Here is a 72,089-nt window from a genome sequence, read left to right as displayed (position 1 = left end):
GCTCCCGTTAGGGGTCGCCACAGCAGATCAACTGTTTCCATTTCCTCCTGTCCTCTGCATCTTGCTCATTCACACCAACCACCTGCATATCCTCTTTCTCCACATCCATAAAACTTATCTTAGGCCTTCCTCTTTTCCTGTTACCTGGCAGCTTCTTCCTTAGCATCTTTTTCCCAATATACTCTGCATCCCTCCTCAGCACATGTCCAAACCAACGTAATCTTGCCTCTCTGGCTTTGTCTCCAAACCTTCCAACCTGGGCTGACCCTCTAATATACTTATTCCTAATCCTGTCCAACCTCGTCACACCCAGTGCAAATCTTAACATCTTCAACTCTGCCACGTCAAGCTCTGACTCCTGCCTTTTTGTCAATGCCACTGTCTCCAACCCGTATAACATAGCTGGTCTCACTACCCTCTTGTAGACCTTCCCTTTCACTCTTACTGGTACTCATCTGTCACAAATTACTCCTGACACTCTTCTCCACCCACTCCATCCTGCCTGTACTCTCTTCTTCACCTCTCTTCCACACTCACCATTACTCTGAACTGTTGATCCCAAGTACTAAAACTCATTCACCTCCGTCACCTCTACTCCCTGCATCCTCACCATTCCTTTATCCTTCCTCTCATTCACACACATGTATTCTGTCTTAGTCCTGCTGACCTTCATTCCTCTTCTCTCTAGAGCATATCTCCACCTCTCCAGGGTCTACTCCACCTGTTCCCTACTCTAACTACAGATCACAATGTCATCTGGAAACATCATAGTCCACGGGGACTCCTGTCTGATCTCGTCTGTCAACCTGTCCATCACCATTGCAAATAAGAAAGGGCTCAGAGCTGATCCTTGATGTAATCCCACCTCCACCTTAAACGCATCCGTCACTCCCAGCGCAGACCTCACCGCTGTCACATTACCCTCGTACATATCTTGTACCACTCTTGCATACTTCTCTGACACTCCTGAATTCCTCATACAATACGACAACTCCTCTCTAGGCACCCTGTCATATGCTTTCTCTAAATCCACAAAGACACAATGCAACTCCTTCTAACCTTCTCTGTACTTCTCCATCAACATTCTCAAAGCAAACATCGCATCTGTAGTGCTCTTTCCTGGCATGAAACCATACTGCTAATCACTAATCATCACCTCCCTTCTTAACCTAGCTTCCACTACTCTTTCCCATAACTTCATGCTGTGACTGATCAGTTTAATCCATCTGTAGTTACTACAGCTCTCCACATCACCCTTATTCTTAAAAATTGGTACCAAAACACTTTTTCTCCATTCCTCAGGCATCCTCTCACTTTCCAAGATTTCATTAAACAATCTAGTTAAAAACTCCACTGCCATTTCACCTAACCACCTCCATGCTTCCACAGGTCTGTCATCTGGACAAACAGCCTTTCTGTTCTTCATCCTCTTCATAGCTATCCTTACTTCCTCCCTGCTAATCCACTGCACTTCATGATTCACTATCCGCACATCATCCAACCTTCTCTTCCTCTCATTCTCTTCATTCATCAACCCCTCAAAGTACTCTTTCCATCTGCTCAACACACTCTCCTTGCTTGTGAGTACGTTTCTCTCATTATCGTTTATCACCCTTACCTGCTGCACATCTTTACTAGCTCAGTCCCTCTGTCTAGCCAATCGGTACAGGTCCTTTTCTCCCTCCTTAGTGTCCAACCTTTTATACAACTCTTCATATGCCTTATCCTTAGCCTTTGCCACCTCTCTCTTTGCCATGCACCTCATCTCCTTATACTCTTGTCTACTTTCTTCATCTCTTTGACAATCCTACTTCTTCTTCGCCAACCTCTTTCTCTATATACTCTCCTGTACTTCTTCATTCCACCACCAGGTCTCCTTGCCCTCCTTCCTCTTTCCAGATGTCACACCAAGCACCCTTCTAGTCATCTCTCTTACTAGCTCTGTTGTAGTTACCCAGCTATTTGGTAACTCTTCAGTACCACCCAGAGCCTGTTTTAACTCTTTCCTGAACATCACCTCACAATTACCATTTTTCAGTTTCCACTATTTGATCCTTGGTGCTACCCTCACACTCATGCTCCTCTTCTTGATCACCAATGTCATCCTACAAACCACCATCCTATGCTGCCTAACTACACTTTCCCCTGCCACCACTTTACAGTCTCCAGTCTCCTTCAGATTGGCCCTTCTACATAAGATATAATCCACCTGTGTGCATCTTCCTCCACTCTTGTATGTCACTCTTGTTAAAATACGTATTCATCACAGCCATGTCCATCCTTTTCGCAAAATCCACTACCATCTGACCTTCTGCATTCCTTTGCTTAACACCATACCTACCCATTACTTCCTCGTCCCCTCTGTTCTCTTCACCAACATGCCCATTGAAATCTGCTCCAATCACCAGTTCCTCACCCTTGGGTACAGTCATCACCACTTCATCCAACTCACTCCAAAATGTTCTTTCTCATCCATCGCACACCCAACTTGTGGAGCATATGCACTAACAACATTCATCATTACACCATCAATTTCCAGCTTCATAAGCATCACTCTATCTGACACTCTTTTCACCTCCAAAACACTCTTAGCATACTCTTCCTTCAGGATAATGCCTACGCCATTTCTCCTCCCATCCACACCATGATAAAACAATTTGAAACCACCTCCAATACACCTAGCCTTGCTCCCCTTACATCTGGTCTCTTGCACACACAATATACCAACCGTCCTTCAGTTCATCATATCAGCTAGCTCCCTCCCTATACCAGTCATACTGCCAACATTCAAAGTTCCGACCCTCACTATCACAGTCCTTGCCCTTACCTGCCTTCGGGCATGCCTTCCACCTCTTCTCCTCCTTCAGCCAACAGTAGTCCAATTTCCACCAGCACCCTGTTGGCCAACAGTACTGGTGGTGGTCGTTGTTAACCCGGGCCTCGACCGATCCGGTATGAGTTTCTTTACAGTTTTCTGCATGTGTGATATGGCACAATTTTATGCCGGATGCCCTTCCTGATGCAACCCTCCCCATTTATCCGGGCTTGGGACCGGCACAAAGAAATGCACTGGCTTGTGCATCGCCACTGGCTGGGTTCCAGAATTATATAACAGTGTAAGGACAAAAGTATAAGGACAAAATGATTGACTTCAACAATTGGCTAAGCTTCTGGTGTCATTCAAAGGGGATCCAGTATCTGTCTGCCGTGGAAGATATGATCGACAAACCACAATGCTTTGCCAGAGATGGTATGCACCTGTCACCTCTGGGATTCAGGTTACTGGCTAAAGCTCTTGCCACCCCTATAGTGCCTTTTTTAGGCAAGGTTCAAAGGACAAAACCTTCACCGTAACAGATACAAGTATGCAAAATCTGAAGGTAATGCTACTCTATGCTCGATGTCTAAACCTCAAAATGCACTCTCTCGAGGCACTCCTAAAAAGAGAGAAGAGGGAGAACATTGATATCTGTGCAGTAACTGAGACCTGGTTCAAGGCTCCTGAGAACACCCCTGCAATACCAGGCTACAACTCTTACCACATATTTCGGCCATCAAACCAAGACTGAAACACCAAAGGTGGAGGAGTGTCCATATTCACCAAGGATATTCACACCTCCAGGCTAGTTGCCCAACACAATGCATCTGAAATTCTCCAGGTGCAACTAACACTAGGTAAGATTGCAATCCAAATTCTAGCTTGCTACAGATCCCCCACGATGCCCCAGTATTCTCACTACACCTTTCTAAACATACTGGAAAATATTAAGATACAACCAAACACCATAATACTGGGAGATTTCAACTACCCTGCCATTAACAGGGAATACTACTCGGGTACCAAAACCTTTTCCCAACAGTTCTTGGAATTCATAAATTCCAACGCCCTGGATCAACTAATCCATTGTCCTACCCAGGGGTCCAATATCCTAGACCTGGTCATTACCAATGTGCGAGATACATACTCCACACCAGTGGTCACCCCCTCATTGGTCAGGTCTGACCATAAGCAAATTGCCCTTGACATCCACATCCCACCCACACACCCCAAGTAAGGAAACCTCTGTAAAGAACTTCTCCAAGGCCAGCTTCTTGCTACTCAAGTCAGAAGTGACAAACTTCACGACACCCACGTAGACGGGATCTGAACGTTCGACTGCTGAATCCTACACTAAGGCACTGTATGAGCATATCCACTCGTGCATGAATCGTGCCATCTCAAATAGAACCAAGATGCTCTCCTCCAAAAAAAGGAAGCCAGTCTGGTGGTCCCTGCCATAAACAAACTATACAACAGAAGGAAGAAACTGTTGCAGAAAAGAGAAAAATCCCAGGATGAAAAAACTCCCTTACCAGCCTCAGTAAGAAGCTGAGATCCCCCATAAAATCCTCAAAAGCTAGTTACGAAAATAAAATTGCCAAAGATTCCAAAGAAAACCAAAAGGCATTCTATAGTTATATCAAAAATCTAAATGGCAATGCTCAGATCTGCTCTGAGCTACAGCAAAATGGCATTAAATATACTGATCCCAAGGATATTGCCAATATCCTGGCAGATCGATTTAGTGCCAACTTCACCCCCCTCTCACCCTCTAAAGGGTCCATCTCAATACCAAATTCTGGTAATCACAGCCACACAGGTAGAAACCTCTCTCTCCAAAGCTAAGAATACAGCATCCATGGGAACAGATGACATCCTGGGCTGTGTACTACATGAACTACAAAATGAACTGGCACCTCACCTAAGTGTCATGTTTAGTCATAGCCTCACTTCAGGCTTCATGCCCACTGAGTGGTGCACAGCTACAGTTATCTCACTCCACAAGGGAGGATCCACATTGGATCCCGGGAACTACCGTCCCATCAGTCTGACGAGCCTGATCTGCAAGGGTATGGAATGCATTATTATGGAACTTATAAACAAAGACATTGGCAACCTTCAAACACTGGACCCCACCCAGTTTGGGTTCGTGAAGAGCCAATCTTGTCTCCTGAACCATGATTGACATCTTTGAATCAGTATCCAGAGCTGTGGACGAGGGTAAGGTGGTCCACACAGCCTATCTGGACCTTATCAAGGCCATTGACACCATCTCCAACTCTTAAATCATAGATAAACTTACTAAGTTGGGCATAAATCCCTATGTCACTCGATGGGTTGCCAACTGGCTTACTGACAGAAACCAGACTGTAAAAGTAGCTGACTCCAAATCCAGCTCCAGACAAGTGACAAGTGGAGTACCTCAGGGTTCAGTCCTGGGACTGCTCTTGTTTGGCATCTACTTCTCTGAAGTACAGCCCAACACTAAGGGACTTTGGCTAACAAAGTTTGCAGATGACTGCAAACTGGGAGCTGTTCTTGAATCCCAGTGATGTGGAGATTCTACAAAATGGCCTTACAGAAACAGATGCTTGGTGCCAGAGCCATGGGCTCAAGCTTAATGCCAAGAAATGTATAGTTATCCCCTTTGGGAAAAAGCATGTACTCATGAATTACCACATAGGTGGCAGCACACTAAACACCGAAAGTGTGGTGAGAGACTTAGAGACACAGGTGGACAGTGGTCTCACCTTCGATAACCACATCGCCACAACAGTCAGTAAACCCTTCACTAAGGGCTTTTCATCCAGGAACAAGGAGGTCATTGTCCCACTGTACTCATCTCTCATTAGACCCATTAAAGAGTATAACGCCACATTTTGTATGTACCTCACAAGACATCTGCAACAGCTGGAAAGACCACAGAAATACCTCACTAAAAGAATCACAGGCCTAAAGCAGATGACATATGCTGACCATCTAAAAAACTCCAGCTATACTTTGTGGCATATCGTCTACTCACAGGTGATCTCTGCTTAACATACAAGGCCATGTCAAACCCTGAGCTGTTGGACATGCTCCACTTAAAGAAATCCGAATCCCTCCAAGGATCTAAATCTTGTCATCACAATGAACAAAACATGCAGGAGGGATAAATTCCTGACCCAGAGACTCCCCAGACTCTGGAATAGACTGCCCATACATGTCAAGCAGAGCGCCTCTTTGGCCCTCTTCAAGGGGAACCTTGATGATTGGATGGGAGATAGGAAATTCACCCCGGGGATCATGTCAGTCATCCTGCTAGACAGGGGTCCAGGGAAGAAAATACTGTGGGAAGAAATAGCCAGGGAACTGTTATGGCTAGGCTTGTATAGGACCTAGGGCCAATAGCGTAGTACTATCCTATGAACCTGTGAACCTATGATGCCACAATATAAACAAAAAATGATTGACTTCAACAATTGGCTTAGCTTCTGGTGTCATTCCAGGGGTATCCACTAGTTGCCAGCCTGGGAAGACATGGTCAACAGGCTACCCTGCTTTGTCAGAGATGGTCTGCACCTTTCTCCCCCTAGGCTTTCTGATACCGTCTACGGTGTTTACCTCCCCATAGTACCTTTTTTAGGCAATGTCAAAACGGGTCTATATTGGATGCTCGAACTTTCAAAAGTTTGAGTGTCATATGGTCGATACCATATGATCGAACTTTTGAAACTTTGAACTTTTTAAAGGAGATCTCTGTACAGCACAGAATGGAAAGATTTCCCTTTTCTGCACTGTAGTGCGATCTCGGAGTTGGTATATTTAAAAAGCTGGGGGTGTGAGGGGTGCAGGGGGCTTGCCCCCCTTCTTAAAATGCTCAGGTAGGTTATTTGTGTAAATTTTTTTTTGGATGTTTGAACTTTTAAAAGTTTGATCATATGGTGTCGACCATATGACGCTCAAACTTTTAAATATTCGATCAACCGGTATAGACCCTGTCAAAACAACAAAATTTCCGACATAGCAAAATCCACTTGAGACATACTCAAGGTTTTGCTGCTTAATGCTAGGACCCTAAACATGAAACTGTACTCCCTTGAAGCATTCCTCACCTTGGCAAATGGTGAATCATGGTTCAAGGCTGCAGAGAGCACTCCAGCTGTGCAAGGCTACAAAGCCTTCCACACATTCAGACCTCAGAATGAGCATGAAAGAACCAAAGGTGGAGGTATATCCATCTTCATTAAAAGCCAAGTACACCTCCAGATTAGTTAAACATTACGACTCTCTCAAGCTACTCCATGCTGAATTAACTATAGGCAAAACACCCTACCACATCATTGCTAGCTAGAGCCCCCCCTCCATGACCCCAAAAAAGCACAATGCCCACCCTGACTTGCCATGCAGCCCAACACCTAAGTCAAGGGAGATTTCAATTATCCCTCCATCGGCTGTATAACATACATGACCTCAGACATGCTCACCATAGGTTCCTGGACTTTGTCAATGCAAATGCTCTGGAACAGATAATCTGTACACCCCACAAAGGGCTCTAATGTCCTTGACATAGTACTCACCAACAAGGGTGGTCACTGCACTGCCCCTGTGTGATGTCCACCCTGGTAAGGTCAGACCATAAATCAGTCTCATTCAAAGTAACTGTTGGACCCTACACCCCCAAAGGAGCAAAAAAACTAAGAAACTTCTCCAAAGCAAACTACAGCCTACTAAGTGATGTTATAAAAAGTTTTATACCCCTGCAATCACAGGGAATAATGACTCCTACACAGAGATATGCACACATGCACTGTACAGTGTTGGCCAAATTGATAGAAATCTTGACAAATAATGGAAATGTCTTAGTTTTTTTACTGATTTTTCAGTTTGGCTTTTTCAGAAATTAATCCAAAAAAGAGCACAATGGGCTAATGGAGTGAAGCAAACAGATGTTCTTTAAAAAACTCAGCTTTATTACGCAACACAATAACACTAAAACCTCATAAACACCTTAATCACACAGCTCGCGTTTTCGTCCACATCACTTGGACTTCATTAGATAATCAATAAATTACTACAAATACTTCTTAAATACATCACTTAAAACACACAAACCAATAGGATTCCTAAATACAATTTAAAATGAACTAATCAGGTTTTCTTATAGGGCTCATAAATATTAATCAGTTAGTTTTTCATGTATAATTATACATTAAAACTAAATAGAAAAATATATTTTATAAGACCATTAAAACTTATGATCTTTAATAACAATAAAATTATTGAAAGGAATAATTTAATACAAAATCAAGACATTTATATGAGTAATGCTTATAAATACAAATACATACTTATTATATAGGACTAGCACCATCTACTGCCATACGTGGATATTGCAACCTTTACATTTTGGCAGCCCTTAGTTTTAATAATGGCAATAAGGAAATATAGTCATTTAACCCTGGTATTTTAGCTGCTTCCATATTATAACCTGATTAGTTAATTTTAAATTGTATTTAGGAATCCTATTGGTTTGTGTGTTTTAAGTGATGTATTTAAGAAGTATTTGTAGTAATTTATTGATTATCTGATGAAGTCCAAGTGATGTGGACGAAAACGCGAACTGTGTGATTAAGGTGTTTATGAGGTTTTAGTGTTATTGTGTTGCGTAATAAAGCTGAGATTTTTAAAGAACAGCGGTTTGCTTCACTCCATTAGCCCATTGCGCTCTTTTTGGATTTATTAGTGACTTTGGAGTGCTTTTCACCTTTTTCAGAAATTCACAAACTCATTTCAGTTTGCTAATTCATTAAGAAAAAGCTGTTTAGCACAGAATTACTACATTACTTTCTTGTTTAAAGAGAAATAAGGTCATAATGATGCAGCTCCACGGTCTTAAAAATGGTTACATTGGCTGACTTAACACCATGAAAGCATGCAAAAGTTGAGATTCTGCTTAAAAGAAGATGTTCCTGTATCAGAAATCACCAAGAAAGTCGGGGTTAGTCAGCTATCTGTCAGCTGAATTTGGATGAAACTGAATACCGTTGAAGGGTTGTCGCTGAGCCTTTCTGGCAAATGTGGTCACAGAAAGTCCCCAACTCCTCTGGCTGATTTGTATCTGGTCAGAGAATACCTTAAGAATCACATGGCATCCAGTAGACAGCTGCAGGAGATGCTGGAACAACAGGTTGTTACAATGAGTTCCAGAAGAGATCGATGGAGCTTGGAGCTTGGAGACCTCTGAAGAAACAGACAATGTCTGACCAAATTAAGACAGAAAGACTGCTCTGGGTGAAAGAGTTTCAAATCAGAAGAAGATTGGGAAGTGGTTGTTTTCAGTAATGAGAGACAAATACAGTGTTCAGATCAGCAAGTGCAATATGTCAGATGACGATCTGAACAGCAGATGAGGGACGATTGTATTGTTCAGTGCATCAAGCACCCCACTCAAGTGATAGTGTGGAGCATTATTAATGTCTTCAGAACAGGTCAGCTCTGCATTGTCCAGGGAAGCATAAAGCAGGAACATTACAGAACTGTACTACAGCAACGTCTGCTTCCTCAGATGTGTGACTGGGCAAGGAAGGGATTTACTGGGAGAGGAGACTTTATCTTCATGCACAATGGCGTCCCATGTCACAAAGGGTGACAAGTGACAAGCTTCCTTGAGGTCCATGGTATTGAAGTGTTACCATGGCTAGGTAACAGCCCAGATATGAATCCAATAGAGAACTTATGGGCTATTCTGAAGTCAGAGATGGAGAAAAAGACCATAACAAACAATTAGCAACTGACTGAAGAACTCATTTCAGCTTAGGTCCTCAATACTTCTATGACTGAACATTGCCGTGACCTTCTTCATTCTATGTCTCAGTGAGTTAAATCCTTGATAATGGCCAAAGGGTCATTCTCAAAATATTAGAAGATTGTATTTGAACATTTTCTCATATAACATGAATTGCATTGTTTATCATTTCATATACTCCTATTGAGTTATATGGTGAAACAACAACAAAAATACTGATTTATATTAATTTAGCCAGCACTGTATAATCATCTTAGCAATTGTGTAGACTTGGCTGTACCTACTCAAATTAAAACAAGGATCTCCTGAAAAAACAATGCTCCTTGGTGGACATCTAGTATAGATAGATTGCATGACAAAAGGAAGAAGCTGATGTCCAAGAACAAGAGGCAACTGCCTCTGCAGAGGAAGACTTCCCTGCACAGACTGAACAAGCAAATCAGAAGTCTTATAAAGTCATTTAAAGCTAATTTTGAAGCTAAAATAGCATCCCTATCCAAGGACAATCATAAGGCATTCTTTAACTATGTCCAAAAATCTAAAAGGGAGTGCCCAGTTATATGCCAAATTGGTAGTAGATGGTGCCACTCACACTATACCAGAGGAAACTGCCAACTAGCTAGCTAACAGATCTGGTGCAAACTTCACCCCCCCGCCCCCGCCAGGCATATCCCAAAGCATACTTGACACCAGTTCTCTACCTAGTATCTCTACAGATCAAGTCACATCTGTGCTCTTCAAGGCCAAAAGCACAACCTCAATGGGATCAAATAACACCTCAGGTTGCTTATTAAGCAATCTAAAACAGGACTTGGCTGAACCACTTGTCATTCTCTTTAACTATAGCCTGAAAACTGGCTTTGTACCAGCAGAATGGAGAACAGCAACAGTAATCCTCTTGCAAAAAGGGGGTGGGTAAGCATCAACTGTCCATAGGAACTTTAGACCCATAAGTCTAACCAACCTCATCTGCAAGGCCATGAAAAGGATCGTCATGGACCTTATCAACAGGGACATCGGTGACCTACAGACTCTAGACCCAACTCAGTTTGTCTTTTTCAAGGGTAGATTATGCTTATCGAATCTGGTAGATATCTTAAATAAAGTCACCAAAGTCCTGGATGAAGTTAAGACAGTGCATACCACCAATCTGGACCTAGCCAAAGCCTTTTACACAACCTCCCTCTCGGGTACCATTGAAAAACTCTCCCAGCTAGGTGTTAACCCTTACATCACTAGATGGGTAGCTAGGTGGCTCATGAACAGAACACATACTGTCAAAGCTGGTGACTACACCTATGCAAATAGACCCGTCACCAGCAGTGTACTACAAGGATCTGTACTGAGTCCTTTACTATTTGGAATCTATTTCTCAGAAATCCAAGGTAAAGTAGATGGCCTTTGGCTCACTAAGTTTTCTGATAATTGTAAACTAGGCCCAATCATTGAGTCCCCCAATGATATTAACATATTACAGGAGGGGCTAACACAAATAAATAGTTGATGTCAAAGTCATGGTCTAAAACTAAACACAAAAAAAGTGCTCTAGTCTCACATTTGGCAAAGCAGAATTCCCTACTAATTACAATATTGACAGCACCCCTCTAAGTTCAAACCCAGTGGTGTGAGATCTGGGAACATAGATCAACAGCAATCTGAACATTGACCACCAGGTTTCCATGGTGGTAAGGAAGGCCTTCTACATTTCACATCTCATAAGTAAAGGCATTGCATACAGGTCTAAGGATTTCTAACCCCACTTTACATAACTCTAATCAGACCATTAATGAAGTACAATGCTCCCTTCTGCATGTATATAACCAGACACCTGCAGCAACAGGAGAGACCATATGGTTTTCTCACTAAGAAGATACACAGCCTCCAAACCAGTAACTACATGGATAAACTGACAGCCCTGTCACTGTACTCTGTATCATATAGGCTACTGAGGGGAAACTTGTGCCTGACCTACAGGGCAGTCTCTGATGCTGACCTGATGGAAATTATGCACATCTGCATATCAAATGGCACTAGAACCACTCATTCAAGGCATCTCAACCTTGCCAGTGACATTAACAGAACATGCTGGAGAGACAAGTATGTCTCCCAGAGATTGGTGCTGGAATAAACTTCCAATTCATGTGAAGCAAAGCTCCTCGATGACCCTATTCAAGTGCAACATGGACAAAAAGATGGGTTACCTCAAATTCACCTCCAGGGGTGGCACCCATGTCCATCATAGACAGGGCTAGTCGGTGCTGACATGTAAAGTACATCCATCTAACCAAGGACAATTAGGATAACACAGGATTAACATGGCTAGTCTCATAAAGGCTCTAGGGCTGATAGGCTAGTAAACTCCTGTGAACCACCTCCTATGAACAGTGGTAACACCTGAAAATAAGGTGACCCTTTCTGAAGTGCACAGGGCAGCATTTTGAGAGCATTTCTTAAATGATAATACCATGGGGGGCAACAGCATAAGACTTCAGTACAAAATATAAGTTCCTGGCTAATCCCCTGCTTCTCAGCAAATTTTAAGATATGCATTGTTGATTTCGACATTAAAAGAGTCTTTCAACAACCATACTAGTGCATTAAAGAAAGTATGCTTTAATCATGGAGATGTTTGCATGCAGCAGATCATGTTGCTAAATATGAAGAATACACTTAGATGCAGAACAAAGTCATGAAAATGTAAAAATGTGGAGCTTTAATGAATTATAATTAATTTCACATTTTTTTCATCTTTTAATAACTGAGCACCTTGTTTACAACCAGCATTCACAAAAGCGGCCCATTTGTAAATGAGCATCTTGGAACAATTACTTGGTAGTGATCAAAAGTGTGATTTCACAAATGATGTTGTTTAAGAATAGTAGCCTTTAGAAAACTTTGAGGTTTGGCATTATCATTTAATTAATGAACTGTTTCCTGACATTGTAATAATAACAGTGGTTTCCTTTGAGAAATAATATATTGGCATTTTTGTCAGCAGGAAACTTCTCCTCATGTCTATATGAGGCAAAAAATCAGCTTATACTAAAACACAAGAAAAGGCTATGTCAGATAATAAAACAACTTGTGTAGGTACAAGGTAATAAATCCACAGGAGTGCATGGGATTCAAAATAACACCAAGATAAGATTAGATCTGTATTGTAAAAAGATTATCAAAACTGTTTAACACCTTCTATAATTTAATGCCATTAAAGATGCAAACTACATTGGTCATAAACAGTACAGGAAATGGAAAATATGTCAGCAAGGATGATTGGACAGAATCATGCAAACACATAGTTAAAATGTGCATTATTATTTACTGATTATTTGCAGGGTAAGGTACTAATTCACAAAAGGCTTATTTTAGACACAGCATCATCCAAGTTATGTAAAACAAGATTACAAATAAGATGGTTCAATACAATAAATAAAGTTCAGGTTCAGAGCATAATAGTAGTAGAATATAAATAATTAAGGGACAGCATCATTACAAAAGTATTCAAAGCACTCAATGAAAAGAAGGGGTAGAAATGCATGTTAATTTGGAAATAGACTGTCATTCTGAGCTTAAACTATCATTTACAAAAGTAAGAGCTATATGCAGCCATTTAAAAATATACATAGGGCATTTAAATTATGTTAGCTCATCTATAAAATTAATACTATATATATATATATATATATATATATATATATATATATATATATATATATATATATATTATGTATGTGTGTGTGTGTGTGTACACACACACACACACACACACACACATTTATATGTGTGTGTGTGTGTGTGTGTGTGTGTGTGTGTGTGTGTGTGTGTGTGTGTGTGTGTATGTGTGTATATACACAAGGCTATGATTCAATGTTGTGGATGGCAGAACAATGGATATGATGATGGTATGGAATGTCGATACAGATAATTGTAGTTCGGGGGGGTAAGAGTACATGTGTATGTGAGTTAGTGTTAAGGTCAGGGATAGTGAAGGCCAGGTGTTGTTTGTGTACAAGTTTGTGTATTTTAAGGTAAGGATAAGAGTTAGGTTAAGGGATAGATGTAGTGTTGTCTGTGCATGTTTGTGAATGTTTATGTATCTGAGTATGTCTTATGTAGCGGCAATGTAATGGGAATGTTTTAATGGTTTTAATGATGTTAAGGTGTAAGGTTAGTTTAGGGGGAAGAGGCAAAATTAGGATTATAGTTAGAACCCATTACTAAGGTAGTGTGGGGGATGTGGAGCTCCTGATACCAAAATGTTCTTCTGACACAATACCTTTTATAAAGATAAGAAGTATTAATGCAAACCAATAGTTTTATTCAAAACAATTCAACCTTGAATGATTTGTTCTTACAAGGGTCCATTAACAGAACTACCCTAGATTAATTCTCTTTTATACCCATTGAGCAGCCATTGGTTCAAAAACAGAACCAGTTGCTAACTTCATCGACACTAAGTGCAAACACCAATTAATGAGTTCACCGCATATTCTGTATGACTCGTGGCATCTGTTATACAGTCTTAAAAGCACTCCTTTTGATAATGCTCTATTATTTGTGACAATAGATGTGATTAATTTATTTACTGTTATTCCACATTTAGAAGGCCGTTATTGGTTAAATTATTTTTTGTCAATCAGGATGCTGTCTCTACCAGTGATATTTTAGTGATTGACGCATTACTCAATATTGTTCTCACTAGTAGTTTTTGTTTTTTTGGAGAGGAATATTATCATCAAGTGTCTGGAGTGGTGATGGGAGCATTTGCACTCCCATTTATGTCAAAGGAGTATTAGCAGAATAGGAATGGTGTTTTATTTTCCATTCAGTGTTCCCACCCTTGATTCATGCCTATTACCTAATTTTGCATCATATTCTGGTATTGTGGAGGGGTATGGAAAATCGACTTTTAGAATTTACATCATACTTTGAAACCACAACTAATTTTTTGAAGTTTACTTATCAGTTTAACACTATGTTTATTAATTATCCTATGTAAGTTTATGAAAATGTAGAATTTCAAAGACTTTTACCACTACTATTTATCAAAAAAGTAAATTTTTGAATTATTACCTGCATTTTGAAAGTTGTCATTTCTTTCATCAGAAAAGGGGTATTGTTAAGGGCCAAATGGTCTGGTTGTTAAGGCTTATTATGGGGATGACCTTTTTGAGCAAAAAATGCATAATTTATGGTGTATGCTTAGAGACAGGGATCACCCGTTACCTTCTTAATTCCATTAAAGAGGAGATTTTTAGGAATAGAAACACAAGATTTGTACCCTCTATTAAGGGCTAGCAATGAAGTAAATAGTATTTTGGAAAGTACTAGTAATAATTCCCATTTCATAGTTGAAAAAAAAATATCTTTAAGTTTGCCTTATAATAATTACATTTAGAAATAAGTTCATGTTTTTAAGGAATTATAAAATATAGTATTCCCTACGGACATGAAATTAAAAACTGGTGGTCAACCTTTGGTAGTTTTTTGTAAGGGTAAATCTAAAAAAAAGTCTTTTTGAAGGGCACACAGGACTATTGTTTTCCATAGCTTGGTCCCATCAGATGAACAGATGTGGCAGATGTACATATACTAGATATAATCATGAGGGTCCTTTTTTTAATGGTGGAAGGTTAAGACCAAAGTTTGGCATGTCCCGATCAATGGAGTTGTGACACCACTTATATAGTGTATATTGCTATCTGTTCAGCTTGTTCTGTTTTTTCTGTTGGTAAAACTAACCATAGGCTATGGAACCATATAAGGGAACATTTATATAATAACAAGAAGAAACACCCCACTAATCCTCTGTTTTGCCATTCCGTTTGTCAAAACTTTAAAAAGTTTTTATTTTTTGTGATTGATAGAGTGGTGACCATCTCATGAGGAGGTTTTTCAAATTTTTTTTTTTTGAATTCAAGTAACTGCAATGGCAATTAAGATGGGAGGCCTGCTCTCCTCCAGGTCTCAGTAATTCCTTGTCTGTTAGCAGTTTTTTTAAAGATTAAAGCTAAAATATTACGAATTAGGTGGCACATCACAACTCATTTTTAACTTTCATCATATATTTGATTCATCTATTTATTATTACTAAAGCATTTTAATATAACTTTCATGGTTTTATCTTTCAATCAAATGTTGTGTTTTTGAATGCAATTTAAGTGTACTTTGTTACATGGACATCAGTGGATTTGTTAAACATTCACGTTTATTCAGGCTATCACTTTTGTTTTTAATTATTATTATTATTATTTTTGTTTTTATGGATGTTCTAATGAACTTGCTAATCTAGTTGTTAGTTATATTCATTACTCATATTTTTGCACTATCACCAACATTGATGTTTTCATGTGGTCTAGTGTCTTTTAGGTGCCCAATGATTGGTTGAGGACCCTTTAAATAGTGTCCAATGCATGACTGGTTTACTCCGAAGAAGTCCCATATTTCCTTTGGGATAAAAGTGCTCAGTTGTGTTTTTAATATTAAAGTCGATTTCTTATCCTGGACCACACTTTGGGCTAATTTTTATTTAGAGACAAATTAAGAGGAACATAAAGAGGAATATTCTGACAAGATGTTTTGGGTTGTGGTTACACCTAGTTTTGTGTTGTGTGCATGAGTTGGCAGCTGCATTTGGAGCTGTGTTTCGAGTCATTTTGCCAGGCCTTCTTCCTGTATAACTGTTCTTCAGTTATGTCAGTGGTGCAATTCCAGTACACTGCACCAGAAGTCATGAGTCTGTATTTTATTCATTTTTATTTTATTTTGGTTTTGTAAAATGAGATTGTCTAATTGGATTACAAGAACCCCTTTTCAGTGGAGGCCTGGAGAGAAAAACTCCAGACATTTTACAGACTTGATTTAAAACAGACAAATTATAATAGTTTTTTTTTTCAAGTAAAGAACAATTGTACAATAAGACAATAACTGTTTTATAAAAGGTTTACAATATGCACCATGAATCTAAGTTTTATCATAACAAATCTATACTGCAACAAAAAATACATTTATGAAGTGGTGAATATATAGATGGAAGACAGGGAACTAAAGGGAGAGCTATATACTAGAAACAGGTTTCTAAAAGAAAGCATAGTAGAAGAGTAAGATGGAAAGCAGTATTGGGAGCTGATAACAGAATAAGCTAAGTGAAAAAGGAGTTGAAGAGGATGCAGATTGAATGGCCTAGCTTTGGTTGAGATGAAGAGTGAGTAAGATGGTTAGTTGTATGATATTAATAGGATTGCATAAAGATACAGATATGGGATAGTAAAACGTACAGTCAGTTGAATTAATTATTATATTGGTGTAGGCTGTTAACTGAAGTTAAATAAGTTAAATAATTTAAACCCGTTTGGTGGACATTAGCCTGGGGATGTGCAGGAGCAGAGACAACTGTCTGCTAGGTATATCTATAACTTGGTTTTGAAAGTAATTTTAAATTGTATTGTCTTCAGCAAACAGTAGGAAAGGTTCCATATTTTGGGAATTTTGTTAAAATATGGAGAGTCAGCAGCATTACTATAAGACATTGTTATTATAAGACTTTGTTATTATGATGAGAGATATGACTTTAGATCATACAGCTCTATAATAAGGAAAACAGGGTTCAAAAAAGTTTTTTAGAGTGGGGCAGTTTTGTGGCTTGTAGATGACTTTATGAATAGTAGTGAGATGAAATACAGATAAGTAGTGAGGAGGTTCTATCCAATTTAGATCCTTAAGATGCAAACCAAACAAATAAACATAAAAAAACACAAAGCCAGAATGGGATGTCCACACAAGTGTAATTTAATAAACAAATAAGCACTTTCATTCTGTATTGTCACCAGGACTTCTTTCTGTTTCTATTGCTATTATTAATTTAGACTCAACCTCCCCTTCTGGATCTGTTTTTGTTACTAGTAATGATGCTATTACTATAGGTGGAGTTGATACTGAAGTGACAGGCAATGTTGTTTCTAATTTACATTTTTCTAATGTGGCATTTCATTATAATGGATTTAGGATTTTTAAGAATATTTTTAACAAAGGGTTCACTTTTGTGCCTGTGAAGGTTTTTGATGTGGTTGATAGACTTGTAAAACTTAAGCTATTTTTGAGGAAGGTTAATCCTGACTTTGTTTTTTTGCTTTTTTTTTTTGTTTGTTTGTTTGGTGTATGTCTTTGGCCAGATTCTTGGTTTCTTTTTTCCTTGTTTTGTTTGGTGATGTCTTTACAGGAGTTTTTTGAAATAAGAATGCAGAATTCTTCTGAGTGTGATAATGGTTATTCTCAGCAACCATGTGTTACTCAAGATGAAGGTGATCTTACAATTTTGGTTGGCCTACTATCCTAGTTGACAGAGAATTTGCAGCAGTCATTGCCTGTCGGACAGATTTCCCGTGAGCGTTGTAAAGATTTTCCATTAACTTCTGGAGTGAACAGAGGTTTAATAAAACAGATTTGTTCTGAATGTTGTTCTGGCCCAGTGCCTGTATTGGAAACTGGTCTAGTATCATTCACCTCAAGCAAAAGTTATGTACATAATGGTTTTGATGTTAATACTTTTCCACTTACGCATTTATCACCTAACAGGAATTGTAAATGTGGTGGTACAGGAGGCTCTTCAGGTCTGCGATCTTTTGTGGTGGTGGCACTGAACACTGTATCAACTTCTGCATTTAATAGTGCCCAGAATTCTATTGTGTAATCAGATACTAGTTCTGCTTGTTCACTTTATCCCAGGACTGTGACTCCTGGGATATGGTATGCTCATTATTCAGCTGAAAGGACATGTTCATCCCATACAAATGGGACTATGGAACATGATCTACTTACAGGAAATCTTGGTTCTGGATTTTGTAAAGATTACTGCTTAAATCTGTTTGTATAAATGTAGGGTTGGAGACACAGACTGTTAATGATAAATCATTTAGTTCCCCTCAGGACAAAATTAAGCACTTTGAAAAGTTACTGGGACAATGTTGTGGTCTACAATTAGATAATGTTTTATTTTTTTAATGATTCTATACACAATTGAAGGGTACCCAAAGGTGTTAGACTATAGAAGTACACTGATGATGTATAACCAGAATCATTTTACATCATGAATTGTTAGAAAAGTTTGAACCTACTGGTTAGAATTTATGGGTCTGATTGTGAAATATAATGTTCAATTATTATCTAAGTCAAAAGCTTATATTAATCAGTTTGATGATGAAATTTGTGCAATTCTATAATTCGATCAATTTTCTACATTTGTTATGAAACTTTTGATAAAGTAGATAAGAGAAGTGACATTATATGTATTAGAAAGAGTAAGAAATGTATCAAAGATAAGATTACTTATGAGAAAAAAAAGTATATTCTTATCCTAAAGCCTCCAATGATTCTAAATATGATGTTTGTATACTGATAATTTGGATTTTTCAGGAACACATCCAAATTCAGATTTTACAGTCCCAGATCATCAGTACACTTTACCAATGGGTCCCAGAAGGTCTTTCCAGGCTAATGGAATAGAGAAAAAAATGGAGAAATATAGCAAAATCTTCCCATTTGTCAGATCAACATCAGAGTTGGCAAAAGAAATGGAACAAAGGAAATAAAAAGGATGGGGGTGACATCACATTGTGCAACTGATTCTATTATTTCAGTTAATTCAATTTTTTAATCCACTTTGACTTTTTTGGACAAGATTTAGTGTCTAATATGGATGGTACTACACTTTGTGGAGAAGAACTTGAAGTGTTTAGTGATGATGTTTTTGTTTTCTGCCTGTTTCTAGTTCTATTGGTATTATTAATTTATTTACAACATCTGCTGATAGATCTAATTTAGTTCCTAGTAATGATGTTATTACTCTAGGTGAAATTGATTTTGATGTGATGGATGGTGTTGCTTCTAATTACCTTTTCCTAATATGGTATTTGAAATAACAGATTTAAGATTATCTATTACAAAGAACATGGTGAATATTTTAACAATGGTTTCACTTTTGTGCCAGTGAAGGTCTTTCATGTGGTTGATATACTTGTAGAACTTAAGTTATTTTTGAGGAATGTTAATTTACCATTTATTATAGAAGAGAAATTTAAGAATAACGCTCCAATATACAGGAAAATAACTTATAATCACCCTCTATAACCTGCCCTATTATTAATTGAAAAACTTTGTGAATCTGATTTTAGATCAGCAAAAAAAGTACATTTTTCAATGTAAGTAGAAAGGGACATATTTTAGTATATCAACTATCTAGTGATCCCAATATTTGTATTATGAAATCTGATATAAGTGGAGGGGTAGTTATTATGGATGCAACTTTATATATGGCTAGAATACATCAATAGTTATATGATCAAGTATTTTTTGACTCAACATCTAACAATCAGATTACTATAACATACCATAAAATTGATTTTTATTTAGAAGAGGTATCCTTGGATTATGGGTTTAATACTGATGTTTTAAAATATTTAAAAGTTGAACATCCTGTAGTACTGTTTATTTTAAATCCACCCCTCTGGCCTATAGTTGCAACTGTTCGATCTAAGATGGAACCCATAGCTAAGTGGGTCAACCGCAGGTTAAAGAAATTGCTTGTGGATAGAAATCATGTATTAAGGGATTCTTGGAATTGCTTGATAAAAAATTGCAAGTGCAGGTTATACTGATAAATTGCTGTTTGTTACAACTGATATTAAGGATTTATTTTGAGTGATACCACATAACGTTGGTCTTGAATGGTTTAATAAATCTTTGACCATAGGATCAGACTTTAACAATCAAGAAAAAAATATTTTAGTGGAATTTATGGAAATGGTGCTTCTCAATAATTTTCCATTGTTTGACTATGAGAATTTTAAACAGATTAGAGGTGTGGCCATGGAACTGCATCTGCCCTGTCTTTGCTAATGTGGGATTATGTTTCTGGGAAAAGCAATATATTATACCACCAAAATATTGGAACCATATGTGATTATATCTAAGATTTTTGGATGCCATTCTTATGTTATGGGCAGCTGGTATTGATATATTTAGTGAATTTATTAGTTACATTAATAGTGCTACCTTTTTTGAAATGTACACATCTGTGGATGTTACTGAGATCATTTATTTAGATATTACTATTTATAAGAATTTTGAAATAATACTTATAAGTCTACTATCTTTCCTAAATCTACCTTTTCTAACTCTTTATTTATACTTCACTAGTCATTACCTTTTTTGGCAAAAAAAGAATGTGGTGAAAGGCCAATTTGTCAGGCTATCCAGGTTAATATCTGAGGAGCCTATGTTTATAGAAGAGTGTGAAAAACATTGCAGTATGTTTACTGAAAGAGGATATCCTGTAAAATAGGTTAATGATAGTAAGGCTACTGTTATCGGTAAAAGGAGGAATAGATACCAACAGATTTTGAAGGAAACAAGTATTCAAGTGATTCAAAACTATGACAACAGTTTTGGGAAATCAATGGTTCTTTCTTATACTAGTTAAGTGTGAGCAAGTTAAAAAACTCATTATTAAGAATTGGAATTTATTTAAGGAATTTGGTAGGGAGCTATGACTGGTTTTGGTCCTCCTAAGTTTATTTTTAAAAGAGGTAGGAATATACAGGATATTGTTGAGAGACCATATAAGCAGAATCAGCAATGTAGTATGGTTAAATGTGGTTCTTGTTCTCAGTGTAGATATATTTACAACAGCATGCATATTACAATTAATACCTACCACAGGAGTGTTAAAAATAATTTTAAATGTAATTATAATACTGTTGGGGTAGTTTACATTGCCTTATGTATCTTCTATGACAGTTTTTTACGTAGGTAAAATGAAGAGGCAGCTAAGGACTAGGATATACAAACATTATTGTGCCATTAATACTAAGGATTCTAGTAATATTTATTTATACATTCTATTTCTTGTAAAGATTAAAAAAAAACTTTTCATTTCATGTTTTGGAAAGAGTTCTTACCTCTGTGAGGTGGGGTTATTGGGGTGGCATTATTGAAACAAAATGCAACATCCCCACTGGGCTTAATGATAAAGCATCCTTAAATGGGGTGCTGCAGTTGAAATCAATGTATATTTATTTAATATTTATATATACATTATCAATGTATTGTAAAAATGTTATATGATTATGGATTTTTGGTATATATATATATATATATATATATATATATATATATATATATACACATATATATCAATTTTATTATACATTTTTTGTTAATGTTCTTGTCTTTTTAAAAGTAGTATATTTTATGTAATTAGTTTAATTTAATTGATTGAGGTTATCAATTGGGTATGGTGTAATATGTGATCAGTGTAAAGGATTTATTAGACTGCTTTCTTTTGTGTATACTTTATTTGAATAAGTCCTTGGTACAATACAGGATAAAAGCACTTATCTGTTTATTAAGTTTGTCTTGTATGGACATTCTGTTTTTGCTTGTTTTTTTTTTTTTTTTGCTTGGTATACATCTTTGGCCAGACTCTTACTTTCCTAGATCCTTAATGCTTATATGCAGCTTTGGTACTTTTATTACAACATTGCTCTAGTTTGCATAACAGAGTGGCTTGAAGAATATCTCCCAACATCTTATTGCATGGACAAAGTCCTAAATAAAAGTGGGACAAAGGCACAAAAATATGAACAATTTTTAAATATTGCTCTTACAAACTTAGAAAGTTGATAGAATAACAATTTTTGCATTAGCATACATTTTCTGAAAGTTATGAAGTTTGAAACTCAAATACCTGTAATTATTTTCTGACTTCTGTCTTAATTATTTGCCACTAATTTGCTAGAAAACTCAATTTTTTTTAAAAAACAAACTAGAAATATGAGGCAAAAATCTGGACATTCGGTGAAAATTTGTACAGTTGAGAGGCATGCTTCAAAACTAATGAATATGGGGCAGCATACACAAGAGGGGACAGTAAGAATATTAAGGTTATGCATTTTTGGGTTCCTATTAGAACTCTGAATGCTTAAAAAGGTTAAAAATAATGGTGCTGTTCGGTGCAGAATGGGAGAATTTGCCTTTTTTGCACTGAAGTGCGATCTCAGAGTTGATATATTTAAGTAGGGGGGGTGTGGAGGTGCAGGGGTGCTTGCCCCCCTGCCTGCACCTTTAAGGTAAGTTTTTTTTGTTTTATTATATATTCAAACTTTTAAACTTCGATCATATGTTGTCAAACATATGGGATTCGAAGTTTAGAAAGTTTGAATATATAATATAGACCCGCATTTTCTTGCTGATTTAGTAAGAAAGTCTTTGGATCTATATAAGGATCCTAGTGGTTGGTAAGTCTTTTTTTTCTACATGATATACCTTTTTTAAAACATCCTTACTGAATCATCACTTATGACATAGGATGTCATACATTTATGTAAATGAAACTAAACCATACTGACATATCATCAGTTACAAGTATTATACATCACATATAATCTTCTGTACATTCATTGTCCATTGTCTGCCTTCCCTCAAATCTTATCATTCCTCCAAAACATTATTCTGCACATATTGTTCCCAAAATTCACATATTTGTCTATGTAATTAGCTCCTACCCTGTTTTAAAGATTCCACTTCCAGTGCTTTCATCTCTGTTACTATACTTACTACTTCTAGTACAGTTGGTTTAGACTTTGATTTCCATTTTCTGGTAATTGTTTATTTGTCTACCACCAGAATTAAACTCAGAAAGGTTGTACAATGCCTTGGCAATTCTTATATGTATCCCCAGTCAGAACAATCATTTCCTAAGTTATACCAGTTTGGTCACCCAGTATTTCTGACACAGTAGTCTGTAGGAAAATTTTAAAGTCTGCAAACTCATTGCACTTCCAAAAACTATGTTCCCAATTATCTCTTTCTTCCTAATCACAACTACAACATTTGCAAATTTGGAGTCTGCCTGGGGTATAAAAATAACTATGCAAACACTTGCATATTTGGGAGCCATACATACATCCTCCCAGTGTTTTTTTGTGAACTGCTTACATAGTCTCTATTCCCAATCCTTAACTTCCTATGATCAAATCCTACCTATAGCTATCATGCAGTAGTTTCTATGCCTTACAAAGTATCCCTTTTTTAACACCAGCTTCTGTTCTAGAATCAACTTAAAAACTCTGCCAGTGCTGGTCTTTCACTTAGGATTCCCATATTATTTTCTCTTTGCCTATACACTTGATATCAATCCTTGATAGGGAAGACAGATTCAAGCCTGCAATCCACATGTATTTTTGGCCTTTTTCTATCATATTACCTTTCTCTCTCTAAGTATTTGTTCCCAGTATCTTGGTTCATATATGGTTACTAGGCTAATGGCCCTAGGGCCTTTACAGGCCTAGCCATGTAATACCCATGTTCCCTAACTGACCATTGTTAGATGGTTCCCTAATAGACCATTGTTAGATGGTTTGATTGTTTGCAAAGTGAATTTATGATCAGCACCAGCTGTTCCTGCTCATGAAGGACATATGTGCCACCCCAGTGGTGAATTTACCATCTCCCATCCAGTTGTCCACGATGCGTTTAAATAGGGACATTGAGGAGCTCTGCTTAATGTGAATGTGAAGTTTATTCTAGAATTGTGACAATCTCTGGGAGACACATCTGTCTCTCCTGCATGTTTTGTTTAATTCACAGGCTAGGTTGAGATCTCTGAAGTGAGTGACTCTTATCCCATATGATTTGTGGATGTGCAGCATTTCTATTAGGGCAGGGTAAGCTACTACTCTGTTGGCCAGGCACAGGTCACCTCTGAGCAGCCTGTAGGTCACAGTGTACAGCAACAGGGCTTTTCCATGTAGGTCATGTCCTGGAGTCCCGGGATTCTCTTCATCAGGAAGTTCTGTTTTATCCAGTAAATTCTAGCTCTATCTTGACTATTCTCTATACCCCTAATTGCATTTATCTCTATTGGCAAAGTCTCCTTTCTCCATTACCATGTTGGCTTAGTTTTTAGAATACTTCCTGATACTTTATGAATATAATATTCTGTATGCCTCTTGTTATTGTCTGTAAGGATCTTCACCCAAAATTCCAGTCTCTCCTTATTTCATGAGCTTCTCCCAATCTCAATATCATCCCTTTCCACTTGGAGTAATATCTTTCTGCTTGTGTTCTGCATAGAAGTTTAACTTTGTAGCTCTGAAATATCCATTTGAATCAGGTAATCCCAGACCACCTTGTTCTACTGGAAGGATAAAGTTATTTCCACTTGACACTTGCCCTCTTTCCCTTACAGATAAAATACTTATACCACTTAATTGTTATCCACAACTTCTCTTCTGGTTGATAAAAATCTGCCTGATCTATGTGTAAGACTAAACAGACTTAAAACATTATCACTGCTTGTATCTTGCTATCCATATCCATAAAAAAGAGCTTTTATTTTCTCAGTTTTTATTATCTTTTGTTTAGTCTCTACTCATATATCCTTAGAAACATAACTCCTAAGTACTTAATTGTATCATGTCCTATAAATATAGGTATTGCCAAAATTATTTATATGTGGGTACATAGTTTACAGCTATAGCCTGTGATTTATCCTCATTATTTTTTTTATCCCAAAACAACTTGAACTATCTCAATGTTCTACAACACCAAGATGTATTTTTCTTGTTCTGTCAGGTACAAAGCAATATCATATGCTAATAAAGCCAAATTTTCTTGATTACATACCAGTTCTATTCTTGAATTTCTTATTTCCTTATTTTCTTTGCCAATGGTTCTAAATATAATTCAAATAACAAAGGGAAAATAGGACACCCCTGCCTGGTTCCTCTGTTCAGACAGAATTTTTCAGAAAGGAACTCCCCCACTTAATTTTCACCTCAGATCCCTCATATATCCTCTTAATTAGCCTTATTATTGTGTCAGGGAATCCAAATGTTTCTACTGCCATTCTCATAAAATCCCAACTTACTCTGTTTAATGCTTTCTCTGCATCAAGACCCAACAACAACAGTGGTATGTTCTTATATTTTGCTTCCCTCTGAATCATCACTGCTCTATTAATATTGCTAAATGTTTGCCTCCACTCAAGACCACATAGATCCACATCTATTGATTATGGCAACAGCTTTATTATTCTTTTGTCCATTATAAACATAAACACTTTATAATCATGGTTCAAAATCCAAATGAACCTGTATGAAGCTGTAGCTGTTGAGTAGTTACCATCTTTACATATTATAGCCATCACAGCTTTTTCAGGATGTTGGTGCTTCCTCTCCTTTTAGAATACTGTTAAACAAAATGTATCTGCATCACTTTCTTCCCTCCAGCTTGCAAACTTCCATAGGAATACCATGTATTTTGGGAGACTTTCCTGTAGATCGGTTATACATCTCCCCCTGTCCTAACTGCTAATAATTGATCCTCGACTACCTAAATACTTGGCATATTTAATTTTCCATAAATATTTCTATTGGTACATTTTCTTGATTTCTACTCTCCCTGCTTTATAAGGATTTTAATAAACTTTCATCAATATTTATAATACCTCTACAGGATCTCTGGTTATTTTTCTTGTTATAAGCTTGGAAAGAACCATTCTACATTCTGGTGTCTGAGTCATTGTGCTAAAAGGATTTGTGCTCAAGAGTTATAAAAAAAGCAGTTAACAACAGTCTTTCTAAACTCATTAATGTTATCCTTATTTTCTCTTTAGCACTCTGCACCTGTTATTGTTCTCTGAGATTCCCCTTATTCTGCAATACTTATTATTCATATCATTTTTGTTTTATTTCTACCTTGTTTTTAAACTCCGCTTTCATTGTATACCTCTCCCTATCTATATATTCTAAAGAAATTTCTGTCTTCCCTAATAACTCCCTTTCCATTGCCCATTGCTTAAATTTCTCTATGTTTAACAGACAGGTGAGGAAGTGACAGTGTCTCATATTTATTTAATTACCCTGCATTTTTATTTTAGTTATTATTTCTGCATGATCTGAAATAGTGAATGGATTTGTATCAAAACCTTCAATTAAATGCACAAGTTCCTGTGAAATATAATTTCTGTCTAGTCATCCCTCTAGGTTCAACTTGAGTCTTTCGCCCTCGCTATGCTCAGGCTCACTCTGCATCTCTACCCTATCCCCATTCCCAACCACCCCTACTTTACTGAAATTAATTTTAAACTAACCACTCCCTCAAGTCAGGCAGTCCAAATAGATATTTCAATCTCACACCCTATCCCTACAAATCACACTACTTCAATCCACCTCTCTACAAATACCTAATCAAAATCAAAGGTGCATTAACCCAACTCAACTAAAATGTCCAATAACAAAACTCCAATCATACCAAAAAAACCTCTCTTGCAACCCCCTTTACAATACAGAGACCTACTACACTTACAATCAATCATTCTAATACTTCTAACACTAGTAACACATAATACAACCTATCACACCAACCTTGAAATACCCACCATTCCCAGTCTACTTCTTACATCTACCCACAGAAAACAAAACCTATTAGCATTTCTATATCTTGCTCTATACTTAATACCATAGACTTTCATTATCCAAACTACTTCCTACTCCCTCACCCAAGTATTCTTGGAATTTCTTATAAATACCTTAGGTTCATAGTCAAAACCCTTAAAAAAAACTAGTTGATATTGCAGCCAAGCTAATTTGTAGTGGGGACATACACCCAAACCCTGGCCCAAACACTAATAACAGTAGCTCAACTTAAAAAAAATAACTACCTCATTCAGTCAATATCCAGTCCCCCTAAAATCAAAACAGATATCCTACTTTTAAATATTAATAGAAGCAACAACAAAATTCATGAGCTGCATGCCAACCTTTCTCTATACTCTGCTGACAATATACTCCTCACTGAAACGTGGCTAAAACCTATTACTTCCAATAATGAAATCCTCCCCCTGGGTTACAATATCATATATCAAGATAGGTAAGGTAAAAGAGGGGGAGGCATGGAACTACTCTTTAAAAGCCACCTTTCCTTAGAATCCATGTATAACAAAATGCCAAACTTCAACAGTGCTGAAGTGCTACTTACTAAACTAAAGTTTAATCTCAAAAAACATATAAACATTATAAGTAGCTATATTCTACCAGGTACCCTGCCTCTGGAAACAATTTTCATGAGTGACTTTAATGTACATTGGTTAGACTGCAAATGCAGAAACCCCAAAAATTCTATCAATCTACATGGGTTCACCCAACTTATACAGAAACCCACTAGAATTAATAAACTAACCAATAAGCATTCCACTCTTGACTGGATCTTAACAAATAGACCAGCCCTCTCTTCTTACTCTGGTTGCCTCCCAGACAGCCCCAGTGACCATTTCCCAACCTACCTACTTTGACAATGAACTAACTCAACAAAACAAATTATATACCAATAAATAAGAAACAAAAAACACCTTAACTTGAACAACCTCATAAATGTCCTTAAACATTGTAACTGGACACCACTTAAATTACTTACCCTGGAAGAAGCGGTACATTTTTTTAATACTACCTTCCTGGAGATACTAAACACGCAAGCCCCATCTAGGACTGTATGTGTTAAATCTAATTATGCCCCATAGCTAAGCAAAGAAACAAGGTCACTATTAAAATCAAGGGACAAGGCATGGGAAAACTGGTACGAAACTAAAACCCAATCTGTATTTCAAACTTACCAGGAATTTAGAAATAAAGCAAAGCAACAAATTAAGCAAGACAAAATAAGCTGTTTCTCAGAAATTCAAAATAAGCACTGCAGTAACCCAAAAAATTCTGATCAGCAATTAACACTATACTCCTACCTTTCAAAGGCTCTACTCCCCCCCCCCCCAAAATCACTAATAACAATATAGACAACACCACTACCCAATTCAGTAAATACTTTACAGAAACTATCTCAGCCCTGGCCAACAATCAAACTCCCTCACCTATCAAAATGACATCCATACCAACCTATAACAAGACCACCTTCTCCATGCAACCTGTATCAACAGATACAATAAAAAATGTATTAAAAAAAATAAAACCCACCAAACAAGCAGCAGAAAACTTACCTGTACCTGCTGAATTTTTAAAACTAACTGCTGAGGGTAATGCCTACCCAGTGTCCATTCTTATCAATAGATCCATAGCAGAACACCATGCCTCTACGATCTGGAAAACCTGTCATATTATACCATTTCATAAAGTAGGCACATCAACAGACTTGTCTAACTATCACCCAATCACAATTCTATCAACACTATCTGAAATATTATAAAGAATAGTTCACAAACAAATCACAGATTACCTGCAAACTAATAAACTATTAACCAATACTCACCATGTCTTCCGACCGTATCACAGTTCTACCACTGCACTACTGTCATTTACTAATACTGTCAGTCTTCCCAATAACAACAACAACAGATTTGTATCCTTTATATTCCTTGACCTACCCAAAGCCTTTGATATTGTCTCACACAATAAACTTCCAAATGTCCTCTCAGAGTTAAACCTATGCCAAAGTACCCCTGCCGGGTTCCAGGACTACCTAACAGGGCACCAGCAAGCAGTACATTGGCAACAAAGACTATCACCCTTTCTCCCAGTGATACTAGGAGTCCCACAAAGCTTAATATTAGGCCCACTACTCTTTGAATATTTACAAATAACCTCAATATCACTACCCCACAAGCCTCACCCAATATGTAAAAGATTTAACAGTGATATGTACTGCTACTACAATACAGGAACTTCAAACACTAACACAACAATCCTTTCTAGCAGTAGAGAACTGGCTAACAAACTACCAACTAATCCTGAACAGCAAAAAAACAAACTCATGATCTTCTAACCCAATAAAACAATTGCACCCACTTCCACTTTAAAATAATTTCATTAAATAACACCATAATCTCCCCCTCACCTCACACCAAACTTCTAGAAGTCAAAATTGGCTGCAACATGAGATTTGCCATCTGCATATCCCAAACAGTAAAAAAAAAGTACATAAAAATAGGAACACTGTATAGAAACAAGCACTACTTCACAACAAACACTAAAGCTACCATTGCCCCAAACTACCTGATCTCAACATTGCTTTATGCATCCCATACTTACAAACCTAAGAAAATCAGAACTACCAAAACTGAAATCCTGTTACAACAAAATTGCCAGATATGCTACAAGCTCACCATCACACCACTGTTTAGCACTTAAAAAACTCAACTGGCTAGATTTCTCCAACTCCTTCTCTTTAACCAGTTAAATATGGCACATAAAATCTTCTATCAACCTGATAAAACACCAGCTCTTCAAATATTACTTCAACCATACTGTACCACCAGAACCCTATGGCCCACCAACAAACACCTTATTAAGATCAATAAAACCAATAACCTAGCTGGAGAATCCCTCCTCTCAAGTTACATAAGCAAAATCTGGAATGCTTCACCACGTGACATTACAACTGCTTCAACCCTGTCTTGATTTAAAAAAAGATGCTAAAAATCACTTTTACAACAAATGGCTGTGGCCTTGCTCTGCCCCTGACTAAACCGTGTCTCTCAGCCAATACTAATACCTCTTCTTTATGGTTACTAACACTACACTTACTATAGGACAATTGGCTCCCACAACAAAAACAAATACTCTACCTAATAATAATCATTAAGTCTTACCCCAAAAATACCATCTGGCTGTATATGTCTCTCTTTTTCTATTCTTTCTTACCTGCACTTTATTTCAATATTCTGACTCACTGTAATATCTGTTTATAGACTCCATTCTGTATTAGCCAGGCTTTAATGCCTCTTGGACTTGTAATTGATTACTTAGTTAACATACAGGACCAGATTGTTTTAAATTCTATTACATGCATTTCACTGTGTGATCAATTTTGTTAAACTATACATATTATGTTCTACACAGTGTTTTTCTCCCCAGTCTTCCACTGAAAAAGGATAGGCATCCAGTTGGACTTTCCCAGTAAACATATATAAAATAAATAAAATAAAATAAAAAATAGTCTAGCCCAGTTTTTGTACCTTTGGGAATAATATGTAAATTCCCTCTGAGTTTCTACTACTACTAAATTCAAATATTCTATACAAAATATTTCCATAAATTTCTTAAAGAATCTAGCCCTACTTTTATTATATTTCCCTTATATCCCCTCCAGGTACATATTCACTGTTGCAAATCAAATTTCTCTCCCCACCTATAAGTAATATTCCCTGCTGAAAGATGATTATTTCTTCCAGAATTTTCTTAAGCTCATCTGTAGCAGTTTTATGTGGAATACATGCCAGAAAAATTCTCCTCCCTTGCCAGTAGCCCCTTATTACCACAGATGTACCATTATCTCTTTTCTCCTCTTCTATGACTATTGGAGCTCCTCTAGTAATTAATATAAGACTCGCATTTTCTTTGTCCCAGATATTCCACAGAATAATTATCCTGAAATCTTCTATCAAATTCATATGATCAGTGCTTTCCAAATGCTTTTCCTGTAGCATAGCTATTTGCATCCTGCATTTCTATATAGTTTGCTACTCTATTTTTGTATATACCTGTGAGACTATTCACATACCTAGATAATATAGAAAGTGTTGTCATTATGATAAGACGTTATTATTCCCACCTGTTATGTATAACAACTTTTTTAACATTTAGTCTTGACTTTGTTGTTTGGCAGGTTGATCTTTTATTGTTTATTGTTTCTTGTCATGTCCATTTGAACTTATGTCACTTTTTACAACACTCTGTTTTAATAAAAACCTTAAAAAACACATTCAGAACACCTATTAGCTTAATACAAACACACAAAACTATTTACATCTTCAAATAATGAAATGTAACCCTCCTAGTGTGAACAATTGTCCCAGATTGACAGCTATACTCACAGGCTTTAATTGACCTGTGGTTAGAGTTATCCATGCTGACATGCATGGTACAGTCTGTGCCTCTACAAACACTAAATGCTGTCTGTTTTTTATGTTTATTTATCTTCCAGATGAATAAAACTTGAATGCTTTCAGAAAACATTATCTTTTCATCTTGAAAGAAAAAGTATTCTCTTTTTATTGACCTCATCAGCTTGTTTACATAGAGACATAAGAGCCAGATACAAAATTGCTTTCAACTATAGGCTTCTTCTTTTACATTATGAACATTTATTTCCTAAAGGAAATAAATGTCTTTACATTCAAGGTTGTCTTATTTACTTGGTTCTACTTAAAATTTGATGCTAAATCAAGCCAATGACCTTACCCAGTAATTTCCCTATGCACAGTTAAGAAAATGCATATCCATTATACATATATCATGGTCTGCATACTTTAACAACCCATCATGTACCTTATCGAACCAAGATTACAGCCTATTATTTCATCATACTTTTGTCCAGGCTTTCTTTTCTTTTTTATTATAATGCCTACATCTCTTACAACTAAAGAAGAAGAAAGAAAGACAGAAAGAAAGAAAGAAATGAAGAAGAAGAAAAGGGGCACATACTTACTTTGGTATCCTTCTAACAAACAAAAATAAGTGAAACTGATTTGCTATATAGCATGTAGCTTATATGATAAAATGTTTTATAAACATACTACTAGGAGGTCAGTGTTTTATTTTGTTACTATTTTAAAATGTTTTGTTTTATTTCTAAAACCAATGTTCTAGTAATTGAGTAGTATAGTTTTTTTTACAGGATTGGTTTAAGTGGGCAATATTTTGTGGGGTAGTTTGCATGGATTTTATGTATGAAGTAGGATAGATTGCTTGTTTTCATTTTAAAGAATAAAAATTGCAGTCTGTGTTGTAGTTTTTTTTTCGCAATTTTATGTTACTGTAATTGCAGATTTGTGTTTGCAAGTTATATTAGTTGTCATGCATTTTTTGGGGAGGTGTCATTGTCTTGGTTTTGTATATGCATTAGGTAAATATTTGCTCGAGTCTTTTAGAAAGTATTTAAATATAGTGAACTTATGATGTCTTCAAACAACTGCTAATGAACTATAGATCTGTTTTTTTTGGGTCTATATTATATATTTGAACTTTCAAAACTTCGAATCCCATATGTTCGACAACATATGGTCGATGTTTGAAAGCTCAAATATATAATTAAAAAAAGAAAGCATTACCTTAACAGTGCGAGCAGGGGGATGCATCTCCCACACTGCCCCACACTTAAATATACCAACTCCGAGACCGCACTTCAGTGCAGAAAAGGGAAATTCTCCCATTCTGCACCGTACGGCACCATTATGTTTAACCTTCGAACTCTTGAAATGTCGATCATATGGTGTCGACCATATGACATTCAACATTTCAAGCATTCGTTGTTCTAATAGGTACCCGTTTTTTTTCTATTCACTGTACCATATATGTTTTTATTACCAGCCTGTATCATGATTCCAGGTTGATATCAGATATGCATGACTATAGCTATCTATGCGCATATCTATATATATATATATATATATATATATATATATATATATATATATATATATATATATATATATATGTGTGCATATGTGTGTGTGTGTGTGTGTGTGTGTGTGTGTGTGTGTGTGTGTGTGTGTGTGTGTGTGTGTGTGTGTGTGTGTGTGTGTATGTGTGTGGATTCCCTTTATTTCATTGAACAACAGTCCATTTGGGTGATAGGTGCTTGAGGTGGTGTTTTATATTGACCTTTCAGAGAGATCGATGGTCAAAATGTCGAGAGAATGATTCATTGAGAAAGGTGAGAGCATCTGAACATGTGTGTGTGAGAGTCAGAGTTAGGGATGGGGTCAGGTTCTGTATTTTAGTAGATGAGTGGGTGAGTTTGTGAGTATATTAGGGTTAGGGTCAGAGTTAGGTAAGGGGATAAATGTAGCGTTGTTGTCACATTTGTATGTTTGTGTGTGTATTGCGTAATAGCAGTATTACAGGAAGGTATTTATTAAGGTAAGCAGAAGGGTTATGGTCAGGTGTAGGGGCAGCATTAAGGTTAGTGTTAGCACCCATTACAAAAGTGGAACAGGATGTGGACCAATACTCAGATATTTGAGGTGCTGACAGGGAAAATATCTGTGCCTATTCCATGGAATGGAGAATTTTATCTTAGTTTTCTCTTGGAGGGGTTCCAGGATGAACCTAGGGGATAAGAGTAACATCAGGATACGTCATAATGTAGAAATGCCTGTCCATCACTGAAGCAATTCCCTGCGAGACCCCTCTCATGCCAGGACACTGGTAACAGTGTAAGCATTGGTGTTATTCCAGGGTATGAAAGGAAGAGCTGGTAGACCCAGTAATGGAGGGGTGCAATGGGATAAAAGACTGAAAGGTATAACGTGGGAAGGGGACAAAAATATATTACTGAAGTTCACAATTTCAGCAGGTAAAACACTACTACTTTGATGGGTTTTACCCCATAAGTACCCATAAATACCATCTTTGTTGTGTTAAACTAACCGTGACAGAGAAAGCAAAGTCCAATTTATATTACTTATGAACATTTTAAATCCTGGTTCTGAAAGCATTAACTTTAAGGTGATTCTTAATAACACATTCATGACTGATATAAGAAGCCTACTTTACTATATCTCCTAAAGCTCACTTTACAAGTAAAGTATTTATGGCTAACCTTTTATAAAGACAATAAAGAAAAAAAAAAAGATGCCGTAACAGTTTAATACTCAGGCCACTCCTTGTGTGTCCAAAGAAGACACACTTTCTTTCTTTAGATATAATTTGCAGTGTGGAAAAAACAGCAAATGTCCAGATAAAATTCCAAAGATTTATTACAGACAGTTAAGTGCTTTCGTCCCCAAGTGAGACTTCTTCAGTTCTGAAGAAGTCCCACTAGGGGATATAAGAAGAGTTTTGAAGAGTTCCACCTGGGGATGAAAGTGCTTATCTGTCTAATAAATCCATGGACCTTTGCTGTTTTTTTGCACATTTCTTGTGGGGTCATTAGTTGGATTCTTGTTCATTTGATTATTAACAGTGTCACCTTTTCAGATGCTGTGTGTCATACTTTTTCCTTAAACATGAGGTTTTGCAGGGCATGTCATACTCTAGGAGAATAATGTAGTGGGTTTCAATTTATTATTCAAATGTAGTGTTACTATTTTAGAATTTTACTTATTCCTTTACTGTTTTGCATCAACATAAATCAGTTCAGTTATAGAATCATAGAATTTTACAAAGATTAATGGAAAGTTAGAAACATTTCTTAAATGCAAATAGCAAACCATTTTCCATTTAGCATTTTGTTTGCAGAACACAGCAGAAAACATGGACTTCCCTATTAAAAGAGAGACAAACACAATTGTACATGCGTAAGTCATGCAGTGGAACCCATGCTGCAGAATACAACAGAAAACATGGACTTTCCTATTAAAAAAGAGACAAACACAATTACACCTGTGTACATCATACAGTGGAAGCCATGCTGCAGAACACAGCAGAAAACATGGACTTCCCTATTAAAAGAGAGACAAACATGATTACACCTGCGTACGTCATACAGTGGAACCCATGCTGCAGAACACAACAGAAAACATGGACTTCCCTATTAAAAGAGAGACAAACATGATTACACCTGTGTACGTCATACAGTGGAACCCATGCTGCAGAACACAAGAGAAAACATGGACTTCCCTATTAAAAGAGAGACAAACACAATTACACCTGCGTACGTCATACAGTGGAACCCATGCTGCAGAACACAGCAGAAAACATGGACCTCCCTATTAAAAGAGACAAACATGATTACACCTGCGTACGTCATACAGTGGAACCCATGCTGCAGAACACAGCAGAAAACATGGACGTCCCTATTAAAAGAGAGACAAACACGATTACACCTGCGTACGTCATACAGTGGAACCCATGCTGCAGAACACAGCAGAAAACATGGACTTCCCTATTAAAAGAGAGACAAACACGGTTACACCTGCGTACGTCATACAGTGGAACCCATGCTGCAGAACACAGCAGAAAACATGGACCTCCTTATTAAAAGAGAGACAAACACGATTACACCTGCGTACATCATACAGTGGAACCCATGCTGCAGAACACAGCAGAAAACATGGACCTCCCTATTAAAAGAGGGACAAACACGATTACACCTGCGTACGTCATACAGTGGAACCCATGTGCTAGTTTGCTGCCACTGGTTATTTTTTCAGCCTATTCACATTTCCCCTTGCTTTGGCTATGTTTGTCTTTGTACCTAGTCTCTACTGAGTCGATGCCTGATGATGGCTGCTCCTTTATATCTGGCATTCTTGAGTGGAACAGAACTCTGCCTCAGTTATGAGCCATATTTCTATATGCTTTTGTCACACACTTATAGCAAATGTTTGTACACATAACTATGTTACTCTGAGAAACTCATCTGTATGAAAACATGAGGTAATTTAGATATGCAGATGTGGTCATGCATTTAACTGAAAGATCATGGCCACTCACGTATCAGTCTCTATTGTATGTAAGCACAGTTATTTCACATAACTGTACCACTAGAAAACTATAGGAAATGTATAACAACGATGGAAATATTTCCAGCTTTACTATAGTACCTTATTGTCTCACAGCAGTATTTTCTAATATATGCTTTAGCCTGTATTAATTGCAATGATTACTCTTGACAGATGTTTTTTTTTTTTTTAGTACAGCATGGAATGTGTGAATGATGCATCTCCAAGGGCTTTTAAACAGAACGGTCAAGCAGTTTAACACATGCATATTAGACATTCATTCACATGGACAATCTTAACCAATTGAAGCCTATTAACTACCTTTACTTGTCATGCAAACAATTAATTTAATCACATAGTAATCAGTTGCCCTCTGACAATACATTATAAACAACATTTAGCTTCAAACATTTTAATGAAAAGAACATAGTGTGCAACCTGAATCATAATGACTGGACATATTAGCACCTCTCATATCTATTGTTGCAGTCTCCTTTTCCTCTGAAAATTTAATTGAATATTAAACAAACAATGTTTCAAGAGTGAAACTGTAGAAACTGAGGAAACGTTATATGTAAAATTTTGCAGTGGCCTAAACATAGCCTAAACATAAGCCGTATAGTGTGCTGCATCTACTCTCTTGTTTGTTTTTCCATATCCTGTCTTCATATCCCTCTCCAGTCTTTGCTTGTACATTTACCTTTCTTTTTATTGCATTCCACTTGTAGTAGGCCAACCACTGCTCATATTGTTTATTGCATCTGTTTCATTCATGTTAGCTTCCTAACCGATGTTTAGCACTGCACAGTGTACATTATTTTTTTAACACTATCCTTTTCTTCTTATAAAAAGCAGAGCTTCTGTCTACAGAAGACATCAATTACATCTCTGTGCTGAAAGCTTCCTCTCGGACAGTCATACACCAAATTTCTACTACATATTTCTCAATTTGAACCTGTGCCAAATTTTCCATTCCTTAACCACCATGTGCATTATACTTTCTTATTTTCCCTAAACATCTTTTTTTTCCCTTTACTACAATACCAACTGCAGAGTGTTGCTCAGCTGAATTGCTTATGTGTGGGTATGCTGTATACTCATATATTCCTGTGCTACACTTCCACCGATGAGGATAATTTGCTGTGAAAAGCTGACAGAATGACACTCTTGCAAAAATTTATTTTTGAAATAACTACTGCTCTGTTTAGGTATTACAAGTTTTTGAAATCTGACTTGAGTTTTTATTTATTTTTGCATTGGAAGCTCTGCAGTACTTTGATGCTTTGATGACCTTTTCAGAAATAGCTCTAATTTGCTAATCACTGTATGTCACTATAGCCTTAAAACATTCAGTCATAATTTCACTGTTGGTTAACATGCTGAAATCCTTTAAGTCAGCCTTTGCTATATTACTAGTCAAAACATTATTAAAGTTAGGCTGGTATTCATAGTCATTACACTGTCATGTTAAGGATATCTGTGCTGTTCGAGAATGAGTGTAGCTAAGCCACAATTGATAGAAGCCACTAAGGCTAATGCACCATGGCACCAAATGCTTATAAGCAAATGAAATCATAACGAGATGAAAATTAGGGATGATGTAACCTAGCCTATGGCAATGAAGCATTCTCTGTCTTTTTTTGTTTGCAATTCATATTGGGATTTTCCCACTTTTTCTAACAGTCAGCAGATATGGTATGTCACGAAGAGTCTCGCCAACCCTATCCTATTTATAGTCCATAAAAATGCTGTCACCCCTGTTGCTAGTCATATTATTTCTAGTGTGAGTTGCTTCTGTTGACTGAGCCAAAACTGTTTGCACCCAACAGCCCTCAGTGGCAAAGGAGGCACAGATATAGGTAGAGGATATCTCACTATAACTTTGATAATCTGTAGACACTTACATGTTTCAGAGTGGACAGTAACATTACAAAGGTCTTAAGTGAGTATATATGACCCCCTATAGGGGAACTGGAGGATCGTTTGGATTTCCTTTCCCTGTTGACTCTAAGGTATGTATAGCCCTCACTATACAAGCCACAGGGACTTTCCAGAGAGAGACTGATGACACACTGGGGATCTCAAGAGCTTCTGTCTCAAAGATACTACATGGTTCCTTAATGTAGTCTTAGCATAAGTGGATAAGTACATTTATTTCCCAGTGTAACCTCAGGACTGCGCCTGGACTATTAGTGCCTTTATAGGGGGGCACATTTTAGTGAAGTAATCAGTGGAAGAGATTGCACCCATGTTGCAATTAGGGCTTCATCTGGCCAACGGGGTATCGGTACAAAAAATGGGAAGGGCTACGATTCCATCAATTACCAGTGAGTGTGTGATGCATGGTGGGGTATCATCAGTGTTCTAGCCAGCATCCTTGCAGGTGCACATGATTCCCACATCAGGCACACTAGCATACTCTACTGCCTCTTCCTGCATGGCATGATGCCCAGTGGTTGTCTTGTTGATAAGTGGAAAAATATGTTTTCTCTTTTTTTCTTATGTAGTTAAAAAGTTATTCATGTTAAAATGTAGTATTGGACAGTAAACCACTTCTTGTTTTTTTTTTTTTTTGGCCCCCTCCTCTCTCTTTCTCTTCATCTCTCTCTCTCTCTCTCTCTTTTTTTTTTTTTTTTTTTTTATTAATGGTTTTTTAGGTTATGTTGACTATCCACTGGAGCCATGTCTCATGATACAAGTGAGAAATCCAAGTGGAGCTGCAAGAGAGACCTATTATACATCCTGTCACAGACCCATATTGTCATTGAGAGGATCTTTAGCTACTGAGAAGCCAATTCAGGTGCCTTGATGAATCTGGGGTGTCCTTCAGTATGACCCAGCTACTGTGCACAAGATGTTTACTGCATACTGAATTCTGCACAGCATCATCATGTACCAGTCTGGTGGTGAAGTGACACATGTGTCACTGTAACTCCCAGTTCTTTTCCTACTACAGCTAATGATGGCCAGCTGGCAACAGCAAGAAGGACCCCATAAAGCAGGCTCATGCACGGCATATAACTGCTCAGGTAGTGGCAGCATCGAGTCCAGAACAATTGACCATGACATTCAGGTTAGTGGTTCATTTCTTGCAAAATTTACAGAGTATAATTTGTGCATGCAGTGATATGTGTGGGCCATGCTGTGTAGTGTAATGTCTGCTGTCACTGTTAATCTAACATGCTTTTTCTGTCATTTTAAAATTATTGTTTTAGAATAATTTCTCATATTATTCTTTGAAGAAATCATGCCTGAGTGCTCACTGACTCATGTTTTACCTAATTATGCATGTACTCTGGTAAATAATTTGTAGAAATTGTTAATGCAGTATTTAACATAACTTGATATGAATGAATATGTATTATAATTTTATATTATGCATTATTTTCTACATTGTTGTAGTAATTTGGTATATTGCACATCAAATTATTTTATTTTATCATACACAATAATTTGTGGCTTTGGTGAGAATATAAAATACTCCTCATTTGTACAGTGCTGTAATGGCAAATGTGTCGGCTTACTTGGGTACTGACTTTGAAAAAAATGTGGTTACTGCCCCCAATGTTCATACACTAATGGTAACAGTTCCATATTGAACAAGATAACTGCTTGGGACAACAGCATTATTTTAATTGTAGCTCCCAGAGGATAGTATATTTGTCATCCTGCTTCTCCTGTCCAGTATTTTATGTGGGGAAGACTAAAACTGGTTTTAACAAATGAATTTACCAGCACCTTTATAGCATCCATCAAAAGGATAACCCTCTGGGGGTTAACAAAATAATTTCCATTGCCAGTGAGTTGAAGAAACAAGCCCTTGAAGTTCATTAGATCTGTTCATTGTTACCAGCACAATGTGTATAAATTTATTAATGATTTTGTTCATTTTTAATAATTTTACTATCTTGTTTTTAATACATTCATTTTTGTTTCATTGATTGATTTATAATAGCAGGTTTTGTTTTAAGTTAGCAACTGATGATGTGACTAGTATGCTTTTGGATTGATTATACTTGTGGGTGTGTTTTTTCTGATTGCATGTACTTGTGGGGGGGGGTTTCTTCATCCACAAGTTTTAAATGTTACTTTATGGGGTTTATTCATGGTTCTGAAGATGTCCAAATTACTGGACAAAAGCTCTTAATCTGAAATACCCTTTCATGGTTTTATTTGTATATTTTGGACACATTAAATGAACTCTTGTGTAATGATCCAGCTGTTTGTATTGGTTGTTTTTTACTACATTGACTGTTTTTTTCCAATACCGGGTAACTACAAGGTTGTTATTTTCTTTTTGTTGTGTTGTTGGCTTTCTTCTGTTACCTGGACAATTTGGCTGGTAGTTCAGAAGAATTATTTTCTGAAGCATCCAACAATTTTTGTGGTACAGAGCCAGGGAATTTAACCTTATTGATTCAGCAACTTTCTCAAATTGTTTGTCAGCTAAACCAGGGTCTGTGAGAGTTGAGTGGCTATCGTATCCTTGCAGTATGGGAATCTGCACAAAGTAATCAGGCTCAAGAGGTTACAAACCATTTAAGGAGAGGATCTGATTTTGGGACTGTGTGATTTTTCTTCTGTTTCTAAAGTTCATTCTTGGCTGGATAATTTTGAATTTCTGCAACCCAGAGAATATGTACAATCAAATAGCAGACACTATTTAAATTTGAGTAAACAATTACTGTAGTTGGAAAAGTCCCTGTTCAAGTTTAAAACACTACTACTGGACAATTATTTTTTGGGGGAGAATATCTGGAGACAGCATGTTCTCAGGGATTTGCAGTTATGGAAATATCCACGAGGTGTGGAAATGAGTTCAGTTTTCCACAATGAGCTTTTGGATTTTTTTGACCAAGCAGGTTTGGAGTTAACTAATTTGTTATTAAAAAAAATAAGAGCTTAAGTTCAAGCAATAGATTGCTAAATTGGTTGTGTCCATAACATTGGACTTGAATTTCAATAAGTACAAGGTTAAATTCAACAATATTTTTGAGTCTATTAAGATCAAACCAGTCCATATAAAGGATATAAAAGACAAGAATCTGAAATGTGATGATACTGAGTATAGCATGATCAAAATAAACTATATTATTGTGATGTACTCCACCCCTCCAGGAAGTGAAGTTTGGAACAGACGATTTGTCACGGGGTGACCTTGGATGGGTAAAGTGTGGGGGGGGGTCTGTAAGTAGGGTGTTAAGTAGGTTGTGTCTGTATGGGTAGGGAGCAGGTAGGAAAGAGTTAATTAAGATGGGAGCTGAGGGAGGAAGAGAGGTAAGGCTTAGGGATGTATCTTAAGGGGTTCTGTAAGGGAAATTGGTATGAGTAAGCACATTTTGGTGTGGTCTTGTTACTGCAAGTATATGCCCTGACAACCTGTAGGTACTGCTTCATGCAGGTATGATAGTCATTGTTGGGTGCAGGGGTGCTAGTACATTAGGACATCATTTTTTTTTTGGACTGGTGGTTTCTGGATTTGGTGGTTGCCAGTGATCTTTGGAGTTTGGGGTCAGGGTTTGTTTTGGGATGTAAGTTGGCTTGAGGGTGATGGCGTAGAGTTAGATTTCCCATGCTTAAGATAATGCACAGTGGCAAAATCTGCTGATGCTGCAACTGCACCTTTAGTTTCTTTTAGATAAAAGTATAGAGGCATTGTTGTGTCTTAAAATACTGACCCATACCAACAACATACTGTTACACAATATTAACATGTCCTGGCTGCATTTATTGAGCAAATTTACTGAATAGAAGAGCTGTTAGACATTCTGAACAGTAATCACCTTGAAATGCGCATGAAATTGAGAAGTTTGCCACAACATGCCTGGCAAAATCTGTAATGGAGTCTTCAAAGGTCACTGAAGCACAACATAACATCAGCATCATTCCCAGGCTCAGTACAGTCTTGTCTGCCAGTACTGGCTTTCTTTTAACTGATTTCCCCAGCTCTTCCCTGAACCTGAACCAGTTGTGCAAAGGTATAATAGACATGCTCCCACCCAGCAGCTGTATCTCTGTGTTCCTTATCAGTTTAACACAGCTAATATTTTCATAAAGGCCTTATTTCTCTTTCTAAACTTATCCTGCGTACTGTTAACATAGTGCCCCACAAACGCAACATTCCTTTTACTTGCATTTGAAATTAATTTCCTTTACTGGAAATATGAAATGGAAAATGAATATGCTGAATGTTACCTCAAAATTGTGAACTTTGAAAAAGTGTGTAATTACTGTAATTTCAGTATCATAATGTTGACATTCTAGTAGATTTTATGCCTTCATCCTCTTTCATGAGTTAGCAGTTTGGTGATTTACATGCCAATTAAATTCATTTGTCAGTCTTAACTGAAACTTTTTTCCCTAAAGGATGTTGACCTCTATCATAGTGTAAAGGAGTGCTATCTACTTCATCATGGACTACAAGTTCAAACTGCTTGTACAGCAAGAATTCACAAGAAGGTCTTTCTTCGCAAGCAGGTTTGAGTGAATCCGCCCTTGATGTGATCTTTCTGTTTGTATCTCATGGTTTATTAAGGAGGTGTATTTAGTATTCTGTCTAATCTTGTTGTTTTGCAGTTACGTGTGTCTGAGTGTTGTAAATTAGGCCCTAATGTGAGGTTTTGATGCCCTCACCCCTTATTTTGGGATGCAACTGAGGAGGTATTTTAAAGTCAGCGTGTTAGGCTTGGTGGGTGAATTCTGCTGTTCATTACAGTGGTGGTTACAGTTCCCATGATAAGCGACTACAGTTGAGGGCCATTTCAGCCTTTTCAAGGTTTGGATGGTTTTGCGGGCTTTGTGGTGCATAGGAGTGATGGCTAGTTTTTGGGCTTGGTTGTTAGCAGTGACGTCATCCTTGGAGCTGTGGTGTGATGACTGCTAATGTACAGGTGTTTGTTTGCAACAGATTTGTTTTGGTTTTCAGACTGGAGTTTTGGCTGCTTCTTTGGTCTCATTTTGCCTTGTTCATCCACAGTGCTTGGTATTGCTTCGGCTATGTATAGCTGCATTGGTGTCGAGGCTTGGTTCGCAGGCTTGGGGCAAGTGTGCATTGCTGCTCTTGTACAGTTGCAGTCATTGTGATGGGCTGACCATTAATTTAAGGGAAATGGTTCTTGTCAGCATGCAGGTTGAAATGTACCTTTTCTCTGACAGTGAGCGGAGGTTACCAAACTTTATTAATCAAAGTTTTCAGTCTCAATTGAGTCTTGGGGTTCTCTCGTATCATGGGTCCATATATCATGTCACTGTTGAGGCACTAAAAGGGAAGTCACTTCTTAGCAACTTTACTAGCAGCAGTGGTTTCTAAAGAATGTCATTCCTACATGGTAGTTTGCATTTGGAATTTATGCACACTGGAAAATTTAACAGTCCTTTGTTTTTTCCGCATTTTCAGAGGTGGTTTAATTCTGATATATAATGAGTCTAAAATGTGGATAATTTTGAGTCTAACTGTAATCTTAGAGCTGTGAAGAATTAATGAGAGTATCTTTCTCCTCAACATTCTATCACTGCTGCTTAAGAGAGGGTCTAGATATGTATGATATTTATAAAGGAATTGCTGTATCTACAGTTTTATCACCACAGTCAGTGTTTAGAACCAGCTTTCAATACTACATTTCCTTTAAAAATAAGGAGGGTTAACCTTGTTTTCAAACTCCTACATTTCATTTACTGCAATTTTCAAAAAAATACACCATCATTCCGGATATGCTGTTTGATATAAATTGATGTCTAAATACAGAACAAAAACTTAGGACATGCTTATGTTGCCAAAATTAAAAAAAAAGAATTTTTTCAAGTAATGTATGTCTGCATGTAAACAAGCTGCATAAATGTGTTTTGCCAGATGTTTGCAAGTTGTCACATTATTGAGCCGGTGGTGTAAATGTGTGTCTAACCGAAAGCATAATTTGTGAATTTGTTTGCTACAGATAAAACACAGGCAGCTCTAACAAGCTGTTGCTTCCTCTGGGGGAAGTCTTACTTGTAGAAAGGTTGCTTAATCACTTGATCAGAATTTGGCTGCTTAATTTCTGCTTGGCTCTCTCTAGACAAGGAGATCATTTGTACAAAAATAAGCTTTAACATTCAAGACAAAGCACATTTGATGTAGATAACTGTATATTAATATGGCCAACGGGTAGTCTAATATGAAAACATATGTATACAAGGCACTCACTTGTAAAGTATAACATAAAATATGATTTAACCTAAGAGTGTAACATGAATAATCCCTAATAAATGACAGGTAATGTGTGGGCTGCTAAAAAGCTGTGCATGAAAAGTTGGGGTGCTCTTCCTGTTGGAAGCAGTTTTATTAAACTATGGACAAAATTATTCAGTATATTTGTGATGATGATAGTAACATTTATTTTTATATATAGTGACATTTTTCTTTAAACATTCTAGCATCTCACAGAGAGCACGGGGGGAGTATATGTACATGAAGCTTATGGAATGGCACAAATTCTATATTTTCAGTATTTACTTATTTATTTACTATAACCTCTGCTAGGTATGGTGTTTTTGACACAGATGATCTGTGGGCAAAAAGTGTTGTACATACTACAGCTGACTAGCAACTTCAACTAGGAAGCTCATAGGATGGTTAAAGTACGCTGGTTTTAATTATGAATAAGATTGGTTAATAAATTGATATAATTCAGCCCTAATTCCCAAGAATATCAGTTTAAAAATTTCTGACGCTGAATGCATAGCAGGTACTTTCAATGGAACTTGAGGTACATTAACATTTTAAGAACCCAAATGTACAGTGGGGCTGCAATCCCGGTACTTGCAAAGGACATTTTGTGGCTTTGCGGACTTTTATCATGCTGTAGTTCATGGCATATGCCTGCTGTAACTCAGCCATAGTGGGGAAGGGTAGGGTTAGGCTGTCTTTGATGATGTCTTTGAATGTGTGTTATGTATTTTCTATGATTTATATGTCCCCTTTTTCTTTCTTGCAGACGGGGGGTTTTGGAATGCTGCTATAATTTTTAATAGGTGGGTATAAGGTGGAACCTTCTCTTTACATTCTATTGGATTTACTTTTGTGCTTTTCTTTGTAGATGGTGATGTCATGAGTACCAGTTGTGGCACTACACACAGATGATGGAAGCAGTGGCGAGCAAGGAGGTTACACATGGTGAGCTCAAGTGGGCAACAGTTACTGGCTGAAGGGGATCTGCAAAAGAAGACAACAGAGAAGTATGGCCCAGCGGTAGTGGAGCCCAAGATGATCCAGAGTTGGCTGAACAAAGGTGGTGCATTTCATTGGTATGTGATCAACTATAACGTAATGGGGAGTACTTACGTAAAGTGGCTCACGTTTCATGGGTTACTAAAAATTTTACCAAGGATGCTCAAAATTATAAGGCTTGGCAAGTTAGTCAAGATGTATTTCAAGGGTAGCACCTGATGCCTTATGCCTAGTTCAAAAGGGGACATGGGGTGAACCCCTGGGGTGAATTTACTGTTAACCAGCTAGTTGTTCCATAGTTTATAAGAGGACAAGTGAGGTTTCTATTAAGGAGGGGGATTGATCCAGATGTCGTATTTTCCGGGAGACTAATCTGTTTCTTAAGAAGGTGTTACTTAATGCTGCATACCAGGTTATGGGATTAACATTGGGTGTCATGGGTACACTTGAGTGGCTCTTTGGACTCATAGGAAGTGGTTACTTGCATCTGAATTATAAGAGTGGTACAGTTTAAAGGGGCATGGCAGGTATGCGAGTAGTTTGTGGATACATGGTGAGTTGGGAGGTTGGGTTTGACTATACTGCAGTGGGATGGCCTGACAGTGCTCTGTTTGGGAGCTGATGAAGTTCTCCCTTAAGAAGCATTTTACCTGCTTTAAGCACCATAAGGTTATTGCTGGTACATACAAACTGCCTAAGTTTTTTCTTCTACCACAGGCGTGGGTGCTCTGTTATTAGGTTAACTTGGGTAGGTGAGTGAGCAGGGTTGTTGTTTAGTACTTGTTGAAGTCAAGTTAATCCATAAAGTGCATTTGTCGAATTTGGTCGGCAGTCATAAGGCCATTCAGGGATCACTATTGTGATGGAGTTTTAGGCCATTGGAGCAGCCCACAGTGAGGCTGCAAGAAGGGGAGTGTTGGTGGGCACCAATGGGAAGCTTGGGAATGTAGCTGGGATGGAATTGTTTGACTGCTGGATTAATGGGTAAGGAAGCTTTAGGTAATTTATTTGGTAGGTATGTAGTTAGGCATGTCAGTATGGGGCGGAGCTCTGGGATACAGTTACCTATTTACTTTATAGTTTTGGTAGAGGGCCATGAGGTGCTCTGGTGATAGGAACTGGTAATTGTTCATAAGGTGGGGTATTTTTTGGGGTGACTAATTTTTCCTTCAAGTAGGTATTGGTAATGTTAGATACTATGTTAAGGTTGAGAGGGAGTCTCTCAACAGCCATTTTGTTTATGCTTTAGGAAATTTCATAGGAAGGGTTTTAGAAAGCATTGTCTTCATGAGGGTGTGTTTGGATTACGATTGTTGAAATAATTGCAGTGAGGTATATTCTAAATTCTGTGGGGGGAGCGGTAAAGTTATGGGATGGATGTTAGGTAAGCTTCTTCTTTTCTTATACATTACAGGAGGGTTCATGGTTTACTACACTGCCAGGGTATGGAATGGTTTAGAATTTTCATTGAACTGACTGTTTTTCTTTTCATTACCAAGATGTGGTGTGGTGGTGGGTGTTCCAGTTGGCGTGGTGCTCCCCAGCAAGGTCCCAGATGAGGGAAGCGCGTCAGTGCCGGATGTTGAGTTGTTACAGGGATGTGTGATGTGGTCATACATGTCCGAACTCTAGTGGGCATTAGCTACTGGTTTGAAGGAAGTGGAATCTAACGTAATGGATTCTGTTGGGGTGGCAGTTCTGGTTGGTGGAGTAGTGCACAATGAGGCTTCAGTTAAGTGATACTTAGTTATTGCCATTAGAAGGATCATCATCTTAGGTCATTCTTTTGTCTTTTGGGGAAGCTAGGCATGCAGCAATTAGATGCAATGGAATGAATTTCGGAGTTGATTATCAGGGATCTGGTGTGGTACAGGTTGGATGCAGTTCTTTTTATGAATTTCGGCTGGATTTATTTAACGTTAACTGGGTTTGAAGGTGGAGGTTCTATTGGAAGGTAGTATGGTCTGAGGGGAACAGCCCTTTGGGCTGGTGGCAGAGAAGAGGGTCAGGACTGACCGACTTCTCTCTCCCTCAATAGGATATTTGGAATTGAGATGGTGATTTCATGGTGAGTGAATTGGAATGGAAATATGGAATTGATGATGATATCAAGGTGAGCGGAGGTGCTGCCTTCAGGATTACTATGTCTTGGAATTGAAATATGGAACTGATGATGATATTAAGGTGAGCAGGGATGCTGCCTTCAGGATTACTATGACTTGGAATGGAAATTGGAATTGATGATGATATTAAGGTGAGCGGGGATGCTGCCTTCAGTATTACTAGGGTAAGTGAGCAAGTGGGGGATGCTGCTTATCCAGGGTGAGTGGGTGGGCTACCCTTATGTTTACTATTGTGTTTGTTGCAATGTTGGATTCTGTGTGCCTCAATAAAGTTTGATGTTTGTTATTCATTTCCATTACAATAAAGGTCATCAAATGTCTTTGGGTGGTTGTGTTTTACTAGGACTGTGACAAGTAATTTTATTAACGGTTCTAGTGGTCAAGGCATACAAGTTTCTGACAATTACCAAGATGTCCCTTTAGAGCACAGTTTCCAAGGAGATCCAGGAGATTAGCAGACAAGAGCAGAAACCAGCAACCAGTGAATATACACCCACAGTAGAACATGAGGAAGAACAATGGCAGGAAGATTTATTCCAGACGTTGAACGTAACGAAGGGAGATTTCATGTCTAACCTCAGTTTTCTTACAACGATCTGTGAATGTAACTGCTAATTATAAGTTTAACATTTACAATTTTACCAATTTGATTATTGGGCACCAACATCACAAACTGTTTTTGAAAGGCTTCAATTTTATTCCGGCTACCAGGGCTAGGGTGGAGGATTCCTTACTTGACTTGAAATTGTTTACTCAAAAGTGAACTTTTTAAGTAATATTTGGTGGGAGAAATGACAATAATCTAGGTGACAAATTAAGAAGGAGCAGAACGATGATTCCACCCTTACACCCTGAATTAAGTCTGTTTGAGACAGTGTGAAAAGGATATACGTTTCAGGTTGGAGAATAGAACTAAAATGTTTCACAATCTCATGATGCAGGAGAAGTTGCTTCTTAATGCGTTTATGCACAATAGTGAAATCAGATGAATGAAACCAGACAAGGGAGGTGGGCTGGTAATTATGGACATGGTCGATTATTGTGGGTGTATGCTGAATTTGTTACAGGATGATGGTGTTTATTCGATCATCTCACTGAATGAGATAAACATGGCATATCGAAGTATTAAAATTGTTTTAGATGAAGAGCTTTTAAATGACACCAAATCACAACGTCATTATGATTATCTTCATGTTAAATGTCCTATAATTACAAAAACTTTCAGCATCCCCAAAATTCATTCAGATTATAGAAACCATCCCCCTTCATCCTATAGCAGCTGTAAGAAGATCAGTAACTAAGACATTAATGAAATTTATAGACTGCAAACTGAAGCACTTGTTTTCACCATTCCCACATATTTTAAACAATTTGTGAGATTTGTTGAATAAGCTAAGGAATGTGGTTATAGATGAACATTTTTTGCTTGTAACATGTGACGTGCAAAGTCTCCTAACTGTTACTCCCAGGACATTGGACTATGCTGGTTTGCAGAAATTGTTTCTCAATATGGTCAGCTTAGTGCAACTGACAACAATTTAGTCTGTGAATGTATGGACCTTGTACTGAGTAATAATTTTTTGTCATTTGATGGGGAGTTCTAAAGCAGAACCAAGGTGTGGCAATGGGGACAGAATGCGCCCCATTGTTCACTAATACAGGGATGTTGAGATGGGAATTACACAAGTTGTTTCAACTCCCCTTTTTTCATTATTGTGTAGCCTACTACAGATTTCTGGATGAGCCTTTATTTATATGGAGTGGGTCAATGGAGCAATTGACACTTTTATGGGACATATTCAGTCAAGTACTGTTTTTTTTTTAAGTTTACCTACCAGTTGATCGAAGTTCCATTACTTACCTTGATTTAGTGTTTACAAAGAAAGGCAATGGAAATCTGGTGATACGTGTACTCAGGAAACTTACTTATTGTAACACGTTCTTGTATTTTATGAGCTGCCGTCCCTTTCAGAAGAAAGGGGTAGTGAAAGTCATTTAATATGGGCATCTCTTCTTACATCAGAAGATACAGATTGCCTTTATGAGTTTAAGAAAATCAAACAAATGTTCAAGGATCGTGGGTACCCTTTACATCTTCTTGAAACTACTGGTTGGGAAATTTGGGCAGGAAGACAAGGAAGGTTTGCACGTATTATTAAAATGGTTTGAGGGAACAGTCCAGCACAAATGAGTAGAACAAGTTTAATGCATTTAATAACATGGTGTTGCATTATACAGGTGACGTGAAGGGAATAGAAGACATCACATGGAAAAATTGGATGTTTTTGTAATGTGACAGTAATATCTTTCACTTATGTACTATACTGTCAACCTTTATGTACAAAAACAAGCCAAACATAAAACTGTTGCTTGAGAGATTAAACAGTAGCAACAATGGGGTACCAAATACAAGAAAATGCGGTTACTGCCCCCCAGTGTACATACATTAATGTGAACAGAAAAGTTTCCTTACTGAACAAGATAACTGCTTGGGACAACAGCACTATTTTTATAATTGTGGCTCACAGAGGATAGTATATTTGGTAACCTGTTCCTCATGTCCTGCATTTTATGTGGGGAAGACTAAAAATTGTTTTAACAAAAAAATTTACCAACACCTCTATATCATCCGTCAAAAGGACAACAAGAGTGCTTTAGCGAGGTACACTATGTGTTGTAGTATTTTTGAAAAGTTTTTTTTTTTTTTTGAGTTCTGGAGGGGATTAAGATATCACCCTGTAATGTTGATTGGGAAAATAGGTTGTTACATAGAGAAATGTACTGGCAATTAAGATTAGATGCAATGAACCCACCGGGGCTTAACAAATCAATTGCCATTGCCAGCGAGTAGAGGAAGCAAGTCCTTGAAGTTCACTAGATTCGTTCAGTGTTACCAGCACAATGTGTATAAATTTGTTAATGATTTTGTTTACTTTTATTAATTTACTATCTTGTTTTTAATACATTCAGTTTTGTTCACGGATTGATTTATATTAGGAGGTTCCATTTTAAGTTAACAACTAATGACGTGACTATTATGTTTTTTGATACTTGTGTTTTTTTCTGATTGGATGTACTTATGGGGTTGTTTGCTTCATTCACAAGTTTTAAACATTACTTGTATGGGGTTCATTCATTGTTCTGAAAATGTAAATTACTGGATGGAAGCTCTTAACCTGAATACCCTTGTGTGGTTTTATTTGTACATTTTGGACAATTATTAAAGGAATTCTTCAGTAATGATTTGGCTGTTTGTATTGGTTGTTTTCTACTCCACTGACTGTTTTTTCCAATACCAGGTAAATTACAAGGTTACTTTTTATTCAGTGAGTGAACTTTCGCTGGATTGTATTTGCTGATTTGCCATTCAATGTTTATTCTATTCAGTTGGTGGTCATAGACCATTTCAACCTTAACCTCCTCCCCCTTTCCTCTCATTAATGAAACCATCATAGTGTCTAAATATTTATTTATTTTTAATTTTAGTAAGAAAACCTGCACACTTCACCACTTCTGCCCACGATATTTGAATACATACAAAGTAATATGAAGACTAATGTTTTACTTTAGGTACTTCATGCTTTTGCTCTAAGTCAGTGTGTTTTCAAAACACCTTCACTTTTTCTTATTCAGTGCTAACATCTGATGCTTCTCACAAATATCCGCTACGTAACTGTTAACTCCTAGACTACAAATAGCAGTTTACTGCTATAGTTATCTGCAGAACATAATGGTGAGTGGTTTATTGGTCAAGAAACCTGGAATGAATAAAATAAAATATATTATTGTGAGAGTACAAATCATAATGGTAGGAATGGATTGGCTAGTATCATTTCCTATTTTATCCAGATGGCAGATCTTATTTAATGCATGACAGGTAAATTAAAATACCTCCCATAAACTGATTTTACAATGGTATGTTAGTGGTATAGTGCAAAGTACAATGATTCATTTTTGATAATTCCACACTATTTTGTATACATTGAATCATTTAGCTGTACTTGTTCTTGTAATACCTACCTTACTCGATGGTTTACTTAAATGCTGAAGACATCTTGCTAGCATTAGCAAAGTCTTAAAGTTTTTAATCAATATTTTCCTGTACATGCATTGGAAAGACATGATTCAGTATATAGTCACCTTACTACAACATGAAACAGCAGAAAAATAAAACACCAGAGAGCCTTTATTCTAATAACAGAACAAAGCACACATTTTTTGCTTTGACTTTTTATAGAGTTACTCCTGTGCATTTGAGAGGGCAATATCCTTAAATTTTAATGTGTATTGCTCATTTTCTTTTTACAGTGCTGTTGCTAATTTGTCACTCATACAAAATACTAATATAATCAAATTATTAATACTATTATACTGTAGTAACTCCAAACTTCTAGTCTTCCTCAATAGACGGTTCACTTTTGAAATATCAATCATACTTGTTTTCTTGGAAAACACGGGTTCTTCATCAGACATTTGGATAATTTAAAGCAAACAGTGATAAGATAATTACAACACTGTAGTCATCTGATTATGATTTATGACATTAGAAGAATGCATACTTTATTGTAGCTTTCAGTCTGAATACAAGGTACGCATATTTATCACGAAAGGCAGCTTGGCACATTCTGGAAGCAGGAAATGTTGTCATTGTTTCCCAACACTGAGGCACTTTGCTTTGCCAACCTAAATACAATTTACACATAATTTGTTTTCAGTCTATAAAAAACACTCTTACGAATATGAAATATTCAAAACCAGCATGGGATGCTGTTAAGGTTTTAAACACTTCTGTTCAAAAAATCTTTTAGGTTTCATTATTTAAAAGCCACAAGGCATTTCAGTGAATCCACAGTAGACAAATTATGTATAACCACATTAATACACACTGGTATTTCCTTAACAGGATATATTTTTGCATGTTGATAAGATTAACTTTGCCATTTATGTTACATTTTGATTTCTGACTGTAAATATTACTATAATAATTTCTTAGTGGATGTTCCATTTTATGGATTTACATACATGTATTTGCAAGTGGCTATGAAAGATATGTAGATGTCTAATATTAAAGAATGCTATTTTCCTTTAAATATTCAAAACCAGTACTCAGTGAATACAGCATAATAATTTTATATAATATGCATATATTCCTAGATGTGAAGGAGAAATATGATTTTTAAGCAATAAAAGACCCTCTATGAATGCTGAGATTCATGAGAAAATGAAGACAGTGAATTACAATAAAAAATGATACATTCAGATCATGTTGCTAACAGAGGCCAGCATATATTTAAAAATATTGAAAACAAGATCACCTTGCATTGGATTTCAGACAAAGCTGTTTGCCGTATTGCTTGTTTGAGGAAACGCCTGTGTTTCTTGGTCCAATTTCATTATCTGCTATTCACATGCAGTAAAAGTGATCTGTATACCTGAGGATTTAAATGGCACAAGCAGAGAAAATTACACTAGCACATGAAAAGAAAGATGAAATAGTAACATTTGGGAATACTGCATTAAAAAATATCTGATGCTTTATGAAATAGTGACAATTTCACTGGACAAACTAATATATATTAATTTCACATAGAGAAGTGTAGTTCCAGAAAAATTGCATACTTATTAGCTTTGCTGTCTCATAGTTCCTGGTGTTCTAGTTCACTTCTCGGCTGGTATTCCTTGTGTATTGGGTCTGCATATCCTCCCTGCCTCCATGAAGGTTGTCAAAACAATCTCCAGTTTCCTCTCATTTGCTAAAGACAAGTGTAAATTATCATCCTTCAAACAGCTTTCAGACTCAGGCAGGTCATGCTGTCTGGTTATCTGACTTGCTCAGAGTCACACAGTCAGTCAATGGAGGTTGAGGGAATCAAACCCCAGACAACTGTACCACAGGAAACAGCTTGTTAACAGCTCCTTAATCCTCTGAGCTTAATGTCAGATAGCATCATATTTAAACAAAGATATAATAACCTAGAAATGGAACTTAAATGAATTTCTTTCATAGCTTTTTACCACAATCGTGCACAATTGTGCAATCATTACTTAGCAATATAATTATTAGATAGGCAATAAACATCAACAGGATTATTTGCAGTTTAGAAAAATAAATCTTTGTATGATATCAGAGTATGTTTAATACATGAATTATTCATAATCAGCTTTTCTCACTATTCCATGCTGGTTGCAGATGCGCTATATAATGGGAAACATTGCCAACTCTGTCACAGTTGCAATTGATGAAAGCTATCAGTTCTTGTAAGCTTTGCTATTTCTAGGTCTGTGATGCTTGTCTTGGTTGGGCCAAAACAGCTTGTGCCCCTCACCTGCCAAGAAGGAAAAAAATATAAACAAAAGATTACTCATTACAACTTCAATAATAAGGAAGTCCTTGATAATTTCAGAGTGGATTGGGACATTACAAAGTTCTTAGTGAGTATTTTTGATTGTCTAGGTTCACTGGAGAAAAGGGTGGATTTCCTGTTCCTGTGGACACTAAAGTATGCTTAGCCCTCACTAGGCTTGCTACAGGGACCTTACAGAGACAGACTGGGGACATGCTGGGAGATCTCAGGCTTCTGCTTTGTGGACACTGCAGCAGGTTCTTGATGTATGGTTGGAACATGTCTATCAGTATCTATTTCCCAGTGTTACGTCAGGGCCAACCCAGAAATTTACATGCCATTTGTGGGCTGGCACATTTCTCTGAGGTACATGGTGTGACAGATTGCACCCATTTCCAATTAGGACCCCTCCTGGTCTACAGGGGGACCAGTACCACAATAGGAAGGGCTTACCATTCCATCAATTTGCCAGGTAGTGTGTGATGCATGGGGGTACATCACCAGCATTTCTGCCCAACCTCCTGGCAGTGCACATGACCATCACATCAGGCACACTACCTCACTCTATTGCTTCTTCCTGTATGCTATGATGCCTAGTCTGCTGGTAAGTGGAAAAGTATATTTATATGGTATTTAAGATGTTATTCATGTTATACTGTATTGGTGTCTAATAACTTTTTTTCTAATTTGTCTCGCTCACTTTTCTCTCTCTTTCTTTTTTTATGTGAACCTGGATATTCTCTGGAGCCATGGCTCATGACTCCAGTGAGAAATCCAAGAGGAACTACAGACTAGGCATATAACACATTCATATCCCAGACCTGTATTGAAATTACAGGTATTTTAGCCTCCTGAAGAGCTGTTTCAGGTACCTGGACAAGTCTGGGCGTGTTCTTCAGTATGGATCATCTACTGGGTGCAAGATATTAACTGCATGTTGCATTCTGCATAACATGATCATGTACCAGTCTGGTGATGAAATGACCCAAACTGTCACTGCACCTCCAAGTTCTGTGCCTACTACAGCTAATAATGACCAGCCAGATGTAGTAAGAAGGGATCCCATAAAGCGGGCTCATGCATGACATATAACTTTTCAGGGAAAATAGTGACATCCATTCCAGATCACTGGGTCGTGACATTCAGTTTAGTGTTTCATTTCTTGCTGTTTGTTTCTGATGCTGACTCTATAAGAAGTTATTATAAAACATTAATGGCAATTATAACACAACAGCATACAGTACAGTATGCTTGCACGGTAGGACACTTACCATGAACACTGCCTTCATTTTCATTATTTGCAGATGAGTACCTTCTGTCCATCCAGGGTGGCAACTATGATACAGAAGATTGTGCAACAGGAATAATCATAGTTGGTTCATAGGTTCATAGGTTCATAGGTTCATACTAGGCTATCTGCCCGAGGGCATTTACAAGCCTAGCCCATCGTTTTGTGGCTTACGCCACCCCTTTAGTATGGGGAACTATACCCATTATTTTGCTGTGCCTCTGTCGAGCAGTGACACTGAGGTAATCCCTGGGGTATATCTGCGATCTCCCATCCATTGGTCAAGATTTCTCTTGAACAAGGCCAGCGAGGTGCTCTGCCTCACATATACCGGGATTTTGTTCCACAGCATAGGGAGTCTTTGGGTGATGAATCTATCCCTCCAGCACGTCCTATTAATAGCCGTGTCGAGGTTTAAGTCTCCCGCCCTTGTGGCTCTGATGGATCTAGATTTTTGAGGTGAAGCATATTCATCAAATCTGGGTTTGACATGGCCTTGTATGTTAGGCAAAGGTCACCTCTGAGCAAGCTGTGCGACTGAATAGAGCTGGAGTTCTTTCAGTCGGGCAGCATAGGACAGATTTTTGAGACCCTTTATCCTTTTGGTGAGGAACTTTTGTGGCCTCTCCAGCTGCTGCAAGTGTCGGGTCAGATACATTCTGAATGGGGCATTGTACTCAATCATTGGTCTGATGAGTGATGAGTAAAGGGAGACTATGACCTCCCTTGATCTAGATGAGAATCCCTTCATGATAAGGTGGGCAATGTAGAAGGTCTTCCTAACTACTTTAGCTACATGGGTGTCGAATGACAGACTACTATCAACCTGGGTCCCCAGGTCCCTGATAACTTCTTCTGTGCTCAGTGGATTGCCACCTATTTGGTAGCTAGGGTAACCTTGTTTTTCCCGAAGGGTATGACTATGCATTTTTTGGCATTCAACTTTAGGCCGTGGCTCTGGCACCAGTTATCCGTTTCTGTGAGACCCTTCTGAAGGATATCTGTGTCAGATGTATTTTCTACTATGGCCCAGTTTGCAGTCATCTGCAAACTTTGTCAGCCATAACCCTCCTGTGTTTGCTTGTACTTCAGAAAAGTAGATGCCAAACAAGAGTGGGCCCAGGACTGAGCCCTGTGGGACACCACTTGTGACAGGCTTTGAGTCTGACATGGCGCCAGCAACTCTGACCCTGTGGGTTCTGTCACTCAGCCAGTTTGCAACCCATCTTGTAATGTATGGGTTAACATTTAAGCTGATGAGTTTTTCAATGATACCCGAGTGGGGTATTGTATCAAAGGCCTTAGCCAGATCGAGGTAGGCTGTATGGACTGCCTTTCCCTCATCAATAGCTTTGGTGACTGTTTCGAAAAAGTCAACCAAGTTTAAAAGGCATGATCTGCCTTTGACAAAGCCAAACTGGGTTGGATCCAAAGTCTGCAAATTCCCTATGTCTTTATTTATGAGGTCCATTATGATCCTCTCCATGGCTTTGCAGATAAGGCTTGTCAAGCTAATGGGCCGGTAATTTCCAGGGTCAGTGGAGGCACCGCCTTTGTGAAGTGGGACCACAGTTGCAGTGCGCCACTCCCTGGGTACGTATCCAGAGGTAAGAGTTTGATTAAACAGCTGTCCTAGCTGTGGGTTTAATTCCTCATTGAGTTCGTGGAGCACACAGCCGGGGACACCATCAGGTCCCATGGATGCTGTGTTTTTTGCTTTGGAGAGAGCAGTTCTCACTTGGGCATTGGAGATGTTTGGGGGGCTGCAATCGTTTGGTATAGATATCTCTCCTTGTGGGGGGGAGGGGGGGAGAAGTTTGCACTGAACCTGTCAGCCAGTATGTTGGCAATGTCTGTAGGATCAGTAATCTTCACATCATTTTGAACTAGTTCTGAGCATATCTGGGAGTTTCCTCCCAGGTTTCTAACATAGCTAAAGAAGGCGGACATTGTTCCAGCTGTCCAATGCCTGCAGCAGCAGCACTCATTTGCTCACGAAAGTTAGTTTAAGATTATTACCACTGTTATATAGAAAGAACTGAATCCTGCCAAGGAATGATGTAACTAAAGCCATCACAATTTATTATTAGGTAAGCCTTTTACAAATGGATATGGGGGTGGTGATGGGTTCTGTAGTTGCTCCTGCCTTTGCCAACTTAGTTTTAGGGTGGTGGGAGGCTAAGATTTAGCCCACCTTTAGTTATTACAATAGTTTTATTAAAAAAAAAAAAAAAAAAAAAAAAAAAAAAAAAAGATTAGTCGATGATTTATTTCTTTTAATATTCAGATGTTCTGATTATGAGTGCAAATTATTTTTGGACAGTTAAATATGAATACTAACGTTTGAGAATTTGTCTTAGGTAAAATGGGACACAAGGTTAATTTTTTAGACATTATTTAGAGTAGGATCTCCACAATAGATGTTTTAATAGTAAAATGTTTTGTAAAGATACTATTCTGTAATGGATATTTACATTTTAGAAGTAATCATCCAATTTTTATGAAAAAAAAATTATAAGCCCCTTTTTTTTTAAAAAAAATCCACCTTACCTGCTGCCCGGTGTGCAGCTTTCGTAAAATGCTTTGAGCATGAATATGCTCAGCAGCACTTGCCAGTGATATGCGGACACTCATAATTTTGTGACATAATTTTCAAGTTCATAAAACCAAAGTTTATACAACTTACTCTTTTGTGAAAAGTGGGTATATTTTTAGAACATGCTTTACTTTTCCATACTAATTGCAAATGCTTTTCATTGACCTTATTTGCATATCCATATTGCATTGCTTTTCACAGATAACTGCAGCTCATTGTGAAGCCCCATACTTTGAATATTGGTATATATTACTGTAAATGTATAAGATAGATACAGGATATAAATACGAGAAATGTTCACATGCTCAAGGGATTTCCAATGATATATGACAAGAGGAGATTGCATACTGCTGCTTTATGATATTTCAGAATCTATGGAAATTAGGTATATAAGAATTTCAAAATATTTCAAAACAATATTAATCTACAAAACCATTTAGGTTCGTGGACAAGCATCAGTGGCAATATTGATTACCTTAATGTTTTGTATAAAAGGCACAATTTGCTCACCCGTTGACACAATGTTTTTAAATTAATGCATTTATGAAAATATAGGTGTCATAACTGTTTTACCAAACGAACATTTTTATCACAGAATGTGTTCATATTACCCTCAATGTTTTAAAGTAATTTTAGTAACACAGACTGCTTGAATACATCACCCCCAAAATTACAGTATCACACTTTGCATTATTAATGTAAACATGGAAATGCCCTATTTTTAAATACATTTTTGTAAACACTCACACTTAATAAATCATGTTAGCTCATAGATGTCACCTTGCTGCTTTTGTTTAATGTTGCACCTTTACCAGGACTTTGAAAACTGTAACAAGTACACTCATTCAGGAGTACAGGGAAGTCTTCTGTAAAGATTAGCATATTTTTACATGATTCACAGGAACTCAGCTTTCCTGATAACTATACTCTTGCAAGATGCAATGAGTTAATTTATAGGATATAATTAAGGACTGTGGGCTAGGCAAAACATTAAAAGACTGGAAAATATTATAATGAAACTATTGTCCTGGTCCCCTTCAATAAACACATCACACCGAATGACATTTGACGACCTTTATTAAATTTCCATAACTTCAATTACCAATTTTATTTACAACTGGACATAGTATATTTGATTCTAAACACAGCATAAATATCCTTGTAATGTTAATCAGGACAGAGTACCTGCTCATCCTGCTCAGTAAGCAGCGTCCATACATTTGCTCGCTTACTTTACTTATAAACCTCCTTGTAATGTTAATCAGGACAGCATACCTGCTCATCCTTCCCAGTAAGCAGCATCCATACCTTTGCTCGCTTACTTTACTTATGAAGCAGCGTCACTTCATAGACCATTCATCAAATTACCAACCAAATAAGCAACATCCTTACCTCCATTTGCTTACCTCCAGCTGCTCATTTCCTTTCCACAAATCCTTGGGATAAACCTCCACAGACCGGAGGTGGAACAGAAGAGGGCAAGCCTGTCCCTATTCTCCACCAACCAGCCTGACCAGGCTGTTCCCCCTTCCTTCTACCCAAAATTGTTCAACCCCTACCTCCCATAACAGGAAGGGATAAGCCAAACATCATTTAGTGTACACATCATCTGTAAACCCTTAGAATTCCACATACCATCCCTGAAACACGTCCTAATAAAACGAAATAAAGTAGGATTATCCATGACTCCACTGTACCACCAGGACATCCACTCCCTCAGAATACCTTCTTTTTAGACCACTTCCTTCCAGACACAAATCATGGCTCAACCTGACTGGAATGACAACCTATAGCCACAACCCTGTCAACTGTAGCATATCGCCTTCGCCCACCAAATTATCCAATTCTGGCTGTGCATTAACCCACTTGCTGTAGATATTATTCTAGCTCCAAAACTTTAATGCCCTAACCCTAAAAGGCAGAAAACCATCACCCCTTGACCTAGGTCCTGAAAACTCGCCTTGCTCACCAATGAAGTATTCTACATGCCCAGCCATAAACGGGTCTACCTGAAAATGCCGAAAGTCCACAACGCAGACAACGAGAACACTGACACCAGAAGATCGGCAACAAAGATGATTAAAAGTTGAGATTCCCGATGCTGAGAACACCAACATGTTAAGATAAGTGTGTGATAGTGATGGATGTTAGGGTAGGGTGCAGGTCAGGTAAGTGTGCGATAGTGACGGACTTTAGGTTTAGGGGAGGTTAAGTGAGTTAGAGTTAGGGTGCGGGTTAGGTAAGTGTGCGATAGTGATGGACTTGAGGGTTAGGGGTGGATTAAGTGAGTTAGAGTTAGGGTTCGGGTAAGGTAATTGTGCAATAGTGACAGACTTAAGGGTTAGGGGTGGACTAAGTGAGTTAGGGTTAGGGTGCGGGTAAGGTAAGTGTGTGATAGTGACAGACCTTAGGGTTAGGGTTTGGGTTAAGGTTAGTGCATAGATAGTTGTGTATGCAAGGTTTAGTGTAGGTTTGTAAGGTTTTTGGTGTGCTTGTGTTGTGTGCGTGTTTTTTGGGAAAGGTATTTGTTTTGTTGATTGTCGAGATTGTGGTTTGTCGGGCATGTGAAGTTTTGTGTTTTTAAACTTTTGGTTTCTTTCGGTTTTGTAAAGTAGGTTATTTCATTGTCCGTGTTTTGGGATGTCAGTGTTATCAGGTAGACCCCCATAAACACCCCCAGTTCACTCATTACCAAAATGACAATCCGGACTAGAACTCTCAGACTTCCTAGCAACCATCCAAACCAGAACACTCAACTACTAACCATCCTTAACCACTGCCTGTCCTTAGCCTTTCCCCTCGAAGGGTCTCTTCCCTTAAATTGAACACAGAGCTCTAATATGCCTTAATAAGGTGATTATTCAGCCCCAAATTGTGCCCCATTCTGGTGGCAAGAACATCCATCTTATCAAAAATGTCACTTTTCAGATCCCCTTTTCAAGCCACCGCATGATGCCTTCTGGCCTTCACCAATCTGCAAAGAAAAGAAAATAATAAATTCTATGTGTATAAATACCAATAATTACTTAACATGAAGGCACTGATAAGGACCCCTGCCACCCCATCAAGTGTTTGCCAAACTCTGCAAAGTATAGAACCAGCCCCTTTTTTTTTTTGCTGCTACAACTCATATCCCCTGAAATAAGAGCCGAACGTGTCTAGCTTGTAATCATCCCCGAGCCAGTAGCCTAATAACTTTCTATGATACTAAGAGTACTGTGATCCACGCCACCTACCTGAACCCCATCCACCTTAACATGCCTAATGAGCGCCAACTAAAGTGCATTACCCGTAACCTCGTCCAGCCCACTACAGGAACCCCAAACTCTTGCCTATGGCCAATGTCTGTTGCTCCCTTTTACTATTGATTGCAAACATCCAAACGCAGGGACAACTTTCAAAGATTGATCTAACATACTGAATGGTAATTAACCCTGAGAGCATCAACTCAAATGCCTATCCTTCCCTGGCTAGCAGTGTAAATACTCTACCAAAAACTCAACTTTGAAATCTACTTACTTCAGTCAGTAACTGTTGCCACCTTGTGCTCCATGTGCAACCTCCTTGCTCGCCACTTCTTCCATCAGCTGCAAATTCCCTGTGTATCACCACAGCTGGTACTCGGCAAACCACCGTCTACAAACAAAAGGACAAAAGTAAATCCTCTAATATGTAAAGAGAAGGCTCTAACTGATACCCACCTATTCCAAATTATAGCAGCAGCATTACATGACCCCCTCTGCAAGAAAGAAAAGACACGTAAAACATCCAAAATACATAACACACATTCCAAGACATCTTCAAGGACAACCTATCCTGCCAACCTGGGAGGGAATGCACCACCACCACTCACATCTATGACGAAGCAGCCATAACTGAAACTATGCTTCCAATGACCATACCAAATACCCAAGATAAATTTAACTACCCGAATATGTCAAAACTAAACCCCACACATGAAGGGACCTATCAATATACATAACCGAGGTAACCTTGTGATTCCAGACCACCTCAATTAGCGCCCTGTATAAGCCAAGCTAACTTGTATTGTAAAACCATAAGCCTAGTTCTTAACCTTCCATCTCCAAATGAGGTATACTAACCAACACAATATAGAACAAATTAACACAATGCAGCAAACCTAATCATAGCTGACTAACATCTTACTAAGTACAGTCAGGTAGTATTTTAAATATTCCTCTTACAAACTTAAAAAGTTGATAGAACCAGTTGAGGCAACAGGATCACCTCCAAACATCAGATAAAGAAGAAGCCCAGCCAGCATCAAAAAAACACCTGCTGCATCCCCCACTGGTCAGTGAACCCACAGGAAATAATTTCTCACCTCAGATGTAACCCAAACCGTACCTAATAGTATATGTAACTTAAGTAGCCAAACGTACAGCAGTGGAGTGGAACCAAGAGCAACCCAGGGACTCACAGTGGCCAGAAGCAAACCTTGATAAACCAATGCCCTCTTATAACACAACCATAACTCTCAAACTCTTAAAGCCCGCAGTCTGGACAAAGCCATCAGTAAAAGTGGGACAAGGGCCCAAAATATAGGGTTAAGGCTTAAGTTGATAGACTTACAGACTATCTATTAGCATGAATTTTGAAGGGTATGAAGTACTAAACTCAAATGTCTGTCATTAATTCCTAAATAAACAGCCTCTACTAGGCTCGAACCCAGGACCCTACACACCATAGACAACGTGATTTACCACAAAGCCACACACGCTGCAACCGAATGTGAAATTGAATCAACATTTCCCCATTTACAAATAACAAATGAAGTATTAATATACTATACGGCAGTCAGCATACCCCCTACCTGTTACACCTTGCCACCTCCCCCAGTCTTAAATTCAAACCCATTCCTTCATGCCCAATAAACTATCTGCTCGGCAACATGAGGTGTAACAGTTCCAACAGCTGAGAGGTATGCCCAAATGGTACACCCATGTGCAAAAGCCATTGTTATTCCTAGGTACCATTCAGCCCCCGAAAATAACCCAGCCAACCACCCCAACACTGAATAACCAAACCACCATCACAGAGTCCCCCACCAAATTAAAGCACTAACTGCTGCCCACTGTTACTCATTTACCACACCCTGCACCCTACTAGCAACAGACCTAGTATAGCAAAACATATAAAATAAAACAGCAAACTTACATGCAGAAACATCCATTAAATAATGGTCTCAGAACTGCAAACTGGCAGCTTACTCCCAAGACATTTCTTTGCTTGCAACACCTCCTAGAAGGACCCCCAGTAGACTTGGCTCTGTCCACAACCCTTGGCCAGGAGTCCAAGGACCATACTCAGCACTCAGAGAGTAATCACACTTTACCAGTAAAAGAATCCTGTTACCCTGCAGCAAGCACTTGCAATGGATTATATAGCCATAAAGGACCCTAAAATGAGACTTAACACTTGACTGAAAGCAACCGTAATCAGTGAAAGTGGGAGAGAGGAATTTCCTCAAAGTCTGATGGTACCCATTCAAGGCCACTGCCGCCGCACTATCAACATACAGTACATGAACACTCCAATGGGGAACAAAAAACCCAAAAACCCAAAGAGAGGGACAGGTTTTAAATAGTGGTCTTATAAATGTAGAAAGTTGCTAGGATACTGGTGCTCATCTCAACATGCAGTTCCCTGATATACGACCTAAATCCAAATGAACATCATTATTTAGTGCCTCTGATCCTGCAATCATTCCAGTGATTTAACTAAAAATCACACTACACCCCCCCTCCGCACATGCCTCAGTCTGATGAAGAATATGAGGTGATAATCCGGACATTCTCTAAAACTCTTAATATTTGAGAGGCATCAGTAAAGGTGCCATCCTCTACAAACTGCTAACAACAAGGACCCACCACATACAGTCCACGTCAATGGCAGGGCATGTGTCTACAGCAACCCATGGTACAAAAGCAGGATGAGCCATCCACCCACTCGGCAGCACATACCTCAGGGGAAGTCATTGCAACAGCCAAAGATCACATCCGTTCCGAGCTGAGCCAACAAAGATGTGGTGAAGCAGCCAAACAAATGCACTTCCTTTTTTTTTTTTAACGACAGGAAGAAGGAATCCTGACACCTGAATGGCACAACATACCAGAGGTCAGCAGGCAACTTGTCACCGCGCATCCACTTACACATGCTACAATGTCTCATGTCTTTGTGATGAAAAGCCATCGTCACAGTCTCCCCAACACGGGAAAATTACTTCCGCTCATCAAACCGCTGAACCATTGTCCAGCCTGAACCAGAAAACTACCAGACTACCCTGTGCATGCAACAATCCTTGCTAAAGGGTGCTTCACTGCCCATGAAAGTACCTAAACTTTTATTTTTTTTTTTATTTTTATTAATCTTTTTTTTTTTTAACTAGCAATCCACACTGCTTCTCCTAATAAGAAGGTACAGTTCTGCAACCCACCCAAATAGGCTTCTACCAAAATGGACTAAGTGAAGAGCGGGTTACTAATCCATGAGATTACAAATAAACTAGTCAACCCACCCCACCTGGAAAACAGCCCATTACAGTAGTAATGTACAGTACTCTAATGGATGCATTACTATAACTGCCACTCTAACCAAAAAACACAGCATCAAGCCTTACAACCTGTAGCCATGTTCCCACGTGTGTAGCCAGCAAAACACCTCCTCACTCTCCCACACCCAAAAAAAAAAAAAACTGTAATGCAACTCACCATACCTTATCACAACCCAAGGCCTACCTGTACCCTCCAGCACCACCAGGTCATCAAGGATGTATTACTTGCTGTAGCTAGCAAGTTCACACCAAAATGTGATTACTTACCCAGTTACACTTGCCTAAACACCTTAAGCCCTTCCCCACCCTAATCTCATTTCCTCCCAATCATCCCTCCCGCCATTTAACCTTTTCACCTCCCCCACCCACTTAACTCCCATTAATATATCAGCCTAACCCCTTCTGAAGATGTCACAGGACAACTTGGTTTGTTACCAAACCTTATTTGTTATTCTTAGCATCATATGGGCTGTTTCCAGTTGAAATCCATTTTTCACATGTCCATGCATCATTATCCTTTTATTTGATTTTTACAGTTTGCCAATTTTATAATATGTGGATGTATGCAGGTGCATTTTGGGTTAGTAAGTTTCTGGAATCTCTTAGATGGAAGCATGTTTCTTTAGTTCAGGGTGCGATTATAGTCTGGATTTACAAGTCTAAGACTGTTCAATCAGGTAGAGGTCATCAAGCAATTTCATATAGATAAACAGACTCTTTACTCTGTCCATGGAGTTAATTCATACAATGTTTACTTTTCTCCAGGTCCTATAGTTACTCTTTCTGATAGTTCTCATCTAATTCCAAAGCACCCTGACACATGTTTATGAAATCCATTTGTCCACTAAGGTTTATCTTCAAATGGACATTCGTACCATTCATTGAGAATGGGGCAGGCTTCAGATTTAGTCTTACAGGGTTTGACTGTGGAAATGATAAAATGAACTGGAAGATGGTCATCCAATGCTTATCTGCCATATAGTCACTAATTCTATAATGTTTAGCTATTATTGTTGTTTTCATGTTATGCTGTCCTTCAGAATGACTTGAGCACTCCTTTATCTCTAGCTGCCGAGAGATGGGAATTTGGTTTTAGACCCATATTTATTTGAAATAGTTTGGAAAGGATTTGTATGACTAAAATGGAATCACTTGCTAGTACATTTAATTGATGTTTTTAATAAATTAGCTCACTATCATTCTCTCATAGTTCATTTAAAAAGGGGGACCTATATTTTTTTCTAAAACATAAGCTTTTGTATTACATTCTGAGAGATTTAATAGGATAAAAGCTTTTATTACCTGGCATATGCTTGTGTGGCTGTTAGTTTTGGAAAGGGAAGGACAATTATAAACTATAGGGTAGCTTGCAGTACATTTTGATTATCAGTGTTAGTCTTGAACATTGGGATCTGGATTATGCAGATCCAATTTGTTGGCAGATGACAGAATCCACCCTCAGAAGTAGGAGTGGATCAATTTAATCTTAGCTTTTCATTTTTTTTTTTGTTTTGTTTGTAGTGTATAGACTGTTAACTTGTTACGGTTGTAAAACAGTTGCAGTAGTGAAAACATGAAAACAGATTATATCACAAACTTAAGCTCTTTTATTTATTTTTATAATTTAGCTTCAATATAATGTAATGTTTGGTCTCTGTGTATATATTAAATAAAAAAGGAGAAAGTCTAATTACGACCAAGAAACTTGGTGGGAACAGACTGCATTTTCCAAGGAGCAATAGAGCGGTGGTGCCAGTAGTATGTTTATGAGTGCCCATCTGATTGTCAGTTTTCTTCTTGAATGAAGACGGTGTGCCACATTGCTTGATCTGGAGAGACAGTTTGTTCCACAGAAAATGTAGTAACTGCATGATGAATTTGTCTCTCTACCATGAATTGTTTATTTGCTGAAGCAGGCTTTGAATTGTAGGAAGTGTAGTTCTAGTGTTCACAAAGTGTTTGATTTGTGAAATAAATAGTCTTGGACTACAGATCCCTAATGGCCTAGAAGGCTAGGCAGAAGCAGCCACTAAGGGGTCTGTAGGATACTGAATGCATGGTCAAGTCCTTCAGCCTCTCCTGATAGCTCAAATCCTTTAGTCCCACAATCTTTTTTGTCAGGAACCTATGTAGTCTCTCTCACTGCTTGATATATTTAGTAAGGCACATTCAAAAAGGGGCAATATATTCTATAATGGGCCTTATCAGTGCAGAATATAAAGGGGGTAGGAATTCTTAGGATCTAGAGAAGATACACTTCAAAATCAGTTGTGCAAAACATGATTTCCTGACCACTGTTGCAACATGATGGTCCAAGAAGAGAAGAATTATCTAACCACGTTCCAAGGTCTCTCACAACATTTTCATTTTCAATTTGAGTGTTTTCTGTACTTTAACCTGGGTTGATGGTCTGTTTGTCAAATGCAACATTGCTACATTTTTGCCTTTTAACTTTAGCTAATTGTTAGTGCACCGGTGATTAGCATGTGTAAGTTCTCATTGTTGCTTCTGAATAACAGTACAGGGTTCAAGTGTAACAACTAGCTTACAGTTAATGGTAAGCTTGATTAACCAGAGTTCTTGATTTTTTTGATTCAGAGATCAGAGAATTATATGCCAAATTGCAAAGTTCCTAATACAAAACCCTGTCCTGTGGTACCACAGTTGCTACTCTCATGCTCTTTCACGCTGCTTTTGCTACTTTCACAGTGTGGGTTCTGTCCCTTTGTCAATTAACTACATAGGAATTAATATGGAGTCGACTTAGCTTATTGATAATGTTGGCATATTGCATGGTATCAAATGCTTTGGTGAGCTGGAGCTATGCTGCATGGACAGCATGACTACTGTTCTTGGTTTGTTCTAACCTCACAAATTATTCTACCAGATTCATTAAACAGTTACTACCCATAAAAAGCCAAACTACTGCAGGTCACTTCTTATAAATTTTTTATATCATAGTTTATGAGGTCTATTTTAACCCATTCATTGGCCTTGCAGATGTGGCCCATTAGGCTGATGGTTTATAATTCTCAGGGTCCATTTTGGGGCAACCATGTTAAGAGGCACCACAATTACTGAGCATCAAACCTCTGGGATAAAGCCAGTGGATAAGATCTGTATGAGTAGCTGAAGGAGCAGATCCGCCAGATAATGTATTGTATTATTAAGCAGGTAGCCTGATATGTTGTCAGGTAACATAGAGGATGTGTATTTTGTTTAGGAAAGTGTTTTAACAAGAGTTCTTTTGTGATGATAGGGGGGTTTAGTTCCTTAGGTATATGAGGATTTGGTGTAGATGTCTCCGGGATGAAGTTGCCACTGAAGTTGTTTCCCAATATTTTTGTGACAGCCACTGGATCAGAGTAAGTAATGCTATTTCGGATGAGTTCAGAGTAATGTTGGATGTTGTTTTGCAACTTTCTGATACAGGTAAATAATTTGTAATTGTAATTCCAATGATAACCTATGCTCATTAGGGAACTTTAGCATTACTGATGGTAATTTTCAGTACTTTGGATAACCTTAAGATGTTAACCTTGATTTGTATGACTTTAGTTTGAATATATATTCTAATGACATTTTTTTTTCTCTCTTATCATACCATTTATGTACGTATGCATATAGAAAATCATGCTCTTTTTCTCTTTCCTTTAACTTTTTGTTTAGTTTTGGTAGGGTCTGACAGTTTTATATGGTATTCCAGGTGATTGCTGAATTTAATTGGATAACTCCTAGCCATGTCTGCATTTTTTTTTTGGGGGGGGGGTTCAATTGTAGTTGAACTTAAATTGTTCATGCTACAAATGTAGGAAGTTTGAAAATTTGAAGTCTTTAAATATTGTGATATTTTCCACACCTGGTCTGGGGATTTTCAAAGAGAAGTTTATCAGTCTGTCGTCAGACTTGACTGGGGTAGGGTATTATTGTTAAGAAGAACATATACCTGCCATATTTTTAAGGACTCGGTCAAGAATATACTGATTTCTAATTTGCTCATTGACTATTTGATCCAGTGAATTCTGGTTTAGGAAACTGAATAATTTCTGTGGCGTAGCCTACAGGTGAGGTATAGGTCCCCCATTTTATCAACCAGTAATTAAAGTCTCTTAGGATGATAGAGATTTTGAGTATATGATGTTAATCCAATTTATTTAAGAACTGGGTATGGATTATGGATGTAATTTGGTGGGATCATATGACAAGCTATGATATGACAGTTTTATTTAGGCTGAGTTGAATCTTATTACTTTTGGTTCATCGATCTCTGGGAAGTAAAGACCAGGCTGAACAAGGAGAGGGTGACTGTGAGCTGTCTATCGGGAGCTAGGATCCGCCACATAACACATGCACTCAAGTCATTCCAAAGCAAGTACAAATATGACTCTGTCATTGTCCATGCTGGCGTGAATGACCTGAGACGTACCTCCCTGGACTACATGAAAAGAGACATAGAGGAGCTCTCCGATTATGTAGCCCAGGCTGGTATGACCCTGACCCTGAGCAGCATCTTGCCCTCACCAAGAATGATACCACAATACAAAGACAAGATGATCAGCTTTAATAATTGGCTCAAGTACTGGTGTCATTCTAAGAGGATCCAATGTCTGTCTGCCTGGGATGACGTGTTGGACAAGCCACGCTGCTTCGCAAGGGATGGCTTACACCTGTCACCACTGGGGTTCCGGATATTGGCTAAGGCTCTTGCCACCCACATAGTGCCTTTTTTAGGCAAGGCTCAAAAGACAAACCCACCTCCTTAGAAAACAAAAATGGAAAAAAACTAAGGGTAATGCTGCTCAACGCCAGAAGTCTAAATCTCAAGATGCAGGCACTCGATGCACTCCTCAGCATGGAGAACATCGACGTCTGTGCAGTAACTGAAACCTGGTTCAAGGCTCCTGAGAGCACCCCAGCTCTACCAGGCTATACCTCGTATCATGCTTTTTGGCCCCAAAACCCGGGCCGAACCACAAAGGGAGGGGGAGTGTCCATATTCATCAAGGACACCCACACCTCCAGGTTAGTAGGAACACATGAAGCATCAGAGACCATACAGGTGCAGCTAACCATAGGCAAAACTGCTATACAACTGGTAGCATGTTACAGACAACCCTCCCAATCTCAGGAACCCCACTCAGCCTTCCTGAAGACATTGGAGGATATGAATGTATCACAAAATACCATCATACTGGGAGACTTCAACTACCCAAACATAGACTGGGTACATTATTCTAGCCCTAATACCCTAGCCCAAAGGTTCCTGGAATTCATAAATTCAAATGCACTGGAACAACTAGTCACCTCTCCCACTAGGGGAGATAATATACTAGACCTGATCATCACAAACATGGGGACAAAATGCTCCACACCGAACGTATACCCCTCACTAGTGAGATCTGACCACAAACTAATCACCCTGGATATACATATCCCACCTTCACCCCAGCACAAAAGACCACAGTGAAAAACTTCTCAAAAGCAGACTTCACTCTTCTTAAGATTGAGATGGTATCCTTTAAGCCCACTGTGCCAGTGGATACCACATCCCACAATGCCGAATCCATCACAAATGCTTTCTATGGACATCTCCAAGAATGCATGGATCATGCAATCCCAAATAAATCCAAGTCCCTCTCCACCAAAGGCAAGCGTCCTGTCTGGTGGACCTCAACCATTAACAAATTGTATAACAAAAGAAGGAAGCTACTGCACGTCAGAGCAAAATCCCATGAAGGGAAGACATCTCTGATCAACATTAGCAGAAAACTACATTCTCTCATAAAAACATCCAAGGCCAACTTTGAGAGAAAAATCGCTAAGGACACTAAAGATAACCACAAAGCCTTCTTCAGCTATGTTAGAAACCTGGGCAGAAACCCTCAGATATGCTCAGAGTTAGTTCACAACAACAAAAAATACACTGAACCCACGGATATTGCCAACATTCTGGCTGACAGGTTCAGTGCAAATTTCTCCCCTCCCTCACCCCCAAAAGAAGAAATACTTATCCCAGCTGAATGTAATCTCCCTGTCATCTCAGATGTCCAAGTGAGAACTGCCCTAAACAAAGCTAAAAACACAGCATCAATGGGACCTGACGGTATCCCGGGTTGCGTGTTACTTGAACTCCAAGAGGAGCTAAACCCACACATAAAAATGCTATTTAACCTTAGCCTTACTTCAGGATATGTACCTGAACACTGGCGTACAGCAACAGTGGTCCCACTCCACAAAGGGGGTAACTCTACAGACCCTGGGAACTACCGCCCCATAAGCTTAACCAGCCTGGTCTGCAAAGCTATGGAAAGAATCATTATGGAACTCATAAACAGAGACATAGGGGACCTACAGACACTTGACCCCACCCAGTTCGGCTTTGTAAAGGGCAGATCCTGCCTTTTGAACCTGGTTGACTTTTTCGAAACAGTCACTAGAGCCATTGACGAGGGCAAAGCAGTCCATACAGCCTACCTGGACTTGGCTAAGCCTTCGACACAATACCCCACTCAGGCATCATAGACAAGCTCAACAGCTTAAACGTAAACCCTTATGTCACTAGATGGGTTGCAAACTGGCTAAAGGACAGAACCCATAAAGTTAAAATCACTGGAGCAATGTCAGACTCAAAGCCAGTCACAAGTGGTGTCCCACCGGGATCTGTCCTGGGACCCCTCTTGTTCGGCATTTATTTCTCAGATGTTAAAGCAAACATGGGAGGGTTGTGGCTGACAAAGTTCGCAGATGACTGAAAACTAGGCGCCATAGTATATACACCAGCGGACACATACATCCTATAAAAAGGCCTCACAGAAACGGACAACTGGTGCCGGAGTCACGGCCTTAAACTAAATGCCAAAAAATGTATAGTCATCCCCTTTGGGAAAAACAAAGTACCCACAAATTATCACATAGACAGCAACCCACTGAGTACGGAAAATGTAATCAGAGACCTAGGGACCCAAGTCGACAGCGACCTCTCATTTGACACCCACGTTGCCAAAGTGGTTAGAAAAACATTCTACCTTGCACACCTCATCATGAAGGGATTCACATCCAGATCCAAGGATGTCATTGTACCCCTATACTCCTCCCTCATCAGACCCATGATTGAGTACAATGCCCCATTTGGTATGTACCTCACCCGGCATTTGCAACAGCTGGAGAGACCACAAAAGTACCTCACCAAGAGGATCAAGGGTCTCCAATATATGTCCTATTCTGCCAGACTAAAGAAACTTCAGCTCTATTCAGTAGCATACCGCCTGCTCAGAGGTGATCTCTGCCTGACGTACAAGGCCATGTCCAATCAGGATCTGATGGACATGCTCCACCTCAAAAAATCCAAATCCATCAGGACCACGAGACCTAAAGACTTAAACCTCGGCACAAGTATGAATAGGACATGCTGGAGGGATAGATTCATAACCCAGAGGCTTCCCATGCTTTGGAACAAGATCCCAGTCATATTAGGCAGAGCCCCTCACTGACTCTCTTCAAGAGAAATCTTGATGAGTGGATGGGAGATCGTAAGTTTACCCCAGGGGTCACATCTGTGTCACTGCTAGACAGGGGCACAGTAAACTAATTCTATTATATAAGGGGACCTTCATTGTGTCACTACTAGACAGAGGCACAGTATTCTAAATTTATTCTGTACATTTTTGTACCATTTCATGGGGTGGCAAAAGCCACATCACTATGGCTAGGCTTACAAATGCCCCAGGGCAGATAGCCTAGTACTATACTATGAAACTATGAAACTATATGTAAGTATGAAACAGTCGTACAAAGGGGGTTCTTTCTGCATTCTTAAACCACGTTTCACTAACAATACACACATGAATGTACTCCAAATGCAAGGGGACTTCAAGGTCAGGGAATTTGATATTTAAACTCATA

This window comes from Protopterus annectens, chromosome 8.part1 (assembly GCF_019279795.1).
Source record: "Protopterus annectens isolate FY-2018-M chromosome 8.part1, PAN1.0, whole genome shotgun sequence".
NCBI classification, from domain to species: Eukaryota; Metazoa; Chordata; order Ceratodontiformes; family Protopteridae; genus Protopterus; species Protopterus annectens.
This window is presented reverse-complemented; position numbering follows the sequence as displayed.